The 60,975-nt window shown below is 35.4% G+C and overlaps 1 protein-coding gene across 11 annotated transcripts; it reads right to left on the bottom strand.

Moving 5' to 3' along the window:
- Positions 1–463: 463 nt before the first annotated feature.
- LOC127853570 (cell surface glycoprotein 1-like) lies at positions 464–21,022 on the bottom strand. Of its 11 annotated transcripts, XR_008036666.1 has the most exons (10): positions 11,730–11,846; positions 10,825–10,840; positions 6,068–6,199; positions 5,082–5,213; positions 4,659–4,790; positions 3,759–3,890; positions 2,773–2,904; positions 2,350–2,481; positions 1,445–1,577; positions 464–592 (listed from the first exon to the last, which is right to left on the bottom strand). XR_008036666.1 is itself a non-coding variant. In XM_052388214.1 (9 exons), exons 3-9 carry the CDS (start codon positions 6,192–6,194, stop codon positions 468–470), a joined length of 912 nt encoding a protein of 303 aa, XP_052244174.1. In that variant the 5' UTR covers positions 6,195–6,199; positions 10,825–10,840; positions 20,602–21,022. The 11 variants fall into 11 exon arrangements, 10 of the variants coding, with proteins under 10 accessions (XP_052244174.1, XP_052244171.1, XP_052244173.1 ...); XM_052388214.1 differs by lacking the exons at positions 1,445–1,577; positions 11,730–11,846 and adding an exon at positions 20,602–21,022 and having other exon boundaries at positions 468–592; XM_052388211.1 differs by lacking the exon at positions 1,445–1,577 and having other exon boundaries at positions 468–592.
- Between the last annotated feature and the right edge of the window lie 39,953 nt (positions 21,023–60,975).

Here is a 60,975-nt window from a genome sequence, read left to right as displayed (position 1 = left end):
ATCATCAATAGGGTGGGCCTTTATTATATGATAATAGAAATACCATGGGTCAGACTGGCGGCTCTTCACTTGGCTCCCTTATATCAGGTCAGACTGGCTGGCTCTTCACTTGGCTCCCTCCTATCATGGGTCAGACTGCCTGGCTCTTCACTGTCAGCAGTGGACATGGACTCTGAAAGAACCAAAGTGAAACCTGTAGATTGCATTTGATCAGCACAGTTAACACTGGCCGGTTGTATCATGAGAGGCTCGACTCCTGTATAGTTGCCTCAATGCCTGTAAGCATTAATGTCAACAGTGGGGTCTTGTATGTCTATTATCCATTGGTGGGTCTTGCTGAAAATCTATAGAAACATATATTGGCTTGGACAACAGAAAATTGTACTAGAATATATAGTCTACAGTTGGGTCATGTCTTTATCATCAATAGGTGGGCCTTTATTCTATGATAACAGAAATACCATGGGTCAGACTGGCTGGCTCTTCACTTGGCTCCTCCTATCATGGCTCAGACTGGCTGGCTCTTCACTTGGCTCCCTCCTATCATGGGTCAGACTGCCTGGCTCTTCACTGTCAGCAGTTGACATGGACTCTGAAAGAACCAAAGTGAAACCTGTAGATTGCATTTGATCAGCACAGTTAACACTGGCCTGTTGTATCATGAGAGGCTCTGACTCCTGTATAGTTGCCTCAATGCCTGTAAGCACTATAATGTCAACAGTGGGGTCTTGTATGTCTATTATCCATTGGTGGGTCTTGCTGAAATCTATAGAAACAAGGGCTGTTTGTAAAACATGCATGCCCCACATATGGGCTGTCCGTTGTACTGGCAGCCATTGTGTGAATACGACTTTTGTCACTGTGACCTTGACCTTTGTACTAGTGACCTGAAAATCAATAGGGGTCATCTGCAAGTCACGATCAATGTACCTATGAAGTGTCAGATCCTAGGCAAAAGCGTTCTTGAGTTATCATTCGAAAATCATTTGACTATTTCGGGTCACTGTGACCTTGACCTTTGACCATGTGACCTCAAAATCTATAGGGTTCATCTGCGAGTCATGATCAATCTACCCATGAAGTTTCATGATCCTAGGCGTATGCGTTCTTGAGTTATAATCCGGAAACCATTTACAATTTCGATCACCGTGACCTTGACCTAGTGACCTCAAAATCAATAGGGGTCATCTGCAAGTCATGATCAATGTACCTATGATGTTTCATGATCCTAGGCCCAAGCGTTCTTGAGTTATCGTATGACAACCACCTGGTGGACGGACGGACCGATCGACATGAGCAAAGCAATATACCCCCTCTTCTTCGAAGGGTGGCATAAATAATATTGGCTTGGACAACAGAAAATTGTACTAGAATATATAGTCTTCAGTTGGGTCATGTCTTTATCATCAATAGGTGGGCCTTTATTATATGATAATAGAAATACCATGGGTCAGACTGGCTGGCTCTTCACTTGGCTCCCTCCTATCATGGGTCAGACTGGCTGGCTCTTCACTTGGCTCCCTCCTATTCATGGGTCAGACTGCCTGGCTCTTCACTGTCAGCAGTTGACATGGACTCTGAAAGAACAAAGTGAAACCTGTAGATTGCATTTGATCAGCACAGTTAACACTGGCCTGTTGTATCATGAGAGGCTCTGACTCCTGTATAGTTGCCTCAATGCCTGTAAGCATAATTTTATAATGTCAACAGTGGGGTCTTGTATGTCTATTATCCATTGGTGGGTCTTGCTGAAATCTATAGAAACAAGGGCTGTTTGTAAAACATGCATGCCCCACATATGGGCTGTCCGTTGTACTGGCAGCCATTGTGTGAATACGACTTTTGTCACTGTGACCTTGACCTTTGACCTAGTGACCTGAAAATCAGTAGGGGTCATCTGCAAGTCACGATCAATGTACCTATGAAGTGTCATGATCCTAGGCAAAAGCGTTCTTGAGTTATCATTCGAAAATCATTTGACTATTTCGGGTCACTGTGACCTTGACCTTTCTTGAGTTATAATCCGGAAACCATTTTACAATTTCGATCACCGTGACCTTGACCTAGTGACCTCAAAATCAATAGGGGTCATCTGCAAGTCATGATCAATGTACCTATGATGTTTCATGATCCTAGGCCCAAGCGTTCTTGAGTTATCGTATGACAACCACCTGGTGGACGGACGGACCGATCGACATGAGCAAAGCAATATACCCCCTCTTCTTCGAAGGGTGGCATAAATATATATTGGCTTGGACAACAGAAAATTGTACTAGAATATATAGTCTACAGTTGGGTCATGTCTTTATCATCAATAGGTGGGCCTTTATTATATGATAATAGAAATACCATGGGTCAGACTGGCTGGCTCTTCACTTGGCTCCCTTCTATCATGGGTCAGACTGGCTGGCTCTTCACTTGGCTCCCTCCTATCATGGGTCAGACTGCCTGGCTCTTCACTGTCAGCAGTTGACATGGACTCTGAAAGAACCAAAGTGAAACCTGTAGATTGCATTTGATCAGCACAGTTAACACTGGCCTGTTGTATCATGAGAGGCTCTGACTCCTGTATAGTTGCCTCAATGCCTGTAAGCATATAATGTCAACAGTGGGGTCTTGTATGTCTATTATCCATTGGTGGGTCTTGCTGAAATCTATAGAAAATATATATTGGCTTGGACAACAGAAAATTGTACTAGAATATATAGTCTACAGTTGGGTCATGTCTTTATCATCAATAGGTGGGCCTTTATTCTATGATAACAGAAATACCATGGGTCAGACTGGCTGTCTCTTCACTTGGCTTCCTCCTATCATGGCTCAGACTGGCTGGCTCTTCACTTGGCTCCCTCCTATCATGGGTCAGACTGCCTGGCTCTTCACTGTCAGCAGTTGACATGGACTCTGAAAGAACCAAAGTGAAACCTGTAGATTGCATTTGATCAGCACAGTTAACACTGGCCTGTTGTATCATGAGAGGCTCTGACTCCTGTATAGTTGCCTCAATGCCTGTAAGCACATAATGTCAACAGTGGGGTCTTGTATGTCTATTATCCATTGGTGGGTCTTGCTGAAATCTATAGAAACAAGGGCTGTTTGTAAAACATGCATGCCCCACATATGGGCTGTCCGTTGTACTGGCAGCCATTGTGTGAATACGACTTTTGTCACTGTGACCTTGACCTTTGAACTAGTGACCTGAAAATCAATAGGGGTCATCTGCAATTCACGATCAATTTACCTATGAAGTGTCATGATCCTAGGCAAAAGCGTTCTTGAGTTATCATTCGAAAATCATTTGACTATTTCGGGTCACTGTGACCTTGACCTTTGACCATGTGACCTCAAAATCTATAGGGTTCATCTGCGAGTCATGATCAATCTACCCATGAAGTTTCATGATCCTAGGCGTATGCGTTCTTGAGTTATAATCCGGAAACCATTTTACAATTTCGATCACCGTGACCTTGACCTAGTGACCTCAAAATCAATAGGGGTCATCTGCAAGTCATGATCAATGTACCTATGATGTTTCATGATCCTAGGCCCAAGCGTTCTTGAGTTATCGTATGACAACCACCTGGTGGACGGACGGACCGATCGACATGAGCAAAGCAATATACCCCCTCTTCTTCGAAGGGTGGCATAAATATATATTGGCTTGGACAACAGAAAATTGTACTAGAATATATAGTCTTCAGTTGGGTCATGTCTTTATCATCAATAGGTGGGCCTTTATTATATGATAATAGAAATACCATGGGTCAGACTGGCTGGCTCTTCACTTGGCTCCCTCCTATCATGGGTCAGACTGGCTGGCTCTTCACTTGGCTCCCTCCTATCATGGGTCAGACTGCCTGGCTCTTCACTGTCAGCAGTTGACATGGACTCTGAAAGAACCAAAGTGAAACCTGTAGATTGCATTTGATCAGCACAGTTAACACTGGCCTGTTGTATCATGAGAGGCTCTGACTCCTGTATAGTTGCCTCAATGCCTGTAAGCATATAATGTCAACAGTGGGGTCTTGTATGTCTATTATCCATTGGTGGGTCTTGCTGAAATCTATAGAAACAAGGGCTGTTTGTAAAACATGCATGCCCCACATATGGGCTGTCCGTTGTACTGGCAGCCATTGTGTGAATACGACTTTTGTCACTGTGACCTTGACCTTTGACCTAGTGACCTGAAAATCAATAGGGGTCATCTGCAAGTCACGATCAATGTACCTATGAAGTGTCATGATCCTAGGCAAAAGCGTTCTTGAGTTATCATTCGAAAATCATTTGACTATTTCGGGTCACTGTGACCTTGACCTTTTCTTGAGTTATAATCCGGAAACCATTTTACAATTTCGATCACCGTGACCTTGACCTAGTGACCTCAAAATCAATAGGGGTCATCTGCAAGTCATGATCAATGTACCTATGATGTTTCATGATCCTAGGCCCAAGCGTTCTTGAGTTATCGTATGACAACCACCTGGTGGACGGACGGACCGATCGACATGAGCAAAGCAATATACCCCCTCTTCTTCGAAGGGTGGCATAAATATATATTGGCTTGGACAACAGAAAATTGTACTAGAATATATAGTCTACAGTTGGGTCATGTCTTTATCATCAATAGGTGGGCCTTTATTATATGATAATAGAAATACCATGGGTCAGACTGGCTGGCTCTTCACTTGGCTCCCTTCTATCATGGGTCAGACTGGCTGGCTCTTCACTTGGCTCCCTCCTATCATGGGTCAGACTGCCTGGCTCTTCACTGTCAGCAGTGGACATGGACTCTGAAAGAACCAAAGTGAAACCTGTAGATTGCATTTGATCAGCACAGTTAACACTGGCCTGTTGTATCATGAGAGGCTCTGACTCCTGTATAGTTGCCTCAATGCCTGTAAGCATATAATGTCAACAGTGGGGTCTTGTATGTCTATTATCCATTGGTGGGTCTTGCTGAAATCTATAGAAAATATATATTGGCTTGGACAACAGAAAATTGTACTAGAATATATAGTCTACAGTTGGGTCATGTCTTTATCATCAATAGGTGGGCCTTTATTCTATGATAACAGAAATACCATGGGTCAGACTGGCTGGCTCTTCACTTGGCTTCCTCCTATCATGGCTCAGACTGGCTGGCTCTTCACTTGGCTCCCTCCTATCATGGGTCAGACTGCCTGGCTCTTCACTGTCAGCAGTTGACATGGACTCTGAAAGAACCAAAGTGAAACCTGTAGATTGCATTTGATCAGCACAGTTAACACTGGCCTGTTGTATCATGAGAGGCTCTGACTCCTGTATAGTTGCCTCAATGCCTGTAAGCATATAATGTCAACAGTGGGGTCTTGTATGTCTATTATCCATTGGTGGGTCTTGCTGAAATCTATAGAAACAAGGGCTGTTTGTAAAACATGCATGCCCCACATATGGGCTGTCCGTTGTACTGGCAGCCATTGTGTGAATACGACTTTTGTCACTGTGACCTTGACCTTTGACCTAGTGACCTGAAAATCAATAGGGGTCATCTGCAAGTCACGATCAATGTACCTATGAAGTGTCATGATCCTAGGCAAAAGCGTTCTTGAGTTATCATTCGAAAATCATTTGACTATTTCGGGTCACTGTGACCTTGACCTTTGACCATGTGACCTCAAAATCTATAGGGTTCATCTGCGAGTCATGATCAATCTACCCATGAAGTTTTATGATCCTAGGCGTATGCGTTCTTGAGTTATAATCCGGAAACCATTTTACAATTTCGATCACCGTGACCTTGACCTAGTGACCTAAAAATCAATAGGGGTCATCTGCAAGTCATGATCAATGTACCTATGATGTTTCATGATCCTAGGCCCAAGCGTTCTTGAGTTATCGTATGACAACCACCTGGTGGACGGACGGACCGATCGACATGAGCAAAGCAATATACCCCCTCTCCTTCGAAGGGTGGCATAAATATATATTGGCTTGGACAACAGAAAATTGTACTAGAATATATAGTCTTCAGTTGGGTCATGTCTTTATCATCAATAGGTGGGCCTTTATTATATGATAATAGAAATACCATGGGTCAGACTGGCTGGCTCTTCACTTGGCTCCCTCCTATCATGGGTCAGACTGGCTGGCTCTTCACTTGGCTCCCTCCTATCATGGGTCAGACTGCCTGGCTCTTCACTGTCAGCAGTTGACATGGACTCTGAAAGAACCAAAGTGAAACCTGTAGATTGCATTTGATCAGCACAGTTAACACTGGCCTGTTGTATCATGAGAGGCTCTGACTCCTGTATAGTTGCCTCAATGCCTGTAAGCATATAATGTCAACAGTGGGGTCTTGTATGTCTATTATCCATTGGTGGGTCTTGCTGAAATCTATAGAAACAAGGGCTGTTTGTAAAACATGCATGCCCCACATATGGGCTGTCCGTTGTACTGGCAGCCATTGTGTGAATACGACTTTTGTCACTGTGACCTTGACCTTTGACCTAGTGACCTGAAAATCAATAGGGGTCATCTGCAAGTCACGATCAATGTACCTATGAAGTGTCATGATCCTAGGCAAAAGCGTTCTTGAGTTATCATTCGAAAATCATTTGACTATTTCGGGTCACTGTGACCTTGACCTTGTGACCTCAAAATCAATAGGGGTCATCTGCGAGTCATGATCAATCTACCTATGAAGTTTCATGATCCTAGGCATATGGGTTCTTGAGTAATCATCCGAAAATCATTTTACTATTTACTATTTACATAAAAATCAATATGGTACATGCCATATAAGGAAGTCATAGTATTTCCAACCAATCAGCCTCAACCCCGCTCAGGTAGTATATGACATATTTTGCAGGGCTACCTGAGGGGAGACAATGTATGAGGGATATACGAATCTGTATATCCACCTCATTAACTAATCAAATAGCATCAAATTTATTCAAAGTATTTTAAATATAAATACATGTATATAGTCAACAGTTGTGTCTAATTATCCATTGAAATCTACATAAAAAGTATATTGGATAGGACAACAGCAGTTTTGCTGTTATGTATATACATATATAGTCAACAGTTGGGTCTCGTCATTATTATCCATTGATGGGTCTTTCTGATATCTACAGAAAAAGTATATTGGGTAGGAAAACAGCAGTTTTGCTGTTAAGTATATATATATATATATATATATACATTTTGTTTAATGTTGGGTCTCCACATTTTTATCCTTAAGTGTATCATTTTTGAAATATATATAGTTATAAGTAGGGTCTTGTCTTATTTTCGGGTAGATGATCAGAGTTAGAACCACACCTATTTAGGGCATTCTGTCAAAAATGACTAAGTTATTGAATGTTTTTATAATACACCTCCATAATGCATGTGTATACTCTACGCGACCCGTGATTTTTGCATACATCTCTCTTCACTGCAATCTATGCAGCGTGACAAATCAAGCTGATTCCGAGCAAATTTGACCCCAGGGGAATAATTTGAACAAATTTGAAAGAGGTTCACCCAAGGAACATTCCTGAGAAATTTCATCAGAATTGGACCAATACTTTAGAAGAAGATGTTTAAAGAAAAAGTTAACGCACACACGGACGCACGACGGACACAGGACCATGACATAAGCCCCGCTGGCCAGATGGAGCTAAAAATAAATATATATTTATTTTTTTAGGTGGATTTTTTTTTACCAGAAAGGGGAAACAAACAGCCTAGTTCGGCGTCTGTCATAGAAGGTAAAAAACCCGTTTCTAAAATGGGACCCAGCAATACTTCTTATAGGACCCAACAATATTTCTTATATGGTACCTGACAATATTTCTTACAATGCTTATTATACATGGGACCCAACAATGTTTCGTATATGGGACCCAACAATACTTCTAATATAGGACCCAACAATATTTCTTATAATACTTCTTATATGGGACTCAACAGTATTTCTTATATGGGACCCAACAATATTACTTATATGAGACCCGAAAATTAGCGTAAACATGTTTATTTCTTATATGGGACCCTACGATGTTTATTACTTGTAAGAGGCCCAACAATTCTTATTACATGTATTTAGGCAGAAATATTGCAATAATAAAGCTTCAAACAAGGATACATCGTAAACAACCTAATAAATAAATATTCTGCCCATTGGGAATTGGCAAAAATGACTTCGCAAACTGGAAATCTGAAATTGGAAATTCTGCAATCTGGTACAAAGATGGCGAAGATCACAGCTTAATTGCTTTATTCGTCCATTTAACAGATTTTAATGGCATAGAGGTTAAACGACTTTCGACAGCTCATTGGTGTTAATCTGTTGTGTAATGTCAATAAAGGTGTGAAAAACTCGCAAGTCATGTTTATAACATGTATTCCCTATCAGAGCAGTATGTGTAAGAAAAATAAATGAAATAATCCAGGCAATTTGTTTCATGCTTATGCAGTGCAACTGTTAACAGATATTCACTTTCATTTTAACCCATTATCAGAAAGTACCACTCAAAATGTGCAGCTCCATGAAAAACACATACATGCCAAATATGAAGTAGCTTTCTTCAATATAGCAAAAGTGATTGCAAAATGTTAAAGTTGGCAGAAACAGACCAACAGGGGAAAATCCATATGTCCCCCACTATAGTGAATGGGAACATAAAAAATAAAATGGGCTGGGTGGTGGTGGGGGGGGGGGGGAGGGGGGTATAGTGTAAGGGTGTGGTGGTCATTTATAAGGTGGGGGGAGTCTATTGTGGTATGTCAGTTAAGAGTTGTTTTGTCAAATTATCAGTCAAATCTTATCATAAATAAAGAAGTTATGGCAATTTTAGCAAAATTAAATAATTTGACCTTGAGAGTCAAGGTCATTCAAAGGTCAAGGTAAAATTCAACTTGCCAGGTACAGTACCCTCATGATAGCATGAAAGTATTTGAAGTTTAGAATCAATAACCTTGATACTTTAGAAGTAAAATGGATCTAAACACAAAATTCACATAACCAAATCTTCAATTTTCTAAGTATAAAGGGCCCATAATTCCGTCAGAATGCCAGTCAGAGTTGCATGACTTTGCCTGCACAGTCCCCTTATGATAGTTAATAAGTGTTGCAAGTATGAAAGCAATAGCTTTGATACTTACGGAATAAAGTGGACCTAAACACAAAACTTAACCAAATTTTCAATTTTCTAAGTATAAAAAGGGCACATAATTCTGTCAAAATGCACGCCAGAGTTATCTAACTTTGCCTGCCCAGTCCCCTCTTGATAGTTAGTAAGTGTACCAAGTTTGAATGCAAAAGCATTGATACTTAATGAGTAAAGTGGACCTAAATCAGGGGGTTTTCAGCACTGTCTGCGCCTCCGGAAAACGGAGGCACTCCCAAAGCAAACGGACCCGATCCCAAACCAAAATATTAAAAAAAAGTCCCAACTTCCAAAAAAAAAATTTTTTTTTTTCTTTAAAGAATGAAGTGTCTTATAACTTGTGTGACTAACCAGTGTTTGTTTTGGTAAAAAATATCTGCTATAAGGTTTTGACTGTTCAGTTCTTATCTCAGAGTGTAACTGTAACTAATAAACAAAAATGCAGTACTTGAATAAACGTTGAACACGCCCAATATTGCATCTGTTTATATAAAGAAGACAAAATAACAAATAAAAACAAATTTATTTGTTAAACTACTGAATTATTTAAGCATGATATATTCACTATTTTTTCCCAAATGAGCTGTTTAATCGAAGCAAAATTTCCCCAAATGGCCAATTGTGTCGATAAAAAATTCCCAATTTGGTCAGACTCCTTTTCCCAAAATAGACAGAAAAACCCCTGTAAATGCAAAACTTAATCGGACGCCTACGCCAAGGTGATGACAATAGCTCATAATTTTTTTTCAAAAAATAGATGAGCTAAAAATGAAAAGATGCAAACTAACATGAAAATTAAATCTTAACAAGCAGGCTGTAATGATACCTTTGAATTTGATTTTGCCATTCACTGGATAATTCAAGTATCATATACATGTTTGCCCTAGGTGGCAGACCATTTAAAGCGGGTATATACGATCTTGTCAAATATTTATTAATTAATATAAAATGTGCAAAAAACTTATTATACATATATTTCAAAATAAACTAAAATACAAGTAAAGAAGAACATTTGTCGGAAAATGCGAAATAAGCAGAATATTTAAAATTGAAATCGAAAAAGCCTGTACAGCCGAATTCGCCAGCATGTATATCATGCATGTAAGATGTGAATCTAAATTTAGTTTAACGGTTCATTTTAAATTCCTGCAGCGATATTGATTCATACGACACACGAACACTTACTTAAAAGACGAATGCATCGGTTATTGTAGGAAAATATGTACGAATTATCTTCGTCACAATCAGCTTGGTGCGCAAGTTTGCATTTGCTGCATTTTATGAAATTCGTCTTAAATGTATCATTTTTCTTGCATATTGCGTGTTATTATAGCATATTTGTTTCAATATATTACAATTTAACGCATTTAAAAATCGAATATACCCGCTTAAAGTTATGTTGCTTTTTTCCTAAGAGATGTACATGAATATGTGTGCCAACTATCATTTGCATACTTTTGACAGTATTGAAATTATCATAACTATTTATCAGCCTTGAAAAAAACTGACAACCATGATGCGAAGTTGGCCATAAAAACTTATTTTCTTTGAACGTTCTGCTAAATTGTATTTCACAAGATTGGCTTACTCAATAATTAGACAATTTAAACAAGAATATTTACCTACTTACTTCCCAATATTACCATTCAAAGTATCATTACATCCATTAAAAACTGTGAACTAAACATACCATTGGCTTTCTTTTCCTACAAATTATTGCAAAAGTAACTTAATATTGATTTTATAAAAGGTACCAGATAACACAAGACTAAACAAAAGGTCCAACAAGATGTGTTTGTGAAACACAATGTCCCCCTATATGACGTTTGACCTTGAAGGATGACCTTGACCCTTCACCACTCAAAATGTGCAGCTTCATGAGATACACATGCATGCCAAATATGAAGTTGCTATCTTCAATATAGCAAAAGTTATTGCAAAATGTTAAAGTTGGCGCAAACCAACCAGCAGACCAACCAACCAACCAACAGACCAACAGACAGGGCAAAAACAATATGTCCCCCACTACTATAGTGGGGGACATAAAAAAGCCCAATATTGCTCAACAGCTATAATAAAGATTGCTGAACTCTTATTGATTTGTGGGGTTGATTAACTTGGAACATAAGATGAATCTGATAGCTCATTAATTTTTGTAAAAGATGTGATCTCCAAGGAAGGAGCAAATTTTAACCAAAGGGGCATTATTTAAACAATCCTGATAGTGGACCAATTAGAGACGCTAGATACCAAATACAAATGTATAAATGCTCTTTCCTTTTTGTTACAGGGAAAAAATAAGAATGTGGCGTCTCATCAGGATCCAAACTGTTTGCTATTCTAATAATATTCTATGAAAAAAACTCGAAGAAAATGCTAATTTTTGAAATTCAGCAGATGAATTAGAGCAGGAGACACATTTCCCAGCATGCAAAGGGTTAACAGCTGTTTTTGAGGATACAATTATGTTAGCGAAAAGCCATAAGCTGTTTGATGACAAAAGTTATGTTAGTAGTTTGACATCCATTCATGTGTGCTTCTTCATGATAATGGCATCATCTATTTATTAAATATGATGTATATGATATAACTAACCTTCCATGGTAGATCAGACACACTATAGTCATAAAGAAGCTCCTCTCCTGTCTGAATGTCTCTTTGAGCAAATAAGCATAGGTATGGTTTTTGTGTGTTCATTTTCAGCACAAAATAATTGTAGATGTCACTATCTATTAATGTAGGAAAGTCCATTAAGTCACTACTCAAAAATACGTAATAGCCAATATGGCGGCGCCCTTATTATCGATTCTGGGATTGTCTATATTGCGGAGGATACTGGCAGTGGTCAATGTATAGTGATTGAGCATGCCTGTATTTACGTCATCGTCCAAGATGGTGGCAAGCAGAAAAGAAATTACGATGAACGGCAAAATGATAAATAACATTCGAATTAACAACGGATACCATATGGTTATAAGGAAATAATTTAATGGGTGTGTCAATTAACCCTCAAGACTAATTTTGAGATTAAAACAACACATATTTAGTAGAAATCTGCACAGTGAATGTGTGTCACTGAAACCAGTGTTAGAAAATTGCAGTTCAGTCTACTAGCAATACATTTTAATTATATGGGTCTCAACATTAGTCATTAAGTGTAAACATGTCTACTTCTAATAAAGGGCCAGGCCCAACAATTTTCATTACTTATATGGATACCTAAAGTGTTAATTATACATTTAATGTTAATTAAATTATAAGGGACCCTAGAATGTCAACTTGTATCTTTTATGTTGGACCCAACGATGCTTTTTACGTATATGGGACCCAACAATGTTTCTTATATGAGATCAAACAATATTTCTTACAATACTTTTTATATATGGGACCCAACAATGTTTCTTATATGGGACCCAACAATACTTCTTATATAGGACCCAACAATATTTCTTATATAATATGGTACCTGACAATATTTCTTGCAAAATTTCTTAAATATGGGACCCAACAATGTTTCTTATACGGGACCCAACAATACTTCTTATATAGGACCCAGCAATATTTCTTATATGGTACCTGACAATATACCTTATATGGGACCCCACAATATTACTTATATGGGACCCAACAGTATTTCATATATGAGACTCAACAATATGACTTATATGAAATCTGAAAATTAGTGTCAACATGTTTATTTCTTATATGGGACCCTACAATTTTTATAACTGATAAGAGGCCCAACAATGTTTATAACATGTATTTTGGCAGAGGAAGAAGTATTGCAATATTGCAATATCATCTGTTTACCACCACTGTTTCCCTTTGAAAGAAAGGAAGTATCTGAAGAGAAGGGGAATGGGAAGCTTGGTATTAGTTTATAGCCGTGTGGATACATAATTATGGCTGAATGTTACTGCTTCTGTTACTGATTATCATAAAAGCTTTAAAGCAACAATCAATATTCCATTAAAAATTTCCTCTGTATTTTGGCAAAGAAATATTAATCTTAGTCTTTTACAGATGACACAGAGGGAAAGTTTTGAAAAAAAATCGGTTAAAAAATAATACAATATAAAGAAGTGAAACTCCAGCTGCTGGAGCAGTATTGAATTTTCATTAAAAACAATTAGTAGGTCCTTTATTTAAGGCAAGTGACCGATTGCCCAAACAGTACAAAACAGCACAATACAGCACAATACAAACCAACATAAACACAAAATATGAATAAAGCTGGGGTCACCGCCTTGGAACGGTCAATGCAAAGCATTGGGGGTTTAAACCTGGTTATAGAGCGCTCAACCTCACACTTGGCCCAGCAATATTCATAATACATTTAAGTGTAAATAAAATTTAACGTCATAGCATTGTTACTCAAGTTAAACAATAATAAAAGGGAATTAAAACGCATTCAATTTAATTGCTATTTAATTACTCAATTGCATTGAAGATACAAGAGTAACAGAATTACAACTTTTTGACGAACGATCAAATAAAACTATTTACAATTGTCAACTACATTCCTTCTTTATAGAAAAGATTTGAGAATACAGAATCATAGAGTTAATATCTCAGATAATCATCGCGCAAATACAGGAAGAAGCAGCAATAATGGGTGTAAAAATTCCATATTACATAGCTTGGTTGTTTATGTGACTGCTAAACAAATTACAAGGCATTTTTCCTGAACAATTCCAGGGAACAGTTAAGCATTTGAAACTTGAAATGTTTTATTTTATTCATAAACCCATGTGGGACAGACAGACACAGTGATTGCAGTATAGCTCCAATCACTTGTGGTAGGGGAAAGCCATATAAAAAGCTACAGCTTTTAAGTGGAGCAAATAATGGTTATTACATGTAATTAACCTTCGGTTTATGACAATTTATTGCAATTTTTCCCCAAAAGTGCCCGTCACATGGTATTTTCCCCTTTTGAAAGGTAAGGCCGTATCCCAGAGTCAATTGTTTGTTTGCTTAAAGGATTTGATGCCCATTTTATTTGTTCAAACATATAAAGGCAAAAACATGTAGTGCCAGCTGAAATTGAAATTAACAAACAAGATTAAATGACTTAAGGTCAAGGCTACAAAGAGGAATCTTAAATGATGCACAGTACCAACTCCAGGGATTTTCTTAACTCTTTCAGTGCTGGAACCGAATTTTGAAGGCCTTTGCAAACAGTTTGGATCCAGATGAGACGCCACAGAATGTGGCGTCTCATCAGGATCCAAACTGTTTGCTATTCTTATAGTATTCTTTGAAAAAATTCAAAGAAAACGCTAATTTGAGAAATTCAGCAGACAACATTTTAGCAGACGACAAATTTCCCAGCATGCAAAGGTTTAAGAACTTGACTTCCACTTGCACAGATCCTAGGCCCAAGCGTTCTTGAGTTATCATCCGGAAACCACCTGGTGGACGGACCGACAGACCGACATGTGCAAAGCAATATACCCCCTCTTCTTTGAAGGGGGGCATAAAAATCAGTTACTTGTTTTATTTCTGCATAAACAAACTGTTGAGTGAAACATCTATCAGACATGAAAATCATGCAAGATTAATACATGGCTCTATATCTAACATAAATGATATTTAAATTTTCATAATATTTAATGATTAATCAAATAACTGTAGAGAATGAAATTTTGAAAGGCCTTATTACTCACTTAATGTCATAAAGACTAGTCACTTTAGGGAGAAGTTCTGCAAAATCTCAAACAGAAGAAGGAATAACGTTGGTCCAGTTCTTTAAGATTAATATTAAATTGTGTTTTGGAAACAGTCAATCTTTAGAAAATTGAAAACAGTTTAGACAAATGATCGTTGTTGGCAATGTTATTGAAACGACCATACTATTGACTGCTAGCCGCTGACAATCGAACTGGACGGGGCTTTATAATCAATAATCGAGGTGACTGCCAACAGCTGTTGTGTTGGAATGTATTTGAAACTCTGACCTTTGGGCAAAAGAATTTGGTTGAATTTAGATTGATCAGGTTTAATGCCTTCTTGAACCCAAATTAAGGTCATTTTGCAAGTGGTCAGGACATGAACCAGCTTTCCTACTTCTTGTGACCAGTATTAGCCAACCACAAGTGACCCACTTCTTCCCAACTTGATTCAGAGGTTGGGGAAGAATGACCTACAAATACAATGTTACAATGTTCGGGAACCAATCTCTATGAAGAAACTTTATCCTACCCCCAGATTCAAACCTAAAAATTGACAGTCTGGCGCTCTATCAACTGAGCCATCAACTCAGCTAGCTGGGCAGGCCCAAAACATTTTGGATTAAAAAAATCAATGCACAGAAAGCAGAAAGCATACTTCATTTTTAGCATATGATCATATAACCGGACATTACCTAACTTTTGGTTCCTAAACATCAGTAAATTACAGACTGCGCATTGCGATAAATAGTTGATATTTTAGATGATATTTAATATATAGCATCTTCAAGGTCTGTTCTTTAAAACGCACTGATTGAGTCGTAATGGGAAAGACTCTTTGTCAAACATTTCGGTATGTTTTGCTGACATTTATATACAATTTTGTTGATTTCTGTCTCGTTTCCAAATCGAGGTTAAACATTGTTCGCGGCCACATGCTAGTATAACTATGTTGGCAAGCAAGAAGTTTAAGCATTAATTTTAAGGCCATTTAGTAGTCCTGCCTGCAAAAGTCCATTTCAGTTTTGATTCGTGTTTAAAGATTTTGCAGCACCTTAAATGAAATAAAGAATAAGGACAATAACAGATCAAGCGTGATAATATGCGTATTGCTAATATATTATATTAAAATATATGAAAATCTTGTTGATTCTTACAATAAATGACATCAATCTTATAGTTTTATTTATGATCCATGTTTAATATCGATGATTATATATGATTCAAATAATTTCATGGTTTTTAACACGCCCATATCTTTCTGATCTATTTAGGATTTTCATCAGATATTTCACACAAGAATACAAGATCACATATAGAAAACAATCAATAACAATAACAAAAACATGAATATTATTTATAACTGGCAATATAACTTGGTCCTTGTAAACAACAAAGTTCATGTTTCGACAGTTTAAATAATATGTTAAATGCCCCCCTCCTTGAGTGGTTTTGATCATGTGATCCGTTATAGCTACAACTGATCCGTTAATGCATGAATTCTGCGGCGAAAAAAAGGTAACACAAATACATTTTGGATTTGACAAGGCGGACAGTCGCTCCAACATTATTTTGCCAACCCGGCTAACATCTATAATTAACAGACAATTAAATTTGCCAACTTGTTAACAGAAAGCCAATTTAAAATGAGCGGATCAATGTGCGTTTTAATAAATCAATTTACTTATTAAGAAACTATGTTACAGTTGGTCGATTCTTTAAATGTAATTTAGCAATCTGTGAAAACAATATGTATATATTGTAATGTCAATATTACGCCAATAATTTACTACCAACATGGAACTTCTAACAAACAAACGCAGTCAGTCTGTGCTATGCTTAGAGGGTCACTCGTACTCAAAGAAGCACATGTCTAAGTCAACCATATGATGGTTATGCAGTAAATCGAACATGTCTGTACAGTCGAATTTGCCTGCATGTTGCATTTTATGAATTTCGTCTTCAATGTATAATTTTTCTGGTATAACATTCTATCAATATATAACAATTTAATTCTTTGCTATTATATAAATATAATCGGTGATAAAACGCGTAAGAAAGAAGACGGTGAGCCACTGACAGACACAAAAGACCTTTTGTTTGGATGTTTTTTCGTTTGTGTATTTTGTGTATATATATGTTTATAAATGTCATATAAATGTCATATCATAAAAACAAATGAAATTAAGAACAACATATTTGCGGTTTTTATGTTTATCCCATTCGCAAAATGGCACTTACATGTATTCCAATAAATGTAATGTAGGAAATGTAATGTTTTGAATTGGCTAACTGTCAACAAGTTGGCAAAATTAATTGTCGGTTAATTATAGGTGTAAGTCTTTGATAGGCATATAGAACGTTTTGCCGTTGAATAAAAATAATGTAGGAGCGACTGTCCGGGTTGACAAAATAATGTAGAAGCGATTGTCCGAGTTGGCAAAATAATATAGGAGCTACTGTCCGCCCTATCAAAACATTGTAGGAGCGAATGTCCGCCCTGTCAAATTTAGCGTTAGCTAAAGAAACTTCAGCGTACAGTTTATATAGTATTGACATATCTGTACGCTGAAGTCAACCCTGTATCGAAAGTCAACCAGAGTGGTGACAGATTTATGTCACGCTATAAATCAAAGACAGTATGTTTTCTTGGATACATTCCTTCATATATTGGTGAATGAATATAAATTACTGCATCGGGGCATATTTTAAGATTCAAATGTTTCAAATGCATCTTACAATAGATGAAAATAACTCTCATCAGCCTGAAAGTCATAATTTTGCACCATTGTCGCTTTGTCATGTGACGAGTTTTCATTTGGATACTTTCGGATCGACCTTGACAATTTTTGCTGGAATTGTAAACATTACTTTCGTTTTCTGAAATCTATTATTTGTGATTAACAAGTTACGTCTGGTGGATTTAAACACTGATTTCAAAGTGAATTTGGTAATTTTGAATATTTTGTACATTGATTTTGTATTTACACTACAATTTGTTTACAAAACAAGCAAGAATAATTATAAAAAAAAAACGGGAAATGTCTTTCTGAATTTGTAAACAATTGAGCACATGGTTTGTTACTAAAAATAGAAATAACATCATATGACCGTGAAATCTCGGGAGATTCGCATTTCAATCATGTGTGTCACGTCACTGTTTTTCTCGATAGACCAGTTGAATGTTATTGTTTACATTCGGGATTTTCCGCGCATGCGCACTGGCTGGTTGGCAAAAAACACTGGTTACAGTAACGTAAAACATGTATACATGTCGTTTGTTTAGTCAATAAAACGATACAAAAATCCGAAATAAACATAAAAACTCTTAAATAATAGTGCAAAAATATAATATTTAGTACCAATAAATGTATTTTCATAAATATAATTACCTCTGTATAAAAATACATATTAATAATATTAATACATCAGACTAAAAACTGGCAATCCAACAAAACAAAACAATAAATATTCTTTCATATTTTTTGTGATTGTAAGATTTTGGTAAATTATATTTCAAAGATAATAACACATACATTAATTTGATTATAATTATAAGTGGTGCAGATATTGTTATTGTTCATAAGCGAACGAAGGTGCAAGAGGGGCATTTAATCAATTATAAAACGAAGCCCTAAAAGCGGAATACATTACAATTAATAAACATTGTAGTAATTTTATTTTACATGGAATGAATTACCGTTTCGTTTCCATCGAATGACAATATCATAAAGTTTAGCATACATATGAAAAACAAGAACTGCATATTAAGCAAATTAAACTGTCTTTGCATGCACTCTCTTTACTGGTGGTAAGGAGTGATAACAATCTAGCATTTTATGATAAATATATCTATATATTAATTTATTTTACGCAAGTATTTTTTACCCTTTTGTTGTTTGCTTGTTTTCATGTCATTTCATACACTACAGAAACGTACAATCTTAACATGAATAGCCGAGTTTACATTTGCCGGTACTCGTTAAATACGTTAATTGTGTAGCAATGAAATTGCACAATATTTTTAATTTATAGTTATTAACACTCTATTATTATGATTAAACAGGCTAATATATACATACACTAATTCCTGTTAATCCATTTTGGACAAATATCTTCATTTTTTAATATGTTCAAATATTTTATTAAAGCAACTGTTTCGTATTTTGGCTTTACAATTTTGCTTAGATGATCGCTCAATATGCCAAGAGATGACATGGAGGTATCATAAATGATGTTTAATGACCAGACACTTGTATGCCACATGTGGTTTATGCAGTGGCCAAGAATAGGTCCCTGGATTTATCACACCATGTGTTCTTTGTAATTGTTTGGACAGTATCCGATCATAACGAGATAATCGCTTTATGATGAACAAAAGTGCAATAAAACACCGGGTTAAAAACGCTGAAACAAAGAGTGTCAAAATTGGTGTGAATAATTAAATAAAAACAATTACATTTATCAAGAGAATTTATTTAATGTGTAACAAGGCAAGTTTTTACAGGCATGTTCAAATCAGTTACTATATGTTGCGTACATAAAGTCGATCTATTTGCTGTTTGTTTACATCCTTATTTTTGTTCGTTCATTAAATTTGTTTTATTCTGAAAAAATTTCAATATCAGAGAATTTTTTATCTAAAAAATGGTCGCGAAGATGTGCCAAGTAGAGATTTTTATGGTAACTGCATACCGTGCTCGTATATTGTGTTCCACTCCAGATTTCGTTTATAGTAAAAACAAATAATAACAACAATATAATCGTTCCAAAAATGCATTTCCTTGCACGCTTATGTTTAATTCAGACATAGTTAGTAAAATTATATTTGATATAGTGCATGATTATCAATAAAAACGATTATTATTTCAACTTTCTCTATAAGCGCTTATATGAATTTCACCTCTTTTTGCCAACCAGTGGGCGGAGTGTAATATTTGCAGGTGCGCGTGACTTCACTCGTCAACTGGTCTATATGTTAGAGCAGAAAAGATAAATGTTAAATGTTTAAGATAGTATTTTGTAAAAAAACATATCAGTTAAATGTGAAAAATGTCAATCTTTCCAATAAAGACATAAAGTAGCTGATTTGGGCCAATAACTGCTTTTACAAGCTGTTTTGGAGCGGTCTTTGTTAACTGTCAACTTTTCGTATATTCCTGGTTGACTTTCCTACTGGGGTTGGTCCATAACTTTAATGTTGCGCCATTCAAAATTCATAGAAAGCGAATTTTAAAGTTATTGAAGCCAGAACTAATTTAGCGTAGGAGCGATTGTTTGTGGGAGCGTTTGTCTGGAAACCTTATCAAACTGATGTAAAAGAAGTCTTAAACCATTTATTGCTTTTCCCCAGAACAACTTTATTACGCTACTGATCCGGTAATAGTAACATGACTGTACCACTAAGGCTAGTCCAACTGTCTTGTGTGGTTAAAGATTCTGTTCTTTTATAATTTATTTCCCCAGTCTAACCATTGCAGTCAGCCTAAAACATATATTGAACTTGTATCGCATGGAAATGATCTGATGCTACAATCATGCTTGCTTTCATGAATGTCACTATATCTGCATTAAATGCAGATTATAGGTTACATTTGTTTGTTTGCGGTAACAAGGTTGTCACCTAAATTCGTGCCACGGCTTTACATGTTTGAAATATGTTTTCATTGTCAGCAAACGTTTCAGAAACTGTGTCCTAATTATTGGTTGCAGTTTCAGTTTAAATTCAGTCATTTGCAGAATAATTTTAATAACCAAAAATATAAATAAACCTAATAAATATTATCGCCACTTACCTTTTTAAGTTTAACCGCGAAAATTGGCAATTTTTATTACAGAGTTGTCGGGCGCCGAGTTGTCGTTCGTTGCTATGCTGGTTCCCGGTAAATCACTGCGCCGAGGTTGGTCAATCTCATACGCAGTGGCCTCCCTTATTCTAGAAAAAGACATTAATGATTGGCGAATGCCCAAGGGAAGTAACTGCTGTGTGGAGTTTGACCTAATGTGTGCTAATGGGAGATATAGGCCCGACAATTCGAGTAAAATTACACATGCAAATTTGAATTTAAAAATAGTCATGAGTATGTTAAGCAGCCTTTTTTTAAGTGGGTCTTCAACTGTCGGGTCCAAGTGCCCGATAATCGACTTTGGGACCCGACAATCGACTAAAGACCCAACAATACGGCCGTAAAATGGACGTTTGACCCACCATTTTACCCAATCTGAAACTATATATATATATATATATATATATATGTGACCAAAGCTGGGAAAATCAGTCTTGTGTTCAAAAAATCACATTTTGACTTTTTGGCAATTTTGGATTCTCTGAACATTGTAGTTCACAAAAATGATATAGATTTTTTATTTATCACATTCAAAACTAATTTTATGACCTTCCAAAGTGACCAACCCTACATTTTACCGTCACTAAAAGTTATCATTTAATACAAAAAAACAACAAAAATTTTCAAACAACCAGCACATTGTTTTATTTAAACAATAATCTTTCCTTTAGTCAAATACATATTTATAGTGCAATAAACTGACAACAGCATTATGGACATTTAAAATGTACCATTTGTGTTGCTATGGTAACCAATCTACATGTTAATAATCACCAGAGCACACAATCACGCCTTTTATAAATCTATGAATTGTATTTTCAATCAAGTGTTTGTTTAAAGGCAAACACAACATTAATTTCACTGTTTTGTAACTAGTTAAACTATAACAATCAATAATGTGTGTGTTCCATGAACAATTTCCTTTTTTTATTCAGTTACATGTGTATTTAAGTATAATGTAACCTCAAACACTAAAAAATGGAAAAACACAGCATTGAAAAGTGTTGGTTGAAAGTACACTTGGATACTAAATGTTTCAGTAAATGAAATAATCATTATTTATCATTATTTCTGATAGACAAAAATAGACAAAATAAACAATAACTTAAACATAAAAATTGTTTGTTTTTGTTACTATGGAAACAATGTAGCAAACAAACAAAAATATAGGATTTTCATTGTAAAACATAAATAAATACAATATTCACACTGATTTTTTCCCAGTTTTTCTGATAGGCAGTGTGTGTCCATAAGGTGAAAACAATTGCATGGTTAGATCTACATGGAAAAAATGATTTTTGTTTTGTAAATATGAGATATAAAAAACTTGAAAACAAGCTTGTGCAATTAAAACAACAAAAGTTTGCATTGAACATTTCAAAACCTGTATCAACTGACACATTTAGCAATCGTATAAATGTTTTAGCTTTCCTAGGAATAGAGGATTTTTGCATTGTTTGTGGGAAAATATATCACCAAATACCTTGGCCAAAATAAACACTGATACATGATGTATGTAGTTGTTGTGGCACCATCAGAGAAGATCAGATGCGCATCTTAATGCATCTTCTTTTTTGGGGGGGCACAGTCTGTTTTTTGTTGCTCACCAGTAGCGCGTTTTGGACATGTCAAGTTTTTGGTTCATCTATGCGACAGAATTCACGAATGTTTTCAAATAAATACCACTGATGGTCCAGATCAAGCCCTTTCGCAAACATTTCTTATAGCAGGTTGTCACAGCTCACATTAACATTCACTTTCGAGACCTTCCTGAGAGTGATTCTGACTACTGGTGAGTCACTGAATTCCCTGCATTCCACAACACCGGGATGCTCCGCTGACACATGGAAATTGATGAAATTTGGTGACATTCTTTATGTGGTGAAACAATGTCGTAAGGTAATCCTTCCTGTCTTAGATAACAACAGGATTGGAAGAGTCCCCCACAAGCTGGGGGATGTTGTGGCCCGTCCTTGACGATAACCCCACAGACGCAGCGACATCAGACAACATTTCTGCATTGAAGTTTCTGTATCAAGATTACCATTTAATTAAGAAACAATTGCAAAATATAGTTTTCCTATTATCAAATTATTATTTTGTTGTTGTTGTTGTTGTAAAAGAAAACTACAAAGTTTGAAGGATGATTTTGCATGGGATTTTGTTTGCCATATCAAGAATTTCATACCAATAAAACAGCTGAAACTATTAAAATGATTATTTATTTTCCTGTTACGACATACAGTACCTACACACTATTTTTAATTGATTTATGTTTTATTATTTTTATATTTTATTACATGGCAGAACTATACAACTGGATAGACCTATGGAAATGCAAACAAGGTTTATCAAGAAGGATCATGCAGGTCACATACACCATACTGTGATAAGGAATTTACCTCCACTTTGACTTCCAGATGCCAAAGTGCCAATCTGGTGTAAACTTTGTATGTCTTATCAACATTAAGCTTAGAGTGATGATTCAGTGTAAACCAGAAATGTTAAAAAATAATCATTAAAAAAGGTCAGGCTACAATTTAGAATATGTATTTTGTAGTTATTGACTGACTCAAAAATGTTGACTCATTTCAATATATTATTTTAAGAGAATTTTCCTTTTGGGATTTATACCAGAGTAATTTTTTTGTTAACATATTTACTACATATCAACATGCTTTACCATTTTGCAATTGCATTACTGCAAACAAATATTTTTAACAACAGGTTAAGCTAAATTAATTTCTCAACATTAAAAAAAGCTATCAGAAACACAATAACTAAGGGCTTGTTATTACCTACAAGAACTCTCCACAGAAGGTACCAGATGACTATGTTGTTTTTATTTAGGCCGCAACAGTTGTCACACTGAAAGTGAGAATGCTGTTCGCCAAGACCGTAACTTCCCAACCTGTAGAATATCAAATTATTGGTTATTTATCTACATAACACTTTTTTTATAATAATTATTAATTAAATTTGTGCTTAAACATTTTTAAAAAGTCAACCTTAAATTTGTTTTGTTTATCAGCTTCTGCCACATGAAGTTCAGACTTTTCAATAAACGCAGTATCTGATGTTTTTTTGACAGCTTCTATATCAATATCAATATCAGACTCATCATGGTTTGACTCAAGGTCACTTTCATCACAGGGGTTTGAAATTCTATCAATATAGCTAATCTAATGGCTAAATAAAAAAAATTATACTCCTATATAGTATAAAGACTAGTCTTATACTATATAGGGGTATATATTTTTTATTAAGCCATTAGATTAGCTATATTGATAGAATTTCAAACTCCTGTGCTTTCATAATCATCTACCACATCAAACAAATCTTGAGTAGCGGGGTGAGAAGTTTAAAAATAAAGTTCATTTACATTCGATAAATCATTTAAATTTAAAAAAGAAGTGTCCTGGTCTTTTGAAATTTCACATGGAATAGTGTTGGTGTTAATAAATTGAGACATGATATTTCAAATTTAAATCTTCCACCATTTCATGTAAACAATTCATCTGCTATCGTACAGTTTACTTCCGGGTCAAACTTGCGAGTCGCGAAAATTAATCACAAAGCCAAAATACACATATATATTTCACTTACCTATTTTAAGCATGTGGAAATATCATTTCCGAACGTTCTTCGATTGAAGACATCCATTAGTACACGATGTCATTTTGATTTACAGCATTTAATAGCCATTGAAAATGAACACACTATGAGACAGGTTGCGCTACCTGTGAACTGCTCAAACGAAACAGTGTCTTTCAAGGGGAATAATTTGAATTAAATAAGCGGATTACAAACCACCAATTGTGCCAGTGTTTAAAGGACATATTCATGCTATATTGTGGAAATTTTCAAAGCATGTCATAAATTATTAGCCGAGAAATTGTATGAAAAAGACGAAATATCCAGCGCATTTTCGTACAAGATTTTTATCTCGCGATTTCCCACATAAACGTCAGCGTACACAAGACTGATTTTCGCTGACGACGTCACATATATATATATTGTAAACATTTCCAAATTTTACCCATTGTATCAGTTATTGAAATCTGAAATAATGAGCTTGTGAGACAAATTTCATCAATGTATAGAAACGCAAAAGAGTGCACAGAATGACAGTTATTAATCCACAAGACGAAAAACCTGGTGATCACAGTGAAACTGACAATAAATTTGAGATACCAGTTGTTCAGTTGTATTGCTGTTTAGTTTCAGCACAAAGGAACAGTATATGCAAAGCGAGAGCATTCGTATGACCTTCGTTAGTGTACTGTGCATGCTCTTTACAAACGAATTCGCACCAATAAACGTATGGTGTGAACTTGTTGATCGTGTCGAGGTTAATAGACGCAACAACTCTGCTATCGAGGACAACACCCGTCTACGACAAGTTGTCGCAAATATTGACGCGACCCAGGTTGTGACTGCGGTTTTGATCAAGGGCGTGCGTCAGAAACTTTGAAAGACGTGGGTTTTCCCGATGCGTTCAAGAATCATATGAACATGGGAGACAACTGCAATAGCCGCAAGTTTTTAATTAAATGGTTACTTACCTTTACTAACGAGACATCATAATGCTGTGCTTAATACATTCGGGGAATTAAATTCAAATATAAAAGATACATTGCACATGAATAAACACGAGTGAAAGTGTCACAGTACTGACCCTTACCTTTGAGATTGCACCCCAATTGTCGCATGCACCGAATCCACTTAACATTCATAAAATGAATGGTTGAGACAGGAATTTTCGGACAGAATTCCTGACGGACAGACGTGCAAACAGAGCATGCAACTGCCCATTTAAGGCATAAAAGCAATATATACCTGTAACATATTTTGTGCGTTGATTTATATTTGAACTGTGTAATTGTTACTATAAAATGCAGACCTTATATACACATGAAATTTAACATGTTCAACAAACATATCGATATGTTATTCATGTTGACTGATATAAACTCTCAAAAGTTATAATCATGCACAAAATACATTTGCTAAAACTACAAATGTATTATTATCGCATGTTTATATCTGTAAAAGAACCTTAGTTAAGAAGTTATAATATTACAATCAATTGCAATTCACATTGTATAATTTCAAACAAGTCCTATATGAAACTACACGACATAATGGAATATTCTACTTATATCTACAGCGACAATATATATATGAAGAGAACAATTACTCTGAGTTTGTATTACTTTAAGAACAATTTCAGTACATTTTAAAACGGCAAGCACTCATTTAAAAATTGCAATCGAGGACAATATGATTAATATAATAATATATATAAAAAAACACACAAAACAGAAAAAATACAATATACCACTTAGAAATTAAAACAGTAATGTCAATTATACAATTATGCGAGAGGATCAAAGATTTTAATATGCTGCTCACTTGAGACCTCAAGGAACATAACTTTTGTGTGCAGCTAGAGTTAACGAAATTTCCCAATACACTCTACGGAAAACATGCCACCAGAAGTTTGCAAATATTTCAGGTCTTAATGTAAACTTATGATAAAATATTTGTAAGGATTGGCAAGCGCTAATATAGTTCTTACACCATTTAAACAAAATGTAAATTAAATTGGATGCAATACAGCTTTAAGATACTCGGAATAAATTTCCATGTTGACCTGTCAAAAAGGGTCTAAATACATTACGATGAGAACATCGCTTAAATTGGAAATATTCTGACCGATTGGAGAAGAAGGAGTCTAACACAAATAGGAAAGATTGTTTTATTGAAAACACTTTTTGTGTCATTATTCAGTCCCTTGTTCATTTCATTGCCAAATCAACCCAATACCATTTAAAATTCTTATATTCTGTGTTGTATTTGGGACGGGCATAGTAAAATAAAGTTTTCAAAACTAGTAAAGGAATATAGTGATGGGTGTTTCAAAATGATTAACGTTGATGCATTCACTCCTACATTGAAACTTACATGGATACCAAACAATTATTAGGGAAAATTGGAAAGTTATCAGAACAATTAATTTTGATACGTATATAAAATGTTTAATTTTAGCTTTCATTCTGCTCTAAATATATCGGACAGAATTTCAAACACTTTTTTGTAGATGTTTTAAAAAACCTCTATCTTTATTTTGTTTAATGGTAAGTAAACACTGAAAGTTAATTTATTATTCACTTTTTTAGCATACAAATATATTGAAAAGAAATATTAGTTTTTTCTTCACGTCATGGTTTGTTGGAATTCATTGTATAGGTGATTAAAAATGGACCCATTATTTATGTTGATGAATTAAATAAAATGTACAACTTGAACATACATTTCCTTCATTATACAGGGGTGACAAGAGCAATAGAAACATTAATGAAAAAATATTGTATGTGTTGGCCAACCCAACAAATTATCAAACCCTTTTTGCCCCCATTATTACAACTTATACTGAAGAAAGAATCTGGAGAAAAAAGACTAAACACCATTCCACATAAAAATCATGAACATTCATAAGAAAAAGCAAAATAGGGAACAAAACTCATTGCCATTATAAATGGCAAACTGGAGTTGCATTTTTGAGCTACCCGTTTTCATAACCAATCAAGTAAAGGTTCAATGGTTCCAATCCAGAATAATTCAAAGGACATTGTTAAACAAATTGTATTTTTAATTAAATGAAGATAACCTATGATCCGTTATGTTCTTTTTGCAAACAAAGTTTGGATAATTAAAAACATTTATTTTGGGAATGTTAACTATCTAAAGCAATTATTGATGAAATGTCACCAAGACAAGTATCCCTTTCCTGAATATGACAATTTCTCCCATTGCATATGTAACATCTCTGCTAAAGCCATTAATAATTTTATTTTGTGTATGAAGCTATTCTTCTACACGTGCAAAATAAATAAAAGCATCATAGCAGGAGCCAATAAAAACATTAAGTATGAATATGATAACTTAAGAAAAATATAAATTAAAACAATTATCCTTCGCCCTGGAAATGGAATTGTTCAGTACTATTGTCTAACAAATAAATATTCAAATTTGATGGTTGTACTTACTTGTTGCAACCTATAACAATTCCATTGAGATGTATTGTATATATTACTTTATTTGTAATATATGTATTTTTTTCTTCTCTTATTGTTGTAGTCTTAACAACTTGTTACAAATACTATTTAAACCGTACCATTACTAAAATAAATATTTATTTATGTGCCTTTTTCATCTGTTAGTGCACATTATCAAAATTGTATGGTGGAAATGCCTTCTTATTGTTATTTTATTGTTTAAGTGTCTTTTTATTAATTCGCATTATTGTTTTTTTTCAACTAAGAATTACAAGCAACTGAAGTTATATTTGAAATTTACTTTTATTATTTAGATAATTTATATATGAAGCGTATGCAGCTTACATCTATGATTGCATTATATTATTGTACTAGTCCAGCACGTTATATGTACGTCTATGCAGTACTGACATAAAATCTGTTGGAAAAAATACACAAAAATCAAGCATTCTTTGGTATAAGTATTATGCTACTCGAACTGTCAATTTGGGTTGACTAAGAATTTGATCTTGAATAGGTCCAAAGGAAGGTCAATGTCAAATTGGAAATGGGGTCAGGTCAGAGTGTTCATAGATAACATTTATGCACAAATCAAAGTTTGAAGCAAGCAGTATTTATGTATGACGAAACACATCATTATGGATTAATCAATAATTTGGACATTTTGAATAAGTCCAAAAGTAGGTAAATGTCAACGTCAACATAAGGTCGTTTGATGTTGAAAGTGCTCATAGACACGTCCATGCAAGTAACAAATCGTTTAAGAGTGGATTATTGATGTTCGATGAAAAGCGTCCTCATGGGTTAATCTAGAAATTAGAATGTAAGTCAAATTGCAGGTCAATTTTAAGGTCAAAATAAGGTCAGGTGAGGTGGGAGTGTTGATAGTGTTCATAGATAACATTCAAGCAAGAATCGAAGCTTCCTTAGCAAGTGGTAGACGAAACATGTCATTTGGGTTTACCCAATAATTTGGATATGCTTATAGTAATTGAATGTCGATGTTTAAAAGAGGCCAGGTTACATGCCTGTGTTCTGAGTGTAGTTTTCAAGGAGACAGCTATGCAAACATCAAAGCTTTGTTGGAAATATATTATATTTAAAAAAGAATCTGTCATTGATGTTTATCTTGTACATAAAGAGATAAGAAGGGACACACACAAAGACTAATGTCGACATGCCTCTCGAAATCATAAGATGACTGGGGCATTACATTATTTTTTGGAACAAGACAGTAGTAGGAATTTAATGCATGCCAACAACAATGTCGCACTTCTATTATAAATTAACAGAATCAATATAGAACATGCGAATAGCCGTTTTTCATGCTCATTGTGTTAATTACACTTGTTTTACTTCTACTTTTTCCACTGACATTTTATCGATATCGTGAACATAAAATACTTAAAGATAATAATACTCATGAACATTAAACATTCCTTTAATTTGCGACAATATTATTTCTAAAGGTTTACTTACACTGGGAACTAAGTTAAGCATGTGATAAACTGCATTTTAGTGTGCGTTTGTTCACAAGCTCTGAAATCTTGCCTCTCTCATCTTCTGGACGATGCCTTACTTTATATTCAGACAGTTTAAGACATTGGATTAAACAAAACAAATACTCATATAACCCCATGTTGTTATATAAAAAAATAACTTTTAAAATGGATTACAAACATTGCGTCAAACGATGCTTGTACACATTCTTCTGCATCAGCAATAAATTGCACATCATTTAGCAACTACCCGTACATGTATAAGTCAGCGCTCTTTCATTTCTGTAAGAAGTTATAGCTGTGTCATCTTTTGTATATGGATTAGATCAAATTATTGTATAACCATTACGACATATAATGAATATTTAATGGATTTAAAGGTATGTTGTTTAGCATATCCAGTTTGATTTCTTTCACATTTGGGAGGAAAGTGCAAAGCGTTCCCTAGACAATGTGCAGAAATGAAAGGTCTATGATCTGACACACCTACTTACTGATCGGCCCATAGACCAATTGACGAATGCAAAGCAATACTGCCTGCTTCTTCAAAGAGGGGAATAAATAAAAGTTACCAAAGCTTTTCCTCTATAGCTTTATAATTAATCAGTAGTGTCTAGACGACGTAATTCTAAGCATTAAACAGCAACATGTTTTAAACACTGCATCAATGGCCAATTCAGAACACCCACAAAAGAAAATAATGTAACATATCGATAATAATGTAAACTGCTGTTCCATACAACATGAAGTAACGACTCTGCACATGGCTTCATCATAGATATAGATAAAATATGCTTCAGCTTCTTGTAGTTGAAACTAGCAACATAATTGTGATATAAGGATATGTTTCCCTTTGGGTTATTTTACTTTATATAACCGAAACCGTACAAAAGAGTAATACTTCAGAAAATTCTTCTTTCAAATCACACATAAAAACCAAAGAAATAAGTTAAAACTGCAGCTTTGTTTCCATTTGCACGGCTAAGCATGACATTTTCCAATCGAGATTACACATAACAAGTTATATACGTTGCTTGGATATCATTAAGTATATATAAAAATGTTTAGACTTTTATAATATACTTTATTTATTGATTCCTGAGGAAGAATAAATCATACCCATAAACATGTTTCATGGATAAGTTAGTAGATACAGAAAGTGACTGTTTTTACTCCCTGAGACAGAGATGGCTACTTAAAGAACATTATTAATTTACAGTAAGATCATAACATAAACATGTTTTAAACTGAGCTTTACATTTGTTTTGTACCGACTATTAATTCCCTTATATTTCAACCCCGAAATAAAATTGTTTCAATTTTTTAAGCAAGCACTATTTGTTCATTATACAGCCCCCAGTTTTACTCCGATTAAGAGTGCAGCCAGTTTGTCCTCATCTGTTCCTTTAATTACGCCTTAATTTGTGTTCGTAAGAAAGAAATATGAGTTGTTTTAAATGCTTAAACTCCCATTAAAACAATTAATTGACATCGAAATAAGATAACACGAAACATAATAAAAGATAAACCAGGTATGCCAGGTAATTTCATATCAAAGTTCACGATCAACAAGTGGATCTTAAAACTCATTAAATATTTAAACCCTGCACAATTTGCCCTTGTTCTGGACACACTGGGCTTCAAGCATGTGCGTTAAATGTCGTCCCAGATTAGCAGTCCATACAGGCTAATTAGGGTCCACACTTTCTGCTTTAACACGATTTTCGCTAAGTATATACTTATTTTAAACGAAAAACTATAAAAGCGGAAAGTGTCATCCTTGATTAACGTTCGCGGACTTCACATACTAATCTGGGACGACACTATACGCACATTTGATGAGCCCAGTTTTTACAATAGACTGCTTAATTACAACAACAACAACAAGATAGTTGAATTAAAGGGACTTGAGTCGAGCACATTCGTACCGTACTGAGATTTTTGATTTCCGCCCACACAGGGATGGCTTCTTTAATGGCGTAGCCTTTCTTCCCCAGTTTGATGGAAGCCGTTACGGTGTCTGATATGCAGCATAAGGAACCAATTGCCTCAAATGTGTCGTTCTCAACTTGTAACTTGTGGACATGGAGGAAAAATTGTCGAAACTTTCACCAAGAATAATGTGTTTTTTTTTTGTTGTTTTTTTTAGAAAATAGTCATCAGGATTTTCGTTTATTCTCATAAGCATGAGGCCCTAGTCTATTGATATGTTTTGGAATAATGATGACTTAAATTACTGATTTGGGATATGAATAAGCTGATGTAAGTTTTGATGATAGGATAAACTGTCTGATTTCCAAAAACAAATTCATTGGGAGAGGCCTTTATAAGGCATTTGTTATATTCGTTGAAGACCCCCGCTCCCTGATTGAACTTCTTGGCCAAAAGGAAACTAAACAGACGTCAGCAAACTTATATAATGATCTTTATTCAATGGGGATATATAAATACATATATACATAAAGAGCGCTAATGTTAATAAACAAGAGGAAAATACAAATCATCCCGCCTTCTATTTTTCCATGCTGTTTGATTGTTTCCAAGAATTTGAAGTAAATCTATTATTTACCACTGTAAATGTAAACATGATAGGCAAACTAAATTCTTGGTTGACAAGCATCTCCAAGTCAGTTTGTTTGTATGTTTTTTTTTGCATTTTCTGCTGTGTTTCACGTTTTTTGGCCTGGGGCGTAGCCCTAAGGCAATAGCAATGATTCAAATTTCTGAGACAGTCAGAATTGGCTGGCTGCCCAAACCCATGAATGAATGAATTCCCAAAAGTCCGATTTCCCACTTGGCGGTAATTTATGCGCAATCAAAAAAGTTCTTCGCAGATCTCAATAACCCGCCTTGTAAATACAGAACATCACTATATAACATGACTGTCGTCAAACGTGTAAAAAATATAATTGAAGCAAAATTGCTAAGCATTGGCTACGATATAGTTTTTATTATTGTGTGCTTATTCATGCGAGAATAAGTTCCTCACTTGACGGTCTAGGCCGAAAAGATACGAGTGTCTACGGAGACTGTAAGAATACTTTTTTTTCTGATACATTTTTTGAAGACATTACATTTGGTATTTGGTAAACATATTTTAAGATATTGTTATTTTATTTTGCGTTAACGAGACATTCAAGAAAAAAGAAAATGAAAAAAACTACAACAAATATTTATGATCATTCTCGAAAATATACGCAGTTACCGGATATGATATTTCACTGCGCATATCGAGCGCGCAAATCGAGCGCGAAACGTTCTACGTGAGACAACGTACACAATCTGTACACCGTTCTTCATCAGGGTAAAGGCCCAGTCTCACTATGATGCCGGCGGAGCCCCTTTGCGTGATCCGGGATCTACCGGGATGAACCGGGGCTCTACCGGGATGAACCGGGGCTCCATCGGAAACGACCGGGATGAACCGGGGAAAACCGAGGCTCCACCGGGAAAGTATTAACATGTTTAATAACTCCGGGATGAACCGGGAGTCACCGGGAAGGACCGGCAACGACCGGCGCAGCACCGGGAACAACCGGGACGGCAACGGGAACAACCGGGACGGCACAGTAGATCCACTGGGGCCCATACAGACCCCGGCAGAGCAACGGTAACGCCCCGGTGAATGCCGTTAGAATCCCGGTATAGCTACGGTATATAAGAAAACAGGAGCTCTGCAGGAACGCCACCGACATTCACCGGGGCTCCGTCGGGGCATTACCGGCGACGACCGGGGTAAAACCGGGGCGTTGCAGTAGCTCTGCCGGGGTCTGATGCCGGTATAGACACGGTGAGTGCCGGCGGTGTTACGGTATACCGGGGCTCTGTCGGCTTTCACCGGGGCTCAACCGGGGCACTACCAGCGACAACCGGGTATATGCCGAGACGCTGCTGGCTTTCACCGGGGCATTACCGGCGACAACCGGGGCTCTACCGGGGCTTCACCGGGATAAACCGTAGCCAGTCCGGGTTGACCGGGACTCTGCCGGGCTGTTGACTGGCTTCAACCGGGGCGGCACCGGGTAAAAGTGTGACTGCTTTTAAAAAATTCTACGAATCATCCCGGTCCTCGCCGGTAGACCGGCGTTAGCAAACCGGGATGGACCTGGGCTCTGCCGGCAAAGTGAGACTTGGGCTTAAGTGGATTTTCTTTTATATACACATTACAAAGGAAGTATGAGTGTTTTCCTGATCTGTTAATTATGTACAAAAAGCTGTTTTAGGCTACTGAAAGTGATTTATTTGACGAAAACAATAACAGTTTTTTTGCGGCCATGTTGTTGTTGTTGTATATCTTCACCGTCTATATAGACGAACCTCTACCAGATATGTAGAGTTATCGTTCCCACAACCAGTATCGTGTTGTCCTCCATCGTCTTTGTACACTGTAGTATATATACAACTATTGCCTTGTCTTACAGTCTCTGAGCTTCTGCACTTAACCGCTAGGGCCAATCCGTATAAATTCGGACAAAGGGAGAAATTCGGACAAAACATCGTAAATGCATTTTACGTCACACTAAACCTAGCATCAGGCCTTCAGCGCCTACAGCGCATTGATTCAGTAAGGTCTCATTTTACCGACCCAAACTTATATTAAGAAAGCTGAGTTGATCTTAGCTGTGCACTTGAACACAGTGTGCGTGAGCATGGGTGAGAGAAAACGGGGCTTATTGAATGGCCATTAAGTGTCGTCCTCGATAAGCTTGTGCAGTGGATTTAAACTTAGAAGATACTAGCTTTATACTAAAATACTCTTAAAGCGAAAAGTGTCGTCCCTAAATAGCCTGTGCAGATTGCGGACGGAAGACTAATCAGGCACGACACTAAACGCTGCAGTAGGCCCCGTTTCACCAAAGCGCTCTTCATAAATAAAGGCAAGTGGCATTTTTGTAACATCCTGAGCCATCAATACCGAGGCATCTTGTTCCTCATTCAAGTCCATGTTTGATATGACTGCAAACCAGCGTATGTTTTGCAAAGTCAGGCTCGCAAAGCAGCGCAGTTTCCCATGACGACCCTTGAAAGATGACGGTAGTTGTGATGGAAGTATGAAATTGAACGGGAAACAGTGAGAACAGATGTGAAGAATATCCTGAAGATTGTCTTTTACATATGTTAGATATAAGCGACTGCAATTATCTGATAATTTACTGATGAAGCAGGAGGTTGAATTCTTTTTAATTTGCTTCACTTCCATATTTAAATGTTTAAACTAAAGATATTTATAAATACTTTTCAGTTGTATAATTTTATCTATGATAATACTTTGAATTTTACAGACACATAAAATTGAAACATCATTATGTTTTGTATTATCTTCATACAGGTGAAAAGTTTACGCCTATGTCCCGTTGAAAGCCATAATACAAGAGAAGTCCCTTTTCAACAATAGTAACTTTTTTAAACAGTGACATTATTTTGTTTTTCCACTACCAACGCCTAAAATTTCAAAGTGTTGACCTACTTTTATTGGAAAGCTATTGACACCAACAGGCTCAGAGCGTTGACTTACGTTTGATGGGAAGCACGGTGGTGTATACAAGCCTACAGCGTTGACCGTTTTTTGATTGAAAGCTAACAATCCCTACAGGTTTACAATGTTGACATAGTTTGACAAGAAACTTCCAACCTGTACAGGTTCCAAGTGTTGACTTACTTTTGATGGGAAGCATTGTGGTGTATACATGATAACAGTATTAACCTACTTATGGTGAGAAGCACTGTGGTTTATACAGGCTCCAAGCGTTGACCTACTTTAATGGAAAACACTAGTTGATCGTTTTAATGGGAAACACTGTGGTACAGTTGAAACCTCATCGTCTGACGCCTGGAGTCATCCATTCGACCTGTGCCTCTCCCAGAGCTACCAGGCACACACAACTAAATAAGTCTCGCTCTGGCAAAACGGGGTTTAATGCCAATGCGTTAAGTGTCGTCCCAAATTAACATAGGCAGTTCGCAAAGGATAAATAGGGACTGCATAGGCTACCTGGGACGACACTTTCCGCGCATGCATTAAACAACATCAGGTCATCTACTTCATCTTTGCCTCTCCAACATCCTCCAGGCACACACCAGCACGATTGGACAGGAGTAATAAGAGTTTTGTCAAAAACATGACTTCACCTTTTCCACTCACACACGCACTTTGATGTGTGTGTAGTCCCTTACAAATTCGACTTACATTTATAAAGTGTCTTACAACATTAAAGATTTATAGACTTCATTTCCGATCCTGAGATACTTTTAACAAGCAAACAGCAAACTGATAAGATTGTATGCCGACAGACTGATAAACCAATAAATCGACTGACACACAGACTCGAATAAACGTACCAAATGACACACCATAAATAAGACGAACTGAACTAACAAACTACATGAAGTCTAGTTAACACGTGAATTACAATTCTTTACAAATGATGTTTCGTGGGTCATTCAGTAGGATCAGTAATAACAAATCATGCTCAGAGTATGTTAAGACCTGCAAACACTATAACGATATTTGGCAAAGTCATTTACCTGCACCCAAATATGAAGTTATTAACGTGTAACCAAATTAAAGGTCGTTTTACTGTACCCAAGTGCAAAGTCATTTCACTGTTCCCAAGTAACGTTCCCTATGTGTGAGAATATGTACATGGAATATTATAAGCAAAACAATATAGTTGTGGTGTTGAGATCACTTAGATCATATATGAACAATGGTGAAAATGCTTACCAGGGCTTTAACTGAAATATATGTGTATTCATCATATGTGAATTTGACCCATAGTTCTTTTTGGCAAAACACAGCACAAGAACATCCATCTCAAAGGCACCTGTCATCAGCATAAGCACATCGTTTGTATCATGTATTTGGATAAATTTTCAGTAAACACTACAGGTCAGACAAATGTCCACCAGTTCATATTACATGATTTTAAAAAGAATTAAAAAGATAACAAACAGCCCCTAATACACCTGTTCAATGGTACCTTATTTATACTAGAAATAATTAGAAGTGCATTTTAATGGGACGACAACAAGGCGACAATATTCAAAAATACTCACTGTGTTTTATGCAACAAGTAAAATATACAGTAAAGGCATAACAAAGTATTTATAAGTTATCCGCATTCCTCTATATCACTGTTACTTGTTGCTTCATTCAACCCTTTGCCAATTAACGGTTAGTTTGTATTCAAACCATTTGCTAATATAATCAAATTATCTGCCGATATGCTGCTGTTCGATCACACACACATTGCTGGTCAGTCAATAGTAGAAATTAATTAATAATAAATAATTAACACAAACAGGTGACTTTTAACTATTACCTCAACATTTCAGTGAAGATGAATTCCTAAATGCATCTTTTTATGCATGTGATCGACTACGGCTGTTTTAATTTTTACCAGACTTAAAAATGCAATATATTTTTTACAGCCACATCAAATATATTTCTACCTGTATGAAACTGGTAAGGAGCACCAGGAACGACATAATGTCTGACTTCAATAACAAAGGTTAGAAAGGGATAGTAAAATATGTATGATGTTTGACTATTTACTAGAACCAGATATATATTGTTACTCTTTGGAAAAGAATCCCAGCCAACAGCTTGGTAATTAAGCGAAGTCACTATGTGTAATTCAGAAATCATTCTCGTCTTTACTTCATGTTCCAGTATCCTCTCTACCAAAAGTCAGAAGTTCCTATTACAAATACCACACAACTACTATATGGCCAATCTCCCTGTCCAGTCAGGTAACACTTGTTTCTAACAGGTGGGCAAACACACCAATAGCTTTCTAATATCAAAGAGGTCCCGCCTTACAATTCAACAGGTAAACTGTTATTTTATTTAAAAGATTGCTTGCAAAAGGTGGGTACATGCTTTCTAATCTTTTTCAAGCTAAGGGCTTTTTGAAGTAAAACTTGAATATCGTAAGTGAGATGCATTGAGTATTAATAAGTTAGGAAATTAAGAATATTTTTTTCAACTTGTTGATGTTTGAATATGAAAGCATTAAGCTCAGTTTAGTCTTGGTTTTGCACACTAATATCAATCACATTTAAATTTAAAATTCAAGAGTGGAAAACATGCAGTCACACTAACCAACGTCAAACTATGCTATGCCTAGGCAATATACAAACAAGAGGGCCATGGGCCCTTAGGCGCTCACCTGCGACCCAAAGGATCTAAACTATTCTGGGAAGGTGGAGTTCAAAATAATAAAAGTACTTCATGAAACATAAATTATAAGGTTTACAAAAAGAAATTCGCTCGCCCCTAGAAACCATCCTCTTCAGAGCACCGGAGCCATTTTCAAAGTGAATCAAGATAGGAACATATGCCCTCAGCATATTTTATAAAGATTGAACTAAAATGTGACTTATATAGAGTTCACAATGTTTCATTATAGCATTAAAAAGGAATCTGCCACCCACCTCAGGGCCTTGCTTTTAAACAAACTGGAACTATTTTCAGACTCACCTTGCAATAATATTTCCAATTAAAACAACAATCAACCCTATTTAAAACACAAATCTTTGATAATCACACGAAAACTACCGACCTGACATCCATAAGCTGTGTGCCATAACAATTTGTGTTCCACTCTTATCAGTTTGAAGGTCTTTGATGTGAGTTCCCAGCTGGGGCCTATTTCTAGGGACTAAGTGCTTTTAGGCTGCAAGTCTTTTACATCAAATTAACAATTCAAGCACAATCAATAGAGAATTAATTAGTTGCTGATAAGCAGGTGGATGAATGGGATCAATGGAGAAATAAGAGTGCATTCCTGACAAGCCATGCATTCATAATCGGAGGTCAAACAGAATTCAAGTTATATACAGTTGTTTCTCCCCTAAGTGATTTTCTATAAAATCAATACTACTACTTAAAATATTGAGAATATTTAATAAAGGGTTTTCAGATGGCAAAAATATGTTTGTTGCACTTCATCCCCAACCAATCATAAACATAATAATTCTCTTCAGAAAGGAACAAAAATATTTTTTTTTTAATTTGGCAATTTAACTATATATCTTATCAGCAGAATTAATATTCAGATGACTGCATGGAGATCATGAATATCATAATATGCAAAAATTTCATTCAACATGTACATAGGTAATTTCATAGTAGAGTGTAAACAAGGTTACACTATAAAGCCATTTAAAGCCATATTGTTCAACAAACCGCAACCATAAAGGAACTTGGCCTAGATATCATAACAAGATATCCATAAAACCAATGTTTTGACCAAGTTTCATGATGATTGGACAAAAAAAAATAGAGTGTTCACAAGCTTTTTTACTATAAACATATAAGGAAAAAGACCTCACCCCTGGCGGCCATTTTTTTACCGATCCGAACCATTTTTGAACTCAATCGTCGTATCAAGAAAACAAATGTCTTATAGACTGTTCACATCTTTTCACTATATACGTATAGAGAAAACTGCCGAACCCCCTGGCGGCCATGTTTTTCAAATGTTCACGACTATTTTCAAACTCGTCCGAGATATTCACATAACTTATGTTTTGACCAAATTTCATGATGATTAGGCAAAAAATGTGACTTCTAGAGTGTTCACAAGCTTTTTTACTATATAAATATAAGGACAAAGACCCACCCCCCCCCCCCCGGCGGCCATGTTTTATGACCGATCCAAACCATTTTCAAACTTAACCCTCGTATCCAGGAAACAAATGTTCTGACCAAATTTTATGAAGATTGGACCGGAAATGAAACTTCTAGAGTGTTCACATGTTATACTATATATTGAGAAAACTGCCCCGCCCCCTGGCGGCCATGTTTTTTCACCGATCTGGACCTTTTTCGAACTCATCCGAGCTATAACTACAACCAATGTTTTGACCAAGTTTCATGATGATTGGGCAAAATTTGTGACTTTTAGAGTGTTCACAAGGTTTCTCTATAGCCATATAAGGAATACTGCCCCGCACCCTGGCGGCCATGTTTTTCAACGGACCGGAACAATTTTTGAACTCAACCAACATATCATTAAGACAAACATTTAAACAATGTTACATAAAGATTGAGCATCAAATGTGACTTCTACAGTGTTCACAAGGTTGTTTTTTTTACCTAGTGACCTAGCATGACCCAGTTTCGAACTCAGTCGAGGTATCATTGGGACAAATGTTCTGACCAAGTTTCATGAATATCAGACAAGAAATGTGGCCTTTAGAGTTTTCACAAGGCAAATGTTGACGACGGACGCACGACGCACTACGCACGACGCACGACGGACAAAAGGCGATCAAGAAAGCTCATTATGAGCACGTTGTGCTCAGGTGAGCTAAAAATAATACACAAAGCTGAACATCTATAAATATGAAAGACAAACATGAATAATAAAACAACGCATTAAAGGTATAAATGGCGAATACCAAATCGAAACATAAACTGGTAACATGGATCATGATAGATCTACAAGAAGAGATGCCCGGCACTGTCGGTAAGTTTAGGGATTAAATGATAGACGAATAATCAAGATTCCGTGCCATTATCTGGCAACGATCAGAGCATACATGTTTCATGCAAGTTTCATGCAAACCTTGGATAAAGATTGTAGTATCGTTCATGAAAAAAATGAATCAAGAAAAATGCAACATACAGGAACAATATATGCACTATAATTTATTTCGCAGTTGTGATGGAGAAACATAAGTATGCCATTATCACATGGAAAACATTAATCAGTACAATCTTCTACGAAAGACATGTGGGTAGCCTAAGTTCAGATCTGGTTCTACTGAGAATTCCTAACGACAATTAAGATTGTAACTATTAGGTCAATGGTGTCGTTCTTAAAGGACTATCTCTGTTCAGAACAGGTTTTTTTTAGCTAAGGTCAGGTAGAACGGGGCTTAATACATGTGCGGAAAGAGTTGACCCTGATTAGCCTGTGCAGTACACACAGGCCAATCAGGGACAACACTATCCGATTGTATTGAATTGTTTGTTTAAAGGAAGTCGCTTAATAGCGAAAATCCAGTTAAAGCGGAAAGTGTCGTCCCTGATAAGTTTATGCAACTGCACAGTATAACCTGTGAGACACTGTACGCAGATTAATTAAATTCTGTTTCTCAAGATTGAGGCTCATTGGTGTCTGTTTTCTTGTTGTAAAATAGTACAAAACCAAAACTTAATTATTAACTTCATGAATATGTACTTTAACTAGTGTTTGGTACTTCAATGTATTTCAATTCGTATTGTGTGTAACTAAATAATCACGTAACCTACTTCATTCAATGAATCGTTAACTATTTGCGTAAGTATCAAAGAGTTTTAGAAATAGTGTTGGTGCTTTTAATGATGAAACAGTTATAATGACTTAACAAAGAAATATTAGCTCATTATTTTAAGTCCAAATCAAATGACTGTCTTTTTCAAATTTACATTGGGTGATATTAGTGAGACTGGAAGGATGATAAGGAATATATTTTCACCAAACCTAAATTTTTAGGCCAACACTTAATTTGGAATGGTATAACATGTTGGGTTTTTAATATGTGTTTGCTTAGTTCACCAAAATAAATGCTTGATTAAATTGCATTTGCTACATTAAATTTAATTTAACTAAAATTATCCAGAAAAAGAATGTTTCATAGAGATTTGGAAGATGTGTGCATGTCATTGCATATTCTTGTTCAATTGGCAGTCCTACTAGTGTAGTAAAGGATATTGGCTAAAATATGTCCCTTGCAGATCCGTAGAAGCTTCACTCATGTGACCACTTTTAAGATTGTTGCTCGCATAAAAGCATTATTCGTATTCAAATAAAATGAATACGGCCGCTAATAGCTACCAAAACACAATGTTAATGCTACTCGAAGATTTTATGCAATCACAATTTTAATCACTTGTTGATTGATTGTCATAATGTATTTTTAAGCGCTTTATAAACTATTTAAGCATTTTGAATATCATTTTATTACATACGCATGAAGTTGTAATGATAGTAAAAGAAAATTGTACCAATAAGTCATGGATGCACATACAGCAATCATGATCCGTTGTTTTTACCCTTTGCCGCGAGACCAACACGTTTCTAGATTCAAACAGTTTGACACACTTGATTCGGCCCTCTAATGCGAGGAACTTGCGTTAACAAGAAACGTTAATTTTTGTTTATAATTCCGATTGAATGTAAAATCTACGTGTACGCTGGAACGCTCAATATAGTTTACCTTTAAAAAAAGAATTATCCAAAAATTCTTATTTTAAATGCATACATATTAATCTAACAATTACATAAAGGTTGTAAGTTTCTACCGATAAATACTTAAACATATTACATCTCCGGTATCATCAATTTTGAAGGTTTTCCCCTTATCCCAGTAAAACAAATTTCAACAACCTAGCAATTGTTTTCTTTCAGTTGGCTGCATTTATGATGTCAAAGACAGTTACCGAAATCAAATTCCTAAGCCGCAAAATAGAAGAACAAATAGGTGCTATGACGTCAGAAATAAAAGAAACTGACGTCAGAGGTAAAAGACAACAAAGCAGATTGATTTGATTATTTACTTTTCACACCTCGTAATATGGAATGATTTTCGTCAAGAGGAATCTAGACTCATCGCTAAAGCCATGTGACCGCTATACTCAGTTGATCGCTAATTTAGGTTGGACTGTATTTTTAAAAAGTGAACTAAAGAAAAAATTCCGAATGCACAACTCCATACCTCAAAGAACAATGCTTGCATGTTTAAATGTGCAGGTGAAAAAAATGTAAGACGTACGTTCTTTGTCTACGGATAGACAGAAGGACGGACAAGAGGACTGATATTCATACAGCCGAACAAACAGATAGAACAACTGATCCATCTGAAGACTAGTAAACATGTTTAATATAATTCTATAAGCAAGTGATAGTATTTGTGTCATTCATAAGGTTTGAGAAAACTAAATTATGCTGAGTATGTTAAAACATGCAAGCACAGAAAACAATAATTGGCTAAGTCATTAACCTTCGCGCAAACTTATTTACACGTATACAATTGTAAGGTCATACCCAAGCGACAACCACTATGTATGAGTACATGTTCAGGACATAGTATGAAGCAAAACAACACCATTGTTGTGATGGGATTCCTAGGATCAGATATGACACAAAAAATTGCCACAGCTCAGATTTAATATGCGCACTCATTATATGTGAATTAAGTTTGACCAATGGTTAATTGTTTTAAAACACAGCACTAGAAAAACTGTCTTGTTGACATTCAACGTGAGCATTAGCACATATTATTTATCAAGAAATTTTATAAATAGAAGAACTATTATTTTTATAAATACACGAGTCCATAAAAATGCACATCGTCCCATACCACATAATTAAAAATAGGATTTAACATTTGAAAAAATAACTCCCGACAATTGTTTGAAAGAGCCCATGTCTTCTAGAAACAATTATAAGTGATTTGTAAGGGGATTGTGTTAAACTTTGATACCATTATGAATTTACAGAGATTCTATGGAATTGTTAAGATAGAATCAAGGGCTGAACTGTAAAACGATTGCATCTAGTATGGTAATACTTATGAGACACAATACTTTCACACTCAAAACTAAAAGTATGTCCTTCTTCTGTCTACTCTCGCTTCATGTGGACAAATCAATAAATACAATATATTTTTATTTTTTTTTTTTTCAAAGTGATTACAAATGTGTTTTGTATAACACAGAAATACATTGTGATCTATGAATATATAAAAAAAGTGAAAATAAATTGTGCTTTATGACATATTCATATTGTTTGATGGTTGTTTCATGTCATTCATGTTTAAGGTAAAAGTTTAAGTTAAAAATTGGGGTGGGGGTAGGACAGCGGATGGTAGATAGTGACTTAGCTACGCCTCCATTACACGTGGGTTGAAGATGTATTACTGTGCAATGATAACTCTCACAAAAACATGTTCATCTTAGATAAATTGCATTTTAATGGGCCATCATGAATTTACCATTTTTGACAGGCTTCCTAACATACATTTTATGTTTTTCTACACAAAATGTTCACCCAGCTTTAAGACTCTTTAGTCTTCAAGGCAATTAATGCCCAGCAAAAACAGTGACAATAATACTCAATGAGTGTTATGCAACAAGTAAAATGTAAGGTAAAGGTCGAGAACAACAATTATTTCTAAGTTAGTTTCATTCCTTTATGTCACTGTTATGTGCTGCTACATTCACCCACTGCCAATTAATGTTATGTTTGTAATAAATATATGCTTTTTAACATGATCAAATTATCTACCAAGATGCTATTTGAAAAAAAAACACAAGCTACAGGGAACAATTGTCCGAGAACAATTGACTTGTTTTGAGTTCTAATTTTTTATTTAAAATTCAACATCACTATTTCTACTTGTATGAAACTGGTAAGAAGCGGCCGGAACAATAAGATATCTGGCTTTCAGAATGAAGGGATGATCATTTGCCATCTGCTATGAGCAGAAATATAGTTTTGAAACTTGAAAAAGAATCCAAGCCAACGGCTTTAGAATACAATTGTTTATCAAAGTCACAGTGTGCACTCCAGAAACCATTACCAGTTTCCATGTTTCATCACCTACTCTACCAGACGTCAGAAGAGCTTATTTCCAATACCATATTTTATCTATGGCAAATCTCCCTGTGCAGTCAGGTGTGTCTAACAGGTGGGCAAACACGCCAATAGCTTCTTGATATCACAGTTTTCTCCCCTAACACACAATACAGCAGGAACATGTAAATTGTTATCTTATTTTAACAAATGATTTTAAAAGAAATGCACTAGCTTTTTAATCTCTCTCCAGCAACTGGGCTTTTGAAGTAAACCCGAAATATAATATTCAGATTCATTAATTACCAATTATTTAGAAATTTTAGAATACAAAACATCGATTTGATTGTGTTTGAAATAAATACATCCTTTAACTATGTGATGCAACAATTCAAACCATTTTTCCTGCATATATGCTCACAAAGCAAACCATTTTATACACAAGGAAATAAAAACGTATTTGCGTACTCAAATGAATTAGCTTCAAATGTAAAACAACACAAGATTGTAAAACATGCATGACTTACTGCCTGCAAAATCAAGAAAAGATATTCTCAAACACCAAAGACCCACTAAATGCCTCCGCACAACTATGCTATGCATTGGGCAACAATAACAAATTAACACAAACAAATATGTGTATGAGCCGCAATCTGAGACAATCGGGCTTAATGCATGAATGAGAAGCGACATTGCAGATTAGCCTTTGAAGTCAACACAGGCTTATCAGAGAAGACACATTTCGCGTGTATGGTATCTTTCGTTTAAAGGAAGTATTGTTTAACGAAAATCAAGTTTAGATGAAAAGTGAAATTCCAGATGAGCCTGTGCGGACTGCTAAGAGAATGCGGTACACTTTTCGCACATTCATTAAGACCTATTTTTTTAAGAGTGTACCTCATATATATTACATACAAAAATAAAGGATAGACAAAAATCATAAAAAGGTATTCAAGACAAAAACCAAGTCAAAACATGAACTGATAACAATGATCTAAATTTAATAGATCTCAAGAAAACGTACCTGAGCACTTTTGGCAGGTTTAGGGATGAACGGATGGACAAACAAACAAGATGCAGTCCCATTATCTGGCAAGAATCATAAAACATACATGTTACATACAAATGTCTTGCAGACCCCAAGAGAAACATTGTACGCGTACATGGAAATTTGCAGTAGTAACACAAACAGCACAGTAACAATATTTACAATGTAATAGCTTTCACAGTTGTGCTGGGGCGAAATAATTATGTCATCATCACATGGAAATATTAACCAGTACAATCCTCTAGGAAAGGCATGTGGGGTGCTTAAGTTCAGATCCAGTACAACAGGGAATTCCTAACATCAATTACCATTTAACCGCGAGGTCAAATCCAGCTAGATGTCCTGCTGACAAGACAATCACTGTACGAAGCAAGTTGTTGTAGATTTTAACTTCAGTCTCGCTCTTGGAAAATGGGGCTTATTTTATCTGAGGAAAGTTTCATCCCTGTGTATATAGCCCTGCACATGCTAATCAGGGACAACACTTTCCGCTTTATAGTACTTTTCGTTTATAGGAAGTCTCTTCCGAAATTCTAGTTAAGGTGGTAAGAGATTTCCCTAATTAGCCTGTGCACACTGCACAGGCTAATATGGGAAGACACTAAACGCACATGCATCAATTCCTGTTTTTGTTTCTGCACAAAAAATACTGTCTACGGCTACAGATGAGTCATACTTAAGGAGCCCTTATTTATAAAGAGTAAGTGGTCAATACTGTTGATCGATGACCTTTTCTTTCGTATTGGGACATGTGTGCATTCAACGAACATGTGAATTCATGTCCAATGCTTTTTGCTGATATGAAAATTTAAGAGTTTGCCATGCATACATTTTGTACAAGAGAGCCAATGGCAGCTCTATTAAGACCAAAATGATCCGATATATTCTGTACACTCTCATGTTTCATGAAAATAAGGCAATAAATGTTGCCTGTTAATTGTTATAATGGTACATTTTGTCGATGCAGGGCCAACACAAACAACAGACAAAATAAAATCACTCAATAATGTTGTGACCAGGTGAGCTAAAAATATGTAAGTCTAAATGTATTCATTCACCATTTGCTTGACAAGTTGTATTATCGCATTCTTCAAAGAAATCGTATGGTGAAACTGACAATCAGCAGTGCCAAAAGGTGGGCTAACAACTAAAAATATATGTCATTCAGTTGCACAGCTTTAACACTTTTAAATACAGTCAGTAATTGACAAACATCAAAAAGCTTATACTGTTTCAGTTACAGTTAAGATACATTTTGTTTGACTTATCATAGTAGGTTAATGCATAAGCTTAATCAGGAATTACTAATCCAGCAAATAAATTGACAAATTGGGAGCAAGGATCAATCCCAAAGGGATGTTGAGAGCTACTGGTCCTGCAAATAAATAAATAAGGGAAATATTAAGGATCAATCGATATATAATAACAATGACAGTAGTGACCAGGCTCTGTCACATATATCTCATCCACTGAGACTGTTAACTAGATATCAGCCTCGCTGTGGAAAAACAGGGCTTATTGTGTGAGGTAAGTGTCGTAACAGATTAGCCGGATATGTCCGCACATATGCAAATTCAAGCATGGTTTACCCTGTGCAGGTTCATAATGATATGTAAGATGTCAGTGTTTAAATTGATTTCCTACATCAATTTTGACCATTGTAAAAATCTGTTAATGTAAAGACACAAACAGCACAAACAAATTTGCAATAATCATGGTTATACGACTATTCATAAAAAGTAAGATATTTGTGGTGGCTTAATGGATATGATGTTCGCCTATGTATCAGGAGGCCCTAGGTTAAATTTTTGAACTCTGAGATTGTTCCCAAGATCTTCGCTTTAAACAACAAAATTCTTGTTATACTCAGAAAATGAACAAGTGTGCATCTTAAAGCCTTAATCAAATTCGATGGAATTTGGATCAAATAAATATTTGTTTCAAAAGAACTTCTGTTATTGCGAAGAATACTTATTTTCTTGGAACATATGCTCATATAGAACATCACTGTATGTACATGCATTTAGCCCCGGGCTCTCAGAGTGAGTCTCATTCAGAAACCTGGCTAAATAAAACATGTGAAAATATATTCTTAGAGACAAACTAAGCACGCCTCTATTCCTAATCTGTTGGGAAGCATTATATAAAAAGTAATCTTCTAGATGTTCAACATTTTTTTCGGTATTTGTTTTAACACCCAATAGTGAATTTCTTGACTGAGAAATAACAGACAAATATATGCACAGAGGCATGAAATGTACTTGTAGTGCAAGACAAGCATTACAAAAACATGTCTTGAAAGAAAGAAAACAGTTTATTAATTAATCAGAGAATCTAACAAAGACCCTTCAACTGACATCATAACTGCCAAGTGATCAGACTCTTTATCAGTACCAAATGCTTTGTGTCAGACCTGTCAACATTGCTGGATGTACTAAACAGAGGGAAAATATAACTTATTCTCTAGCACAGATGCATGGGGACATTATTTTGAAGGATGGATTTGCTTATATAAGCAGTAATAGTTAACCCATTTAACTAGTGGACTCTCCCATCCTTCTAAATTGGATCAATTCATTTCCAAAATTAGGGAATCTGAGTCTACGCTGTTTGCCACGGCCTTTTTTGGGGAGGCTAGGCATAAATGGTTTAACCTTAACGTGCATGTGAGTATATTAGACTTAACTAAAAGGTGTATTTTTACATTAATTAAATTATTTTACTAAAAAACTGCAATACAATGAATACTTTTTTATTTATTATAATTACAATAAAAACTATATTTAAAAAGGTGCCTTTCTTGGAGACAGAACCCTGACTTGTTGAAGTTAAATCTTGCTTGTTACCATAAAAACAGGATGACAACATTTACGCTGAAGTTAAAACCCAATGTCAGTAAAGCCTGTTGCAAAATTATTTCCAAAAAAAAAAACATTACAAACGCACGCGTTATAATGTTCACGACTTAGTTTGATTTGTTTCTTAGCAAGTTTACTTGCTTTTTTGAATACATTCCATTTTTGTTGAATATATGGCTCGCTTTTGTGAAATTTCATTTTACCAAACTGTGGAAACGTCCCTTTCGTAGACTTACGTAAACTCTGAAAATACTTGTAAATGTGGCTCAGTGTCATGCGTATTCTGAAGGAAGAATGACAAAAACATATATTTGTTTTTTAATTAAAATGCTTTGCTGCTTACTATTTATAACCGCCAATCTAGATGAATAGTTAATCCTAACCGTGACAAAATTCTAAGACGTGTTCCAGCATACAGCAAAACACAGCTTAGCGTGAGCTTGTATCATGAACTCACGAATTTAAAATTGTGAAAATAAAACAGCCTGTTTTGCTTGAGCCGTTGATGAACATTTCGCAGAGGTATCATGTTCAAATGTGGGTTTGTTTGAGTTTAATTTGAACTTTTGGGCCTTTGCATTTTTTCTAGAATTCATACTTTTCTTTGAAAATTCAATTCCTTTTTTTTGCAAGCACTACTTTGTTCTCACATATGTTCCCGCTTCCATTGTTGTTGATCACCCAGAACATGTCAACAGTTATAAAATTATATTATGAAGCTATTTGCCTATTTATTCTTCAACCCAACCATTTGCCTTGCAAGCTCACAAACATCAGTTGTAATAAGTTCTTTGTTCAGGACCATATCCACTGGCATTTCTTTGTTCTTGCACAATAAACACCAATTCATATGTTAACCATCTGTACCCCAGAGTGTTATAATCTACCAGGCTTGGAATGGGTATTAGACTTAGAATCTGAAGAATAAAGAATATGGATTTCAATTTCTTAAAACGTTTACATCACATAAATAAGTTTATTTTGTATACAAATCTAATTTGGATGCATTTCTTGTAACTATCTGAAATTTTATTTTATCAAGTTTAGTTTGGTCAAAGACAGAGAATTTAATTAGATAATGCAAATATGTTTAACATTTTATGTTTCCCTGTCAATTATAAAGTACTTAGTATGCTGATGTTTAGTTTAATCCTACGTGTATAAGATTTGTTGTACAGAAAGCCTTGTGTTATAGAGAAAGCCTTGTAATATGGACACCAACATACTTTACACCATTACAACCAGACAATAGGTAATAACTTGTACTAAAATTCAACTTTATATGCAAATGCTTTAATTTTAAGCAAAGGTTCTATGTACATTTTGTCAAAAAGAGACACTTTCTATTATGTCATAGTACTTGTAATAAGGTTGCAAAAACTATGATCACCTCTTGCACAGTGCACAGTTTAATCACAAGATTAAATTAATATAAAACAGAACCACTTCAAATACGCTTTTGTATACATCCAGATAGACCTCTTAACATTTGTAGTCTTCAGATATCATTAACCATACACCTCTTATTTCAACACCAGCAGTAATTGGCACGTTATTCAAACCGTACATAATATATTAGCATGCATCCGATGTTACTGGCAAATAACACAATGACACATTATTTCTGGGACAATCTGAGAAAGCAAAAGCTGCCTGGGGAACAGAATTCCAAATTAAAGACTGATGTATGTGGTATAGCTTGATTATTGTGTGAATTTCCCATAAAACGAACATCTTTGAGCTTTCTAAAAGTCGCTGAAATGTGTATTTGACGTAATCAGCATCATCCAAACTACGTCGTCGAACCAACTAAAAGTAAGTATATGGTTCCATTTTAGTACGTGTTGAAAGAAAATCCTTTATGTTAGTACAAACAATCCATTAATAGTGGATACAAATCTTTAAAAACATGTATGGTTTATTCAATCATTGTTTCCCTCTGTATAATTGTAAAAAACAATAAACATTCAAAGTACAATTAAAGATTTATTACATACAACCTAGATAAGTTTTTGAACGACATGGATTCCAACATTCCACTTTTGTCTCGAACCACCGATGCAAAAACTGACTTTGCTAAAATAGCAACTGAACAAATTCCAATGGTAATAAGTATGGATATATATATTACTCACACAATGTGTTATGCTGTTTTTGTAATATGCATATGCAAACGTATTAAATATTTGTTTGTTTTTTCAAAAGGGGCTATAACAAAAATGCCTGACACAGGACATATATGGTTGTTGAGTGTGATGAACTGCTCAAGAAGGATAAACAAATACAAGGAAAGTAACTGCTTTAAAGCAGAATGATCTGACAGGCAAGATTTACATGTGATTTAGTTGAGTGTCAGGTGAGAATCTCGAGATAATAAATAAGTTAAAGCTGAACCGATGTTCCCATATCATGCTCACAAACATTTTATTCAGTTTGCTAAAAATTATTTTTAAAAACTTTTGAATGTAAGAGTCCAGTAGTTAAATTAATCTATCAACGGACCGACCAACAGAAATAAGCAAAACATATATCACGCTCTTTCTTCTATAGAGACACATTAATACATGTGTGACAAAAGCACATAGTGCATATGAGCCGCACATTGGAGAATCACGGCTTAATGCATGTGCATTAAGTGTCACGACATCTAGATTGTCTTTTTCATCTGCAGGAAACAGAGGATGCAATAATCTGATAACTGACTTAAAAAGTAGGAGGTTGAATATTTTATGTTGCTTCCCTACTTTTCCAATGTTTCAGACTAAAATAAGACCATGCGTTTGAGTGGAATTTTTGGGACGCCTACAGGTTCATAGAGTTCACATACTTCTGATGGGAAGCTACCATCGCCTACAGGATCACAGTGTTGACCTACTTTTGATGGAAGGCAATGTGATCGTTGACCAACTTTTTATGGGAAGCACTGTGAGTGTTGACCTTCTTTTGATGGAAAGCACTGTTATTGTTGACCTTATTTCGATGGGAAGCTACCAAATATTACAGGTTCACAGTGTTGAAAAAACTGTTGATGGTAATTACGGTGTTAACCAACGTTTGATGGGAAGCACTGTGTTGTATTTGAATGTTGACCTTATTTTGATGGGAAGAACGCTTGAGTACTATAGACACACAGAGTTGACCTTCTTCTGAGGTGAAGCACTGTGACCTACTCTTGATGGGAAGCACTGTAGTGGAAGCAGAGTGCACAGGCTTATCTAAGACAACACTTCTTGCTCATGCATTTAAACCATTTTTCTGCCGAGTGGGACAGGAACAACTAGAGTTTTGTCATAAACAAGACATTTCCTAAAATTGTGATTCGTCCAATAACGCTTCGTGTTGTGAAAATATTTAAAAGTTCAATTCAATCAGTTCATAAAATTAGAAGGAAGTTTGCTCAACAAACTGACGAGTCTTTAACAGACATGCTCATAAATCAATCAATTGTTTGATCAATGAACGGGTTGCTCCAATATACCTCATCTCAAACTTCATTTGCTGATAAAAGGGGTATATTCCCTTACAATCAACCCAGGATTAACCAGACTTTGTCATGTAAGTAACAAATACCTGACACGCAGTGAGTAGCATGATGCAGCACGTTGCAATAATCATGTTATCGATAATCATCTGTCTACTTGAATAAAAAGTCACAAGGCATCCACATGAGACCCCCAAACAAACGAGACAGAAAGGTAGTCAATATGTAAAAGTATATTCTTTGTCTATGGATAGAGAGACAGATGGACAAAAGAAAGGACCATCTGACTGATGGACGAACATAACTATAGTCTATGTTCATTGGGTCATTCTGTAGGATTGTGAATAATAAATGACGCTGCATGTGTATAAACATGCAAACGCTACAACAATATTTGGCAAAATCATTCACCTGCACACTTAATGTACAAGTACCTAAATACAAGGTCATTACACTGCACCCAAGTGCAGAGTCATTTCACAGTCCCCATATGTGTGTAAATAGGTTCAGGAAATATTATGCAGCAAAACAACATCATGTTTGTGGGGATGTGACTAGGATCATATATGAAAAAAGTCATAGATATTGCCAATGCTAGGTGAAATATGTGCACTCATTGTGTGTAATTTGACCCAGGGTTCATTGTGTTCAAACACAGCACTAAAAAACCCAACAGGAAGTAATCCATCCTGAACATCGATGCATATCTTCTTTATAATGATTTTTTTATAAATAGCAGAAATATTTAGTACACTCTACAGGCCAGACAGATGCACACTAGTCCGTATTACATAATTTGAACATAATTTAAAATATAACAAACTCCAATGCAATGGTTCAATAATACCTTATGTTTACTATAAATAATCATATTTGATTTGTTAATGACATAAGCACAGTGACAAGTTCCCAAATATACTTAGCTTTTTTGCAACATGAAAGATATACAGTAAAGATAGAGAACAAAAAGTGTTTATAAGTTATATGCATTCCTTCATGTCACTATAACTTGTTGTTACATTCACCCTTTGCCAATTAACGGTCTGTTTGCAATAAATATATGTCTGGCAACATAATCAAATTATCTACAAAGATGCTCTTTGCACACACACAATTTATTTGCAATGGAATAATTGACATGGCTTGAGTTCTCATTTTTATTTCATATTTAGCTAACAGAGGGCTTTTAACTATTACAAAGGGATTCATGAAGATGCAATCTGAAATGCATTTAGAGAATACTAGGTAAGCGTTGAATACAGAGAAGTTTATGTTGCGAGGCTTAGAACGCCGGGAGCGCGAGCCTTGGCGAGCGCTTTCGGTGTTCGAGCCGAGCAACATAAACGTCTCTGTATTCAACGCTAATCCTAGTATTCTATTTATCCCATTTTATTTTTTTTCAACGTGACATTTAACATAACTAGATCTTATAACCTTAGCCTAACAATTATTTTAATTAATTCTTAAAAATCGCTTAAAATCTAACGAATGTAACCATGCGTAGTGATATAAATGTATTTGTTCTGGTACGCAAAATAGTCATAAAAAAATTCACACACAAACTGTAAAACTTGTAAAAATATATCACCATATGCTTCGATTCAAATTTACGCAGCATGCGAATTGTAACACATTACGACCGCGAAAAGAATATTTTACTTGAACATAATTCATTTTATTTTCGAAAGAAAATGATCAAAATCCAATATGGCTGTGATTGCTCCTGACAAAATGATGTCGATGTCAACATAGATTCTACATGTACACTATCGACGAGTAAACAGACAATTGCAGCGACTGACACTTAATTTGACTTAATATGCAGGGAAATTCGTTTTCCGACTTCGGACGACGAAGTTAAGGACGCGCAGAACGTGTTTTTTTCATATAATGTTATGGGTATGCTGTGTGTGATCCAATGCATCAATGGCCCCCATGTTAAAATCATTTCCCCGAGAACAGGGAACGACAAAAGTACAAACAAAAACCAAAACACATTCGAACTAGTATCTTACCTTTAATTATCCTTTAAAATCCATCTAATAATCTATTTAACTCAATAATTGGCGATTTTGCATCCAGGGTCTTTAATAATTATTTTAGCATAGTTAAATAAAGACCCTTATGCCATCCTATCACTATTTTCAAATGAATTTATGAACCTGTTAAACTTTCTTATTCGTCACACGCTATGTCATGTACTCTATGAACTTTACTGCTGTTAACATGAACCGGAGCAGTTTATCAAATAATAGCCTTTGGTAAACTCGGATGCATTTGCAGATTTCTGCATACAAACATAATTATGTTTAAACTTGCACAATGTTATTTGTCTATGATAAATGCCCTTATTGTGTACAAGAAAATAATTTAATATATAAATACACAAAGAATGGAAAACATTCCATTACACAACAGATAAATCAGTGGATAATACCCGTGTACAAAATGGGACGTTCCGAATTCCAGTGTGGTGCTTTTTTTACCATCTTATACTTTACACAGCTCTATGCTTAACGTGAATTAAATCGGATAGCAAATATTGCCGATTATTTATGAATTGTGCGATATTTGTATGGCTTGTTGTACATTCTTAAATGTCAAAAGTATATGCATGGATTATAAACAATGCACATTACACGAAATAAGGAAAAAATGATTAATTGACAATTCAAATACCGTATGTCGATATACAGTACATGTACATGTGAAATAAGTCGCGTTTATAATAAATCGTCATTTTTTTTTGGAAAATGACGCAATAAGTGTCATTTTATGACGCCATCAATCAGCTGATTCATTATACGGATGGCGAAAAATTATGTCATATGACTAGATTTAAAGGTTGAAGGTCGTATAATTTTGAGGCTAAAGTTTTCTCGACTTTATTAATTATGAAAAATCATTCAGTGGTAAAGTAAAAAGTAGTCCGTGCACGTGACAGGTATATCCCACAGTGTTGAATACAGGCTAGTATATTCCATAAGGTGTTATACCGTCAATGTCGCCTTGAAAATGGGATAAATATATATGCATGTGATCAAATAGGGATTTTTTAATGTTAACCATAATGTTTATTGCAAATACAAATATACTACTGCAACTGTAAATTAGTATGTATAATTGCAAAAGTGAAATGGGTTGGAAGCGGCAGGAACATCAATATATCTGGCATTCAAAATCAAGGTAAGAAAAAGAGATAATCATGTTACATGATACAATCTACTACAAGCATAAATATTGTTTTGACTCTTTGAAAGATAATCACAACCAACTGCTTTATAATCAAATTATAATATCAAAGTCAATACTCCACAAATCTTTGTCCTCCCTCTTGTAATCCAGATATTATTACTCATTCTGCCAGAAGTCATAAGAGCCTGTTTCCATAACCCTTAATCAATGTATAATTGCCAATCTTCCTGTGCAGCCAGGTACCAGGTGCGTCTTACAGGTGGGAAAACACACCAATAGCTTTCCGATATCAAAGAGCTGCCCCCCCCCCCCATCAAAGAGTGCAGCAGGTGTATTGTTATCTTATTTTAACAAATGCTTTAAACAGACGGGCACATGCTTTCTTATCTCTTTCCAACAAATGGCTTTTTGAAATAAAAATAGCGTACAGTGTATATTATTTAGATGCATTTTCATTTAGTATCAATCATTTATAAAATTACAATACAAAACATTAACTTGTACGCGTTTGAAATCATGTATTTGTATAATATAAAAAAGGAAGTTGTTATATCTTTAAACGCTTAAAGGCTACATGGCATACAAAAAAAGTTATCATTTTTGGATAAAATAAAATCAGCTTCAACAAAACAACAACTTGATACCAAGATGTAATATATTTGAGACACAAAAGGCAACAAAAACAGCAAAACCATATTTTGCAAATATTAAGCGCAAGAGCTTATGATTATAATTAACATGTCAAACATCATAACCATTCTCGCTTAAACGCAGCGTTGTAGCGATTATATTTCCTTTTTTTAATTGGGATGTAGAGGTATTAAAAAGGGTTCCTGCAATATTGTTGCGTAAACACGGCTGGACATTAACCTGTTATTCTCTGTATATGCCTCAGCACGACTATGCATAAATAAGGGTATACATGAAATATTAACACACACATTTGAATATGATAGACAAACTCATTAACAGTATTTAAGTCATTCCAAGTCAACACAAAAACTAGCTACAGAGATCATAATAGATCTACAAGAAAACATTACCAGCTCTGTTGTCATGTTTAGGAATGCACGGATGGACGAACAAACATGATGCCGAGCCATTATCTGGCAACAGTAAGACCATACATGTTCACATATTTTTCATGTACAACACGAGAAAAACATCCTGTGTGCTCAGTGAAATTTTGCAGTAAGAGACATTCACCAGCCAGTAACAATATATACAATGTTAAAGCTTTCACAGTGGTGCAAGGGCAAAATAAGTATGTCATCATCACATGAAAAAATTAACCGGTGCAATGCTTTAGGAAAGGCATGTCGGGTGCCTATGTTCCGTGCCTAAGGTCCGACAGATCCAGTGAATTCCTAAGATCAATTACCATTGTAACCATTAAGTCAAATATAGCTTGATGCTTGGCTGAGGAGAAAATCTATGTTCAAAGCAGGTTGTTGTAGACTTTTTATTTGACCCTTGCTCTGGGAAAGTGAGGCTTAATGTAAAGGCAGAAAGTGTTGCCCCATATTAGACTCTACAGTCTGCACTGGATAATCAGGGAAAACATTCGCATCGTTAGCTTAAATCCAGATCGGGTACAATGAATGTCCCTGACTAGCCTATGCAGAGTGCAGAGGCTAATTTGGGACACAAGTTTAACTGATTAATTCAAGCCTGTTTTCCAAGAGCAAGGGTCATTTGAGTTGTTTCATAAAAAGTACATAAGCAGTAATCAAGTTAACTTCATAACTTTGTATTTTAACTACTGTTTGTTGCTGCAATTTATTTTCATTAATATTTTGTGTAACTATCACTTATGCCAGTTCTTGCATGAAAGCCTTAATTATGTAAGGATCATAAGGTTGTAGAAGTAGGTGTTGGTGCTGCGAATACAGAGATAAAATGGATAAATTATGAAATAGCTCATTTGAATTATTGGAAGTCCAAATCAGACCAATGTCTTTTTCAAAGCAGACATTGGATGTTGTTGGTGGGAAAGAAAGGGTAACAATGCATAAAAAGGTGTTTGTTTCCACAAGCCTGACCAAACTTCAATGTTTAGGCAAACCATAAATTGTGTTGGGTATTTGTCAATACAAACGAAAAGGGCCTCCGAAAACATATGGCACTTACTCCTATGAATTTGGATTACTTCAGTGTGACCCACCCGTAGCCGTAGAAGGTGTTTGTAGTGCAAAATCATAAACATGACTTAAAGGGACCGTTTACCAGATTGACGAAAAAATGAAAAGTTCTAAAATACTGTATTGTTTTTACAATTGTTAGTTTATATTGATTAAAATATCTCCACTGGTATATTACATTACTTGAAAATAATTCATATTTTCAGTATATTCGGTAATAAAATTTTCGCGATGTGAAATCGAAAGTTCATCGCGAACATAGGTGACATAACGGTATACGCACAATTAGATTGATCATTTTATATATAAAGTATATACAATTTACTACGCATGCACAATTTGCATTCCTGGATTTACCACGTGACAATGACCAATCTACTTGCGTTATTTATAGTTAATTGGTAGTTACCTGGTAAACATACCCAGTAAAATTTTATTACTGAATATACTGAAAATATAAAAACTTAACAACTTTTTTAAGTTATGTAATATACCAGTCGTGATATTTAAATCAATATAAACTAATAATTGTAAAAAATGCGGTATTTTAGAACTTTTAATTTTTTCGTCAATCGGGTTGATGGTCCCTTTAATGCATTTGCGCAAATTGTTGTCAGAGATAAGCCTGTGCAATCCACACAAGCGTATAAGAAACAACCCACATATAGCGCTAACTCTGTTGCCATGAATATGGGCTCCTTCAGTATGACCCAGCCATAGCCGTAGAGAGTGTCTCCCACACGGTAGGTTGCCGTGTAATTGTTGAAGATGATATGGAAATTTCTCCAGACGTAACTACATGCATCCCACTTGACCAAATAAAAAACAACAACCTTTATTGTTTACCGCTCAGATACAAAATTTGAGGCTTATGTAGGACATTATGAAATCAAATTAAATTTTAGACCTTTTTTTAATATAGTGAAGTTACAAAGACTTCATTTCGAACCCTGAGATACTGATGAGCAGCAAACATCAGCAAACGGAACAGCCTGCGATTTACTGCTCTCGTTGTATGCTGGTTGTTTAAAGCCTTTTACACTTTGCTTCTGAGCGGAAAACGGCTAATACATGTGCGTTAAGAGTCTCCTTGATTAGCCTGTGCAGTCTGTGCAGGGATGCCACTTTCCGCTATAGAACTTTTCACTTTGAGGAAGTCTCTTCTAAACAAACTCCAGTCAAGGCGGAAAGTGTAGTCCCTAGTAAGACTGCAGACTGCTTATTTTGGCTTATGTCTGTCCGGTGGCAATGTTACACCTTTAGGCTATCTATATGGATTTTAGACACTCTCGACTTCATTTCCTGACTAGAAACAGCACGTGGTGGTTTATGAAGAATATCGTGAGAACCATCCCAGAGTTCAAGGTTTGAATAATTGACCTTCTGATTGTTAGTCGGACATTAAATCAAATATTTCACGACTATTTCTCAATTTAAATAATATGAAAAATTATTATTTTAATTTTGTTTTGCTGTGTGTGTCCCTTTACTCTCACAGGGTTCATGGTACACAGGACATTAATAGTAACTCGGTAAAACATTTACATAAGAAATTAATTTGAAATGTGATATATGAGATATAGATATTGATAATTTTATCCAGGTTATAGCCACAGACGATGGGTTAAATGTGACAGACCCCGGACACTGCTGTGTTATTTCATAACTATCGATCCTAAATATTTCCCTATTGTAATTATTAGCTGGACCAGTGTTCTCAATATCCCTAAGGTATTGACCCTTGCTCTCAATTTGTCAATTTATTTACTGGGCTAGTATTTCTTCATTTAAGTTAGGCATCGATCAACTCCGATTCGTCTCATGAAATTCCTCCTCACTATAACTAAAACATCATAGGTTTCTCACTGTTTGGCCATAACTGATTTCAAAAAATTGTAAAAAATGCATGACAATTATTTTGTAGTTAGTAGTCGTCTCACCTTTTTGCACGGTAGATTGTCAGTTTGTTTAAGATGAAGATTTCAATGAAGAATGCTTCACTTGTAAGTAAATGGTGAATGTATACTTATAGACGTAAATATTTTTAGCTCACCTTTTTGTACAAAATGCTTTTGTGACTTCCTTTTATCTGTTGTTTGTCGGGGGTCTATCATCATCAATATTTATTATGTAAACAATTTATGGGCAACGTTTAATTGTGAAACATTTTTTTCCATAGTTTATCGTGGCCAAGTTCAAAACTGGGTCACATGAGGAAAAAAATATCACTAAGTTAAATTAAAGAAATGCTATTGAACACTCTAGAAGTCACATTTTTTGCCAAATCATCATCAAACACTACACCAAAAACAGTCTCCAAGTTGACCAGATTTTTTCTTGGAATTTGTAATAACACCAGATTGTTCATTTCTTGGCAGAAAGCATGTAAAAATCTATTAATCCATTAATCACAGGAATTATTACAGACAAATATATGCAGAAATGCATAAACCAAATACTTGTAGTGCAAGATAAGTATTGCAAACACATGTATTGAAACAAAAACAACAGCTCGTTAATTAATCAGAGAATATCCCACAAACAATTCCAATGACATCATAATTGCCAAGTAATTGTACTCTTCATTATTGCCAAATGCTTTGTGTCAGACCTGTCAACATGGCAAGATTGGTAAACAGGAGAAAACACAACTGCTGTAGCAAAGCGGCATGAAGACGTCTTTTATTTGGAAGGATAGTTTTGTTTATATCAGCAGGATTAGTGAACCCAAGCCTTCATGTAACTAAACAATTTAAAAGTGTATAATGTAAAATATTTTGATTGCTGATAAACAATAAACAAACATATATTTTAAACATCTTTCTTCGTCTGGAGTATAATTTTCCTTGTTGGATAATATTGCATACATTCTTTTTTAAATTGCAAGTTTGAAATAAAAAAATAATTGTGCCAAGCTGTTAAAGAGCATCTTTAATAGACATACAGAACATCTGAAATTATTTGTATATGGGGTTCATTCTCTTTTGATGAACTTTTTGCAAGAGTTATCTTGTTCACATGTGAGTTTATTCGTGTTCAATTTCAACTTTTAGACCTTAGCATTTTTCTGCTTGAATTAATTTTCTGAAACAATTAAATTCATCATATTTTCATGGAAGCCTTTTTTCACACCTTTGTTTCATTTTGCAGAGGTGTTTATCACCCATTGTCTGTCTTCAACTATATCATAATATTATGAAGCTATATGTCTGTTTATTCTTCAAACCAAACATTTGTCTTGCAACCTCACAAACATCAGTGGTAATTAATTCTCTGTTCAGGACCATATCCACTGGAATTTCTTTGTTCTTGTTCCATAAACACCAATTAATATGTTAACCATTTGTACCCGAGAGAGAGTAATAATCTACCAGCCTTGGAATGGGGTTCAGTGAGCTGGGGTTAAATCAAGTCTTAGACTTAACTTAGAAGAAAGAATATGGTGTCTTAATTCTGAAAGTCATAGCATTATAGAAATACTGTTCTGTTGTATACATATCTAATTTTGATGAATTTCTTATATCAGTTGTTCAATACTTTTTTCTTCTAAATTTTTAATGATAAACAATAGAAAAAATAACAAGGGCTGTTTGTAAAACATGCATGCCCCCCATATAGGCTGTCCGTTGTAGTGGCAGCCATTATGTGATACGTTTTTTGTCACTGTGACCTTGACCTTTGACCTTGTGACCTCAAAATCAATAGGGGTCATCTGCGAGTCATGATCAATCTACCTGTGAAGTTTCATGATCCTAGGCATATGCGTTCTTGAGTTATCATCCGAAAACCATTTTACTATTTCAGGGTCACCGTGACCTTGACCTTTGACCTAGTGACCTCAAAATTAATAGGGGTCATCTGCGAGTCATGATCAATCTACCCATGAAGTTTCATGATCCTATGCGTATGCATTCTTGAGTTATCATCCGGAAACCATTTTACTATTTCTGGTCACCGTGACCTTGACCTTTGACCTAGTGACCTCAAAATCAATAGGGGTCATCTGCGAGTCATGATCAATCTACCCATGAAGTTTCATGATCCTAAGCGTATGCGTTCTTGAGTTATCATTCAAAAACCATTTTACTATTTCGGCTCACCGTGACCTTGACCTTTGACCTAGTGCCCTCAAAATCAATAGGGGTCATCTGCGAGTCATGATCAATGTACCTATGAAGTTTCATGATTCTAGGCCCAAGCGTTCTTGAGTTATCGTCTGACAACCACCTGGTGGACGGACCGACCGACAGACCGACATACCGACAGACCGACATGAGCAAAGCAATATACCCCCTCTTCTTCGAAGGGGGGCATAATAAAAGTAAGCATACATGTTTAGCACATTGTATTTGCCTGTATATAATACCATACCGAGTATGAAGATGAATAGAATCAACCATTTTGTATAAGCCTAGCTCTCGGGAAAAAGGGGCTTATGGCATGTGCATCAAGAGTCCTCTCAGATTAGCCTGT

Source organism: Dreissena polymorpha, chromosome 12, assembly GCF_020536995.1.
Source record: "Dreissena polymorpha isolate Duluth1 chromosome 12, UMN_Dpol_1.0, whole genome shotgun sequence".
Classification (NCBI taxonomy): Eukaryota; Metazoa; Mollusca; class Bivalvia; order Myida; family Dreissenidae; genus Dreissena; species Dreissena polymorpha.
This window is presented reverse-complemented; position numbering and strand designations above follow the sequence as displayed.

What these genes read in the sequence shown, in the direction of transcription:
- LOC127853570 (XM_052388211.1), bottom strand. Translation starts at nt 11,831, where the DNA reads ATGAACACACAAAAACCATACCTATGCTTATTTGCTCAAAGAGACATT. An exon ending in GCCAGCCAGTCTGACCCATG is followed by an intron (nt 5,214 to 6,067) that starts GTATTTCTATTA and finishes TGGTTCTTTCAG; the next exon opens with AGTCCATGTCAACTGCTGAC. An exon ending in GCCAGCCAGTCTGACCCATG is followed by an intron (nt 3,891 to 4,658) that starts GTATTTCTATTA and finishes TGGTTCTTTCAG; the next exon opens with AGTCCATGTCAACTGCTGAC.